This window comes from Dendrobates tinctorius, unplaced genomic scaffold, assembly GCF_039654945.1.
Source record: "Dendrobates tinctorius isolate UK_male_01 unplaced genomic scaffold, ASM3965494v1 ptg000083l, whole genome shotgun sequence".
In the NCBI taxonomy this organism is placed as follows: Eukaryota; Metazoa; Chordata; class Amphibia; order Anura; family Dendrobatidae; genus Dendrobates; species Dendrobates tinctorius.
The window spans coordinates 5,823,061-5,895,149 of record NW_027361751.1 but is presented as its reverse complement, the minus strand read 5'-3'; positions in this window follow the sequence as shown (position 1 = coordinate 5,895,149).

Here is a 72,089-nt window from a genome sequence, read left to right as displayed (position 1 = left end):
ACAAGGTAAACAAAAGCAAAACTAATAAGTTCAATAGCAGACCGGATTAACAATCTCCAAAATCTTGAAAGGTCCAATAAATCTAGGTTTAAACTTTGGAGAAGCCACTTTCATAGAGATATTCTTTGATGACAACCAGACCATATCACCCACCTTAAACCGGGGACGAATGGTCCTATGCCGGTTAGAAAACCGCTGGGCCTTTTCCTGGGTAAGACACAACTTATCCACCACTTGGTCCCAAATCTGCTGCATTCTTTCCACCACAGTGTCAACCCCTGGACAGGCAGAAGACTCCACTTGCCCTGAAGAAAATCGAGGATGAAACCCAAAGTTACAGAAAAAGGGTGACATCAAAGTGGCAGAACTAGCTCTACTATTTAAAGCAAATTCGGCCAAGGGTAAAAATGAGACCAAATCATCCTGATCAGCACATATAAAACATCTCAAATAAGCCTCCAAAGTCTGGTTTGTTCTCTCCGTCTGCCCATTGGTCTGAGGGTGAAATGCAGAGGAGAAGGACAACTGAATTCCCAACTTGGAACAAAAGGTCCTCCAGAATCTAGAGACAAACTGAACTCCTCTGTCCGATACAATGCTCTCAGGAATCCCGTGCAAGCGAACCACCTGTTGCAAAAATAAGGGTACCAACGCTGAGGAAGATGGCAACTTAGGGAGTGGTACAAGATGGACCATCTTAGAGAATCTATCACAAATCACCCAGATAACAGTCATCCTCTGAGAGACAGGCAGATCAGAAATAAAATCCATTGAAATATGGGTCCATGGCCTCCTGGGCACCGGCAAAGGCATCAACAACCCACTAGAACGAGAACAAGGCTTAGATCGGGAGCAAGTCCCACAGGACTGCACAAAATTTCTGACATCACGAGACAAGGCAGGCCACCAAAAAGACCGACTCACCAAATCTCTAGTACCAAAAATACCTGGATGACCAGCCAACGCGGAGCAATGAACCTCAGACATCACTTTCCTCCTCCACTGGTCAGGATCATACAACCTACCACTGGGACAACGCTCAGGCTTATCCTCCTGAAACTTCTCCAGAGCACATCTCAAATCAGGTGAGATGGCAGAAAGAACCACCCCCTCACCTAAGATGGTAGCAGGCTTGGTCACAATAGGAGAATCAGCCAAAAAACTCCTAGAGAGGGCATCAGCCTTAACGTTCTTAGTGCCCGGAAGAAAGGAGACCACAAAATCAAAACGTGTGAAAAACAAGGCCCACCTGGCCTGTCTCGGATTCAAGCATTTAGCCGATTCAAGGTAGATCAAATTCTTGTGGTCAGTGAGGACCACAACTTGATGTCTAGCTCCCTCCAACCAATGTCTCCACTCCTTAAATGCCCACTTCATGGCCAACAGTTCTCGATTCCCCACATCATAGTTGCGTTCCGAAGGAGAGAACTTTCAGGAAAAGAAGGCACAGGGGTTCATTTTAGATGTTGCAGGATCCTTTTGGGACAAAACAGCTCCTGCACCAGTCTCTGAAGCATCCACCTCCACCTGAAATGGAAGTGAGACATCGAGTTGTCGCAAAACCGGAGAAGTGAACCTCCGCTTCAGCTTCTGAAAAGAAGAAACAGCCTCTGGAGACCAATTCAGCAAATCAGCACCCTTCTTAGTCAAATCAGTCAATGGTTTGGCAATAACAGAAAAATTGGCTCTAAACTTACGATAAAAATTAGCAAAACCCAAAAACTTCTGGAGAGCCTTCAAAGAAGTGGGCTGAACCCAATCATAAATGGCCTGTACCTTGGCCGGGTCCATTTCAATAGTTGACGGAGACAAAATAAATCCCAAAAATGAAATCCTCTGTACACCAAAAAGACATTTCGATCCCTTAACATACAGGGAGTTTTCCCTCAAAATTCGGAACACAGTCCGAACATGTTCCACATGAGAGTCCCAAACCCTGGAAAAGATCAAAATATCATCCAAATAGATGATCAGAAACTTATCCACAAAATCCCGGAAAATATCATTCATGAAGCACTGGAAGACAGAAGGGGCGCTAGTGAGCCCAAAAGGCATCACCAGGTACTCAAAATGTCCCTCCGGAGTATTAAACGCTGTCTTCCATTCATCCCCATGCTTAATGCGAATAAAATTATATGCCCCCCTGAGGTCAAGCTTGGTAAACCAGCAAGCACCTTCAACTCTAGAAAATAGGTCAGAAATCAGGGGTAATGGATACTGATATTTAACAGTAATTTTGTTAAGGGAGTGATAGTCAATACAGGGCCTTAATGAACCATCCTTCTTGGCCACAAAAAAAAACCCAGCACCCAAGGGTGAAGAGGATGGTCTAATGTGACCCTTCTCCAACGACTCCTTAATATAAGAACGCATAGCCTCATGTTCGGGTACAGATAAATTAAAAAGTCGACCCTTGGGAAATTTACACCCCGGACTCAGCTCAATTGCACAGTCATAACTCCTATGAGGAGGCAAAGACGCAGACTTACTCTCACTAAACACATCATGAAAATCAGCCAAATAGTCAGGAACCTCATGCGACTGGGGAGAGGTGGAAAAAACAGGAGTGTCACTAGGAGCACACCGACAACCACAACTCACCACAGACACAGATTTCCAATCCAAAACTGGGTTATGGATTTGCAACCAGGGGAAACCCAGCACGATGGTATCATGCAAATTATGCAACACCAAAAATCTGCAATTTTCTTGATGGTCTGGGGCGACCCGCATTACCACCTGGGTCCAAAACTGAGGTTTATTCTTCGCCAAAGGAGTAGCATCAATACCCCTCAAAGGAATAGGCGTCCACAGGGATGTCATAGGGAAACCACAACGTTTAGCAAAATCCAAATCCATTAGGTTCAAGGCCGCTCCTGAATCCGCAAAGGCTTTAGCAGAAAATGTGGACAGGGAGCAGATCAGAGTAATTGCCAGAAGAAACTTAGGTTGTACACCACCTACAGCAAATGTGTGTGCAAAACGTTTCTCTCATTTAGGGCAGACAGAAATAATATGAAAGGCATCTCCACAGAAAAAACACAGCTTATTACGCCTTCTAAACTCCTGACGTTACGCCCTAGACAAAACTCTATCACATTGCATAGGTTCAGACATTTGTTCAACAGGTGGCAACATTTCCTGTGTAATTTTACGTTCCCGTAAACGCTGATCAACCTGAATGGCTAATGACATAGAATCGTCAAGACCAGAGGGAACAGGAAATCCCACCATAGTATCTTTTACGGTTTCTGAAAAACCCTTCCGAAAGAGAGCTGCCAAGGCACCATCATTCCAGGTAGTAAGGACCGCCCACTTTCGGAATTTTTGACAGTACAACTCTGCAGAATCCTGACCCTGGCTCAATGCCAACAGGGTCTTTTCAGCTTGATCAATCGCATTAGGTTCATCATACAACAACCCCAAGGCCTGAAAAAAATGCATCCACATTAGTTAGAATAGGATCATCTGGTACTAAAGAAAACGCCCAATCCTGGGGATCGTTGTGCAGCAAGGAGATGACAATTTTAACCTGCTGCGCAGAGCTCCCCGATGGGTTAGGCTTCAAGGCAAGAAATAATTTACAATTATTCTTAAAATTCAAAAATTTAGACCGATCCCCAAAAAACACATCAGGAGTGGGGATTTTTGGTTCAGCAGCATGTGAATGAGCAAGATAGGCGGAAATTCCTCGCACTTCAGCAGCAAGCTGCTCCACACGATCAGACAATTGCTTAAACTCCATCAGAAAAAAAATATTCCTCCTACGGCCTTAGAGAAAAAGAGGAAAAAATATACAAAAAAAAAAATTCTGACACTTTTTTTTTCTAACAATTCCTTCCTACTTTTGAGTACCCTAGAATCTGCGGTATGGCTGGTGATTCTGTTATGATTGAGTCACCGAGGAGGAAAAAACAAAACACAAGCTCAGCCCAGAAAATCAGAGAGGTTGGAAACTAGCGGATTGCAGACCCCTAATCCTATCACACAACTAGCAGTAGCCGTGGAGTGTTCCTACGGTGATCCTAGACACCTCGTCACAGCCGTAGATCTAAATAAGCCTAAAGAGAGAAAAGGGAAAAACTGACTGCCCCAGAGCAGACCCCAAAGCAATAGGCAGCCCCCAACATATAATGACGGTGAAAGGAGATGAAAACACTAACACAGATAGAAAGATAGGTTGAGCAAATGATGGGGCCCAAGATAACTAAAAAGGACAGGACAGAAAAGCTGCTGTCTGCAATCCGAGAAAACCCTGCTAAAAATATTACCAACACAACTGATAAGCAAAAAGGACCCTGAAGTCACTAGACTTCAAACCCTATATCAGCATTCAGAATATTCTTAAAGCAGAGCAAAAGAGAACACTGATCAAGGAATAAGAATCCAGCACATCCCCGGCCGGGGATGGCTGAACTCAAAAAACAAGGTAAACAAAACCAAAACTAATAAGTTCAATAGCAGAGCAAAAACTTATCTTTGGGAAGCAGGAATCAGACTGGTCTCCAAGAATCCAGCAGAGAAATCACCAGCCACTCAGAAGGGCGTCGGCTGCCTTATATCCAATCTGAAGTTCCTGTTACCCAGTCACAATCCACCAAATCAGCCTCACTTCCTTCCTTCACCAGCAGAGGGAGATCCTCGGACACAAAAGGTGAATGTATAGATGAGCTCACAACACGTCTTATTCTGAGTTGGTGCCCTTGTTTTTACAACAAGTGGTTCGTTTGCACGGGATTCCTGAGAACATTGTGTCGGACAGAGGGGTCCAGTTTGTGTCCAGATTTTGGAGGGCTTTTTGTTCCAACCTGGGAATTCAATTGACTTTCTCCTCTGCATTTCATCCTCAGACCAATGGGCAGACTGAGAGAACAAACCAGACATTGGAGTCCTATTTGAGATGTTTCATATCTGCTGATCAGGATGATTGGGTCTCATTTTTGCCCTTGGCCGAATTCGAGCTAAACAATAGGGCTAGCTCTGCCACTTTGATGTCTCCTTTCTTTTGTAACTTTGGGTTTCATCCTCGATTTTCTTTGGGGCAGGTAGAAGTTTCTGCCTGTCCAGGTGTGGATTCTGTGGTAGAGAGAATGCAGCAGATTTGGGACCAAGTAGTGGATAAGTTGTTCCACTCTCAGGAAAAGACCCAACGGTTTTCCACCGGCATAGGACCATTGGTCCCCGGTTTAAAGTGGGTGATATGGTTTGGTTGTCCTCAAAAAATATTCCCATGAAGGTTGCATCTCCAAAATTCAAGCCAAAGTTTATTGGACCTTATAAGATTTTGGTAATCCTTAACCCTGTTTCTTTTCGTTTGGCTCTTCCAGTTACGTTTAAGATTCATAACGTCTTTCATAAATCTTTATTGAAAAGGTTTGTGGAGCCAGTGGTTCCCATGGCAGCGACCCTTGACCCTGTACTGGTTAAGGGTAATTTGGAGTATGAGGTAGAGAAGATATTGGATTCTCATCTGGCTAGACGGAGGCTTCAGTACTTGGTCAAGTGGAAGGGTTATGGCCAGGAGGATAATTCTTGGGTCTCTGCTTCTGACACCATGCCAAGAGATTGATTCGTGCCTTTCACCGGGCCCATCCTGATCGGCCTGGTGGCGTGGATGAGAGTTTGGTGACCCCTCCTCAAGAGGGGGTGCTGTTGTGAGCTCCCTTGCTCGGATTTCTGAGCCGAAGCTCCCTCTGCTCCCTCTGGTGGTTGCTGAGAGTAGTGTAGCTGGTCAGGTGGATGAAGGTTCTCCACCTGACGATGATAATTGAGAATCTGGGATTGCTGGCTGGGAGCATATAATGGAGCTGGCTGCTCTTGAAGGTTGCTGGTGATTTTTTCCTCTGTGTGCATTTGGAGCTCCTTTGTCCCCTGCCTGATCTGCATTTTCAGCTAAGTGATTATTTTGCCAGTCCTTTGCATCTAATCTGGTTGTGTCTTTTTTGCTTTGCTGCTAGGGTCCAGCGTGCTCCCTGCTGGGGGCAGCGCTGGGCCCTGCTTCATATGTTGCATCTTGTTCAGTCCCCTGTTATGTTAGTATCTTTTTGCTTGCTGCCAGTTTATACCAGAGTGCTGATCTAGTGGAGGTGAGAACATGTGATCTCAGGTTTTTTTGTATATCAGAAGTGTTGGACTTTTTCAGGGTTTTGTGCGTGATTGCAGACAGTATCTTTTTCTGTCCTGTCCTGTCTAGACAGCTTGGGCCCCACCATTTGCTCAGTCTGTTCTCTGCCTGTGTTTGTGTCTCATCTTGTCTCACCGACAATATATGTTTGAGGGCTGTCTATTCCTTTGGGGATCTGCTCCGGGGCTGTGTCCGGCTGTGACGAAGTGTCTAGGGCATCGTAGGAATGCTCCACGGCTACTGCTAGTTGTGCGGATAGGATCAGGGGTCTGCAATCTGCTTAGTTACCAACCTCTCTGGTCTTCTGGTGGCTTAGCCTGTTCCTGCCATCCTCCTCGGTGACCCATTCATAACACATCACATAGGAGACGCTGAGACTGCTGTATCTATATCACATAGAGGATGCTGAGACAACTGTATACACATCACATAAGAGACACAGGGACTACTGTATATACATCACACAGGAGACGCTGGGACTGCTGTATATACATCACACAGGAGACGGAGGGACTGCTGTATATGCATCACACAGGAGACACTGGAACTGCTGTGTATACATCACACAGGAGACACTGGGACTGCTTTATATACATCACACAGGAGACGCTGGGACTGTTGTATGTAAATCACACAGGAGACACTGGGACTGCTGTATATAAATGACATAGGAGACGCTGAGACTGCTGTATCTATATCACATAGAGGATGCTAGGATGCTGAGACAGCTGTATATATTGTACATCACACAGGAGACGCAGGAACTGCTGTATATACATCACAAAGGAGACTCTGGGACTGCTGTATATACATCACACAGGAGATGCTGGGACTGCTGTCTATACATCACACAGGAGACACTGAGACTTCTGTATATGCATCACACAGGAGACCCTGGGACTACTGTATATACATCACACAGGAGACACTGGGACTGCTGTATAATAATAATTTTATTTCTATAGCGCCAACATATTCCGCAGCACTTTCCATTATAGAGGGGACTTCTGCAGACAATAGACATTGCAGCATACCAATAAAAATATAGATCAAAACAGATACCAAGAGGAGGGCCCTGCTCGCAAGCTTACAATCTATAAGGAAAAAGGGGAGACACGAAAGGTGGATGGTAACAATTGCTTTTATTGTTCGGACCAGCCATAGTGAAGAATCGGATGTTCCTGTTGCTGTATATACATCACAAAGGAGATGCTGGGACTGCTGTATATACATCACATAGGAGACATTGGGACTGCTATACATACATAACATAGGAAACATTGAGACTGCTTTATATGCATCACAGGAGACTCTGGGGTGATATAAATTACAGGATGGGCTGGGGGGCATAAACATCACAGGAGATGCTGGGACCTATTCAACACCGGGGAGGCTGGGGGGAATAGACATCACTGAGGGGCTATATGCATCACAGACAGCACTGGGGTATGTATGGCCCTGGGGGGATATATATCACTGGTGGGGTCACATACATCACTGGGGGCTATATACAGCAATGAGGGTTACATATAACAGGTGGGGGATATACAGTGCTTCGGGTATCTACAGCACTTTTGGGGTTAAATGCAGCACTGTGGAATATATACATCACTTGGGGGCACATACAGCTGTGGGGGGATATACAGCACTAGGGGAGGGGGGATATACAGCAATGGGGGGACAGGGATTGCCGGGGAGGCACATAAATCACCGGGGTGGGGGGCTCATAGATCACCGGGGGTACACTGATCACAGAGTGGTGGCACAAAGATCACAGGGGTGGCGCACAGAGATGATGGGGTGCACATAGCTGAGGGGCACATAGATCATGGAGGGGCACATACTGTAGCTGGAGGGGAGAAATATCACAAGGGGCACAGAGATCACATGGGAGTACAAATATCACGGGGTGCATAGCAGGGGGCACAGGGATAACAGGCGGCACATAGATCACAGGGGGCACAAAGCTGGGAGTCACAGATATCACAGGGGTGCACATAGCTGGGGGGCACAGATCACAGGGGGCATATAGCTAGGGGGCATGGATCACAGGGGATAAAATCACAGGGGGCACATAGCTGGGGGCACAGATCACGGGGTCATATAGCTGGAGGGCACAGATCACAGGGGGCATAGATATACCGTGGGAAAGCAGCTGGGGGCGCATAGATCACAGGGGGCACATAGGTGGAGGGCACAGAAATCACATGAGGGCACATAGCTGGGGCGGCACAGATCCTAGGGGGCCACATAGCTGGAGGGCACACATCACAGGTGGCATATAGCTTGGGGGCACAGATCACATGGGGAAACATAGCTGGGGGCACAGAGATCAAAGGGGGCAAATAGCTGCATAGCTGTGGGGGCACATAGATCACAGGGACACATAGCTGAGGGGCACAGATCACCAGTAGAAAAGCATAGAGCTGCTGGCACAGGGATCCCAGGGGAGGCGCAGAGCTGCCGGCACACACAGAGATCGCTCTGGAGTCTCTGGCAGCAGCTCCTCTTCCGAGACAGGAGGTCGGGAGAGCATTGGGCACTAACCCCGCCCACCTCAACATTAACCCCACCCACAAAGACAACGTCATCATTCATGTGCAGGACAGGCAGCGTTCGGTAATGAATGCTGCCGTGGGGGTTAAAGGGCCAGCAGCCGGCAGGATACGGCTGCCACTCGAGCATTTTGGACTTCGGAGACCTGCCCGCAAGCTGCATGAAAAGTCACTGCGGGCTGCAGGTTCCCCACCCCTGCTCTAGTCCTTGGGGTTTAGTCTTAGCAACAGCCTGATTATGAGTCACTGCTGCCACATAAGTGCATTTTCCTGCATCACACAGACCCATACTTGGGGTCATATAAATTACAGGAAGGGCTGGGGGGCATAGATATCACAGGAGATGCTGGGAAATATTCGACACTGGGAAGGCTGTGGAGAATAGACATCACTGAGGAGCTACAGTATATGCATCACTAGGAAGCACAGACAGCACTGGGGGTATATATGAACCTGGGGGGATATACATCACTGGTGGGGTCACATACATCACTGGGGGCTATATACAGCAATCAAGGCTATATATATCACAGGTGGGGGATATACAGTGCTTCGGGGATATACAGCACTTTTGGGGTTAAATGCAGCACTGTGGAATATATACATCACTTGGGGGCACATACAGCTGTGGGGGGATATACAGCACTGGGGGAGGGGGGATATACAGCACTGGGGGGGACAGGGATTGCCGGGGAGGCACATAAATCACCGGGGTGGGGGGCTCATAGATCACCGGGGGTACACTGATCACAGAGGGGTGCACAAAGATCACAGGGGTGGGGCACAGAGATGACAGGGATGCACATAGCTGAGGGGCACATAGATCATGGAGGGGCACATACTGTAGCTGGAGGGGACAATTATCACAGGGGGCACAGAGATCATATGGTAGCACAATTATCACAGAGGGTACATAGCAGGGGGCACAGGGATAACAGGGGGGCACACAGATCACAGGGGGCACAAAGCTGGGAGTCACAGATATCACAGGGGTGCACATAGCTGGGGGGCACAGAGATCACAGGGGGCATATAGCTAGGGGGCATGGATCACAGGGGATAAAATCACAGGGGGCACATAGCTGGGGGCACAGATCACGGCGGGCATATAGCTGGAGGGCACAGATCACAGGGGGCAAAGATATTCCATGGGACTGCAGCTGGGGGGCACATAGATTACAGGGGGCACATAGCTGAAGAGCACAGAAATCACAGGGGGGCATATAGCTGGGGCGGCACAGATCACATGGGGAAACAGAGCTGGGGCACAGAGATCAAAGGGGGCATATTGCTGCATAGCTGGGGGGCACATAGATCACAGGGGGGCGCATAGCTGGAGGGCACAGATTACAGGGGGCATATAGCTGGGGGGCACAGATCACATGGGGAAACATAGCTGGGAGCACGAAGATCAAAGGGGGCACATAGCTGTATAGCTGGGGGGCACATAGATCACAGGGGGCACATAGTTGAGGGGCACAGATCACCAGTAGAAAAGCATAGAGCTGCTGGCACAGGGACCCCAGGGGAGGCACAGAGCTGCAGAGCTGCCGGCAAACACAGAGATCGCTCTGGAGTCTCTGGCAGCAGCTCCTCTTCCGGGACAGGAGGTCGGGAGAGCATTGGGCACTAACCCCGCCCACCTCAACATCAACCCCGCCCACAAAGACAATGTCATCATTCATGTGCAGGGCAGGCAGCATTCTGTAATGAATGCTGCATGCCGTGCACTTGGGCATGCTGCCACTCGAGCATTGTGGACTTTGGGGACCTGCCCGCAGGCCGCATGAAAAGTCACTGCGGGCTGCAGGTTCCCCACCCCTGCTCTAGTCCTTGGGGTTTAGTCTTAGCAACAGCCTGATTATGGGTCACTGCTGCCACATAAGTGCATTCCTGCACATCTGTGCATTTTCCTGCATCACACAGACTCAGACTTGGTCGGGATGGTGTCTGATACACCCACTTCCCTCAGTCTTTTCCCTGCTCCCCAGTGGAGATACACACAGGTTATTCACACGGCAGGGCTGAGTCTCATAACTCTGCTTACAGACATCGTCGTTCCTGGAATTATATTCACAAAGGTCACCATTTCTGAACATACCAGGGTTACTTCTGCTTCAGTGTCTCTGTGGCCAATGGTAACTGTATTGCTCACAGTGACAGATTGACAGTTCTCATTATTTCTCACATCAGCGTCAGCCACAAATAAGACAGAAGGTGAGGGCCCTGGCGGCTTGGTAATCATAGTGGGGCTTTTCTTCCTATTAGGGCGAGAGACACTACATGTCCCACTTTATAACACATAAAGCATCGATGCGTGACAACAAAAGATTTACTGGTCCCATGGGCCCCACAGGAAGTAGAGGAAGAATGCTCTGGGGATCAGCAGGCAGAAGGAGAAAGGTCCCCAACTGGCTTAATTCCCTTCCAGCTGAATCCCGATAGCTTCCGGGCTTCTTTTGATTGCAGCCTGATCAGCCATCTTTGGCTCTCATTCGCACACAAATTGTCGTACATCCATAGGCCATGTGTGGAGGAATTGGTTGTTCTTAACCATAAGATCCTCTAGTTCCTCAAAGCTGGTAAAGTCCTCAGATCCATTGATGAAACATGGTCCTCAAGGTGCTCTAGACATCCACATAGCTGTCAGTTGATCCCCACTGTAGATTCCAGTACTTTTTCTGATATGCCTCTAGGGTAAAGAATCTCCTGACCAAGGCATCTTTTACAACATCATAGTCCCCATCTAACTCTTGTTAAAGTTCAGCAAAAACTTCCAAGGCTTTGCCTTTCAGCCCTGGAGTTAAATACTGTGCCCACTGATGACGGGCAGATGATATTGCCTTCAGGTATATGTGGCGCCCTTGAGGGTTCACTCACCACAGAGGTACTGCACCTCCTCCTGAGGTGTGGTACCCCACTATCCAGGTAAGGTGGAGACACCTGACCACACTCCAACACTCACATCCCACACGCACACTAGTAGTGTAGCAGAGCAACCTTTGTGGCTCCCTGCTTGGAACACGAAGAGTGCTGGGAGGTGGGTGGAGCTTAGACTGCACAAGAAAGCAGGAAAATATTGGGAAAAGGTCAATCTGTGAGAGAAGATCCCCTGAGAGGGATGGAGTGAAGGAAGTGCTGCAGCAGACTCCTGTGACCTGGAGCTGCTGGCACAGGAAAGAGCCATAGAAAGCCTGATTCTTCAGAAGGAAGATAGTTTAGTACAGAACGTAAGGAGAAGAAGAGAATTAAGGACTAGGGTCAGAGCAGAGCCCTTCCTCAAGTTTGAAGCGCATGGCCAGGGTCCGGTCCCCGAGGTTGTATGGATACTGATGTTCCTGCAGCAGAAACCGGAGGAATAGAAGTCGTCACCACTTTATTCCCATCTAAGACTTGGGGGCACAACAGCAACGTGGGTGAGCCGGGACATGATAGCAAGAAGTCCCCGAAGCAGGCTACAGATGTCTGCCGTACAAGTAGAGTTCTAAATAACATCAAGAAGGAGGAACTTGAGTTTATTATGCAACTACAAGTACTTCAGATTAAGCGCTAGTGTGGAGATGTTGAGAGAAGGCACATGTTGGAGGTGTACTTTACCTTGCCTGGGAGTTGGCTGAGCCCCTGACCTGGAGGACATGGCACCGAAGCGGGCATCTGTGTGCACCAGACTGTGAGTAATGCCTTGGAACTACATGCCCTTGTGTCCTCCACTTATTCTTGCGCCTTACACCTGGCTCTGCTACATCTACTTCTTTACACCATCTCCCCACTTGCCAACCTCATCTACACTGCCATGGGACTACAACTCCACCAGTGGGGAGCTTCAACATCATTGCTGCACCACACCATCTGCCCCAGAGAAGCAACCCTGCAGCGCTGTTCAAACTGACCAGAAACCACAGATGGCATCACGAATCATCTTAATAACTTTATTTCCATCACTGTACCCCTTTTACATTGACCGCCTGAGGCCACGGGCCAGGTCACTGCCACTGTGACATCTCCCATTGTATTCTATGGGCTCGGCACCGAGTACTCCACGGCCTCCGGGGGCTAGTCAATTTTGGCGTCATGAACAGGATTACGAAGCCCGATACCACCGGGTCCTGTGTGCTGAAGATTTATTGGACTTAAAATTGCTGAAAATGTGCAAGACAACCAAAATGATAGACTGTAAAATGAACTCTCATAATGGCCGCCGTCGCGGTGAAGAAGGGCGTGACAACATGGGTGGCCCTAAGAAAAGAGTGCAAACTGTCCTGGGCCTCCCCTGCCTGAACTTCTATGCAACAGCAACATGGCCCACCCCCAGAGGGGTTCGTATACTGGCTTGGTATGGAGGCAGAGGAAGAAGACACCACCTCAGGAAGGAGGAGCAAAGCCCTGTGGCGGGAAAGGAGCCCAGAGAGAAGCCAGAACGCCAGGATGCCATGATGGAAGAAGGACGGAGGCCTGAAGAGCGCGAGGAAGAGGAGCTTGCCTTCCCCAGCGCAGTAGTCGAAGGCTCCGGCCCTGCTTCTGTGATGGACCGCCAGCAGCTGGAGGAAGAAATCGCCATGCTGAACCGCAGTCTGCGGCTGAAGCAGGAAGCGCTGCGGACTTTGGACTGGCAGCGCACCCAGGAGGGGCCTGCAGAAACGGTACCTCCATCATCGGTATTCGCCGCCGCTGCACCAGTTTTCCCCAGACAGCACCTGTGAAACCAGTGGCCGCTGCTATGCCATCGGCAGCGCCTGTCACCACCTCCCCGCTGCTGCCGCTGCTGGCCGCTGCCTGCCAAGAGGAATTACCTGAGGACCCGGGAGCTGAATGTGAGGCAGAGACCATGTTCCCGCCTGGACCTGGCGCGGCTGCGCAGGTCCCACTGGTGGCCTCAGCAGATCCTGAGCCAGCTCCAGCAACCACCGCTGCCACCGGCTGCCGTCCAGTGCCTGCACTGGAGTCGGAACACCGTCAGGAAGCGTCAGGTATGACCACCGCCCCTGCAATCGGGTTGACCCCTGAGATCCCATCTACCGCGTGCGACAGGCCGGTATTCCGCATGGAACAAATGGAGGAGTTGTGTTCTCAATTCCAAGACGCTAAGCTGACCATAATGGAGAAGTGGAAAACGTCCCTGCTGAAAAGGACAAAGCTGGAGCAGACACGTCCCATTCGGCGGCTTCTGACTTCAGTGGAGGAGCCTGAGCAGCTGATGGGTGTTACCATGCATCACAGATTTCCCCTACCAGAGATTCGTTATCCTCGCATTTCAACATGTAAGCAACAAAACCACTAAGTACATTTCTAACTGAACTGTTACCCAGGAGGGTATGGGCACCGTTCTGACCTCATTTTCTGTGTTTCCCCAGTTCGCCTAGTTGGCACCAATTTTATTGAACTGAGCGATCAAGAACTTGGAGTGATCCACAACCTTTGTTGTAAATAGTTTGCGCCTCTTAATGTGCTCTCTCTTGGTTTTACATGAACAGTCTTCAACAAGGACTACCTCAGACCCGAGTTCTACTTCAGCTACAGAGACACTGCAAGAAATCCTGGCTGGGAGCGGTGTCCTGCCTTGCAAGAATTATTGCTGTCTTACTGTGAAGTATTTTATAATGTGCCTTTTGAAAATGTTGGTAGCAATGTTTAGCTGCACTATTAGGAGTGAATGTTTTGCAGAATTTAGCCTCGTAGTAATGCTTAATAAAAAAAAACTGAAGTTTTGAATAAAAATTTGAATCCAGGTGACGAACCAGGAGTCAGCGGTTGTCACCTATGGGTCTAGAAGAACCAGCAGAATGTGAAAATGTGAATCATAAAGGAAAATATGTTGCAGCGGGGATAGTAGGCCCTGAACTGGTAGTGAACTTCTAAGCAACGGTTACTGCCAATAGCACTTTAAACTAGGTAAAATGTTAACATATAGGTAGTCTGCTAACTTGTTCTGCAACGTTTTAGAATCAGTGCCTCCCATAATGGGAAGTTTAGTTTAAAAATTGTTTACCTGTTAAAATGCATTTTAACAATTTTGTATGTTCCTTATGTAACATCTTTGTTTCACTTGCAGCCTGCGGACGTGCTGTGTTTAACGGGGTGTATGTGGCTCCCCTGAGGGTTCAGTCACCACAGAGGTACTGCACCTCCTCCTGAAGTGTGGTACCCCACTATCCAGGTAAGGTGGAGACACATGACCACACTCCAACACTCACATCCCACATGCACACCAGTAGTGTAGCAGAGCAACCTTTGTGACTCCCTGCTTGGAACACGGAGAGTGCTGGGAGGTGGATGGAGCTTAGACTGCACAAGAGAGCGGGAAAATATTAGGAAAAGGTCAGTCTGTGAGAGAAGATCCCCTGAGAGGGATGGAGTGAAGGAAGTGCTGCAGCAGACACCTGTGACCTGGAGCTGCTGGCACAGGAAAGAGCCATAGAAAGCCTGATTCTTCAGAAGGAAGATAGTATAGTACGGAACATAAGGAGAAGAAGAGAACTAAGGACTAGCGTCAGAGCAGAGCCCTTCCTCAAGTTTGAAGCGCATGGCCTGGGTCCGGTCCCGAAGGTTGTATGGATACTGATGTTCCTGCAGCAGAAACCAGAGGAATAGAAGTCGTCACCACTTTATTCCCATCTAAGACTTGGGGGCACAACAGCAACGTGGGTGAGCTGGGAAATGATAGCAAGAAGTCCCCGAGGCAGGCTACAGCTGTCTGCCGTACAAGTAGCGTTCTATAGAACATCAAGAAGGAGGAACTTGAGTTTAATATGCAACTACAAGTACTTCAGATTAAGCGCTAAGTGTGGAGACGTTCAGAGAAGGCACATGTTGGAGGAGTGCTGGAAAGGTGTACTTTACCTTGCCTGGGAGTTGGCTGAGCCCCTGACCTGGAGGACACAGCACCGAAGCGGGCATCTGTGTGCACCAGACTGTGAGTAAAGCCTTGGAACTACATGCCCTTGTGTCCTCCACTTATTCTTGTGCTTTACACCCGACTCTGCTACATCTACTTCTTTACACCATCTCCCCACTTGCCAGCCTCATCTACACTGCCCTGGGACTACAGCTCCATCTGTGGGGAGCTTCAACATCATTGCTGCACCACACCATCTGTCCCAGAGAAGCAACCCTGCAGCGCTGGTCAAACTGACCAGAAACCACAGATGGCATCACGAATCATCTTAATAACTTTATTCCCATCACTCTACCCCTTTTACATTGACCGCTTGAGGCCACGGGCCAGGTCTCTGCCACTGTGACATCTCCCATTGTAATCAACGGGCCCAGCACCAAGTACCCCACGGCCTTCGTGATGAGTCATATAATCAACGCCCTGAGGAATAGTATCCAAGTCTCCATCTTTCTTGATCATAAGGAAGTTTTCCAAGCGTGGTCTTCTTAGATTTATGTCCTGGGAATGGGGTAGCTGAAAACTGTTATCCTTAGGTATTTGAGCTATCTGAAGCTGGAAATCTCTCCCGGCCTTGGCCTGTTGTTCTGCAGCAACAGCCTGTTGGTATTGTAGAATAAGCTGCAGGCGCAAACTGGCATCACATTCTCCTTGTTGTTGTAAGGCAATTTGCAAAGAAAAGGCCCTGCTCGCCTCAGAACTGGCAATGTTAGTAGTTGTTTCTTGGAAAAGGTCCATTGCTTGGCTCCTTTGAGTTGGACTTTCTCTTTGTTCAGGTGCCATGGTACTTTGCTTCGTGTCCTGCTCCATCAAGGCACCAATCAGCAGATCCTTGGATTAGTCTGCTGTTTCTATTCCTATCTGCTCACAGAGGTTAATCAGAGCCTGAATACAGTTGCCATATCAGTATACAGCTATAACCAATTAAAAGATAGAAAAGACAAGAGGGAAAGGGAAACTGTTTGCTAGTATGTCTAAGTAAGCACTGGGTTAGACCTTGTAGAACTGGTGTACTTCTCGCAAGGATACTGTCACGGGTTTACCATGACATAGAGGAGACAGATGACTGCGCTCTCTGATATCTCCTACTCCTGCACTGATTAAAGGCACTTTACGATCATATTAAACAGTGAAGATTTTTTCTAGCAGTGCAGTGGCTAATCTGTTCAGTTGAGAACTCCTGGAAGCTTACCTGTGTTGATGATCTCAGCTGTTCAGTGTTGGCCACTCACCCCTCTTCTATATATACTGGTCTCTGGCAAGCAGGCATTGCCAGAGTTAGCTTCATGGTGTATGGTTCAGGAGCTGGAGGAGTTTTGTTATTTGAGGAGGTGTTTGGTGGATTTATCTAAAGACTGTTGCTTGGATTTGGTTCTATGCAAATCCTCTTTTTCTCCTGCTTTGACTTTTCCCTCACTCCCCGTTGTTCACCTCTGTTGTTTGTAAGAGCATATTTGTATGGTTGGTGTTTTCCTTTATCCCGGTACATCTTCCATTGTTAGTCTGGTTGGTGTATTTCCATATGCTACTACTTTCCTCTTCCCTTGGTGGGGGAAGGAAAAGGCTTAGGGCGGTAGAAGGAGCTCAGCAAGGTATGTGTCTTCAATATGTGAAGTATTAGTATAGGAATAGCAAGGGCATCCCTAGCGCAAGGGACAGGGAAGGATATCTGATAACAGTTGTGACAGATACCAGTTCTTTAGTACAGGGAACACCGTATTTTTCGCTTTATAAGATGCTCTGGATTATAAGACGCACCCCAAATTTTGAGGAGAAAAATAGGAAAAAAATGTTTTTTAATAAAATGGTGGTGCTTCTTATAATCCAGGCGTCTTATTGCTTACCGGGGGGTGGTGGGAAGTGGGGTCCCAGGGTTGCTGCTGGAAGAGGAAGAAGTGGAACGCTGCTGCTAGGATGAGATGGTGTTTTGATGTGCGGGTGTCCGATGCTGCCGCTGTGCTATGTCCCCAGTGTTGACAGGTGTTGTTGTCACCGCGCTCTGTACCTGGTTTTGCCGCCAGCTCTGTCCCCCGGTGTTGCCGCCACTCTCTGCACCGGTGCTGCCAGGTGCTGCCGCCCGCTCTGTCCCCTGGTGCTGCCGGGTGCTGTCGCCGCGCTCATCTACCAAGATTTCAGTGCCGAGATCTCCATCTGAGCTTACGCGGCGGCCATTTTCCCGGAAGCAATCCACCACACAGGGCAAGTAAGCATGGATGAAACGGCAGAGCCCCCCACGCAGCACGGGACAGAGCGCCGCCGCGGCAAGCACCGGGGGGACAGAGCGCAGCAGCGGCAGCACCCGGCAGCACTGGGGGACAGAGTGCGACGGTGGTGGCAAGCACCGGACACCCGCAGCGGCAGCACAAATAAGGTATATCCACATTGTAAGACGCACCCCTATTTTCTCCCCAAATTTGGGGGAAAAAAGTGCATCTTGCAAAGCGAAAAATACGGTAATTGCTTTAACCAACTACTAATGCTCTATTAGAAGTTAAAAAAAACCTTCTATCCCACCGCCGCAACTTAGTTGTCACATACACACTTCTCAGCACGTGATGTGGGGTGCGCATGCAAGAGTTAATTTATCTCCTCACATAATCCAGCTCTAAACCTTTGTTTTTGGGTATGAAGTGAGCATAAATCACACCTTGACAAAGTCCACACATCCCAGTTACTTAATGCACACTGCCACCACTCATCACACACTCTGGGTAATGAGCATGAGTCCCCAAAATACGTTACTGTGAGACAATCAAAAGGTCACATGCTCTCTCAAAGGCTATTAATTCTTTAGTGCATGCAAGGATCAAGCTTATTAAAGATTTTAAACTTTAATATAAAAATGTACATTGCTTACAATACAAGTTATAAGGTAAAAATAAAACGACACAGAAATATGAAAAACAGTTCTAAAATAAAAAGGAAGAAATAACAGAAATGTCTAAACGTTTCCATCTACAGTTATCTTCTGGTTCCTTGAGGGAAGGAAAAATTAATTATTAATCACACCACCATACACAGCCCTCACATATGAACAACCTTTTTTTGTGTCACCCAGCTTTTTATACTCCTGACCATAGGCTCATATATCCATGATGACCCAGATTGGCCCATATAAAAGTTGCTGATTGTGACTGTATGAAGGATGGGGTCGGAGAGATCATGCCCAATCTCTTTGCGGCCACCTGATGTGAAGCATGGCACCAAAGAGATCATGTCTGATCCCATTACTGCCACCAGATATGATGAACCCCCACCTCGCCACCTCAACTGACATCACTATTACATTGGAGGGATTATGCGGTACTGTCTACTCACTTGCATCAACGTGACGTACAGCAGCCCCTGGGGACACGTAAGGTCTACTTGGCACAGTTTTACACAGAAACCCCAGGTTGACACGGGCCCAGGGAGGCATGGGAAGTGAGTGAAAGTGGCCCAAGCAGCCTCTTCCGTGGCACCACACTTGTTCATAACCCTGACAGGCTAGGAGGCCCCTTTCACTAACACCAGTGAAACAGAGCCCTGCCAGCCAGTAGGACTGCCACCAGTTCCTCGTCACATGTAAGCCCAGTCTGTTAATGGGATTCAATAAGGCCAGAAACCAAACCATGTAGCATGTGACATTAAAACTGAGAACATGGGCTAGTGGATTTGTGGATCGAGATAAAATAGCAGACCAAAGTTAAATTATATACAATATTAATAAATTAATTTTCAATCTCCTTAAGCGCACACTAGGCAAAACACTATATACACAATGGTTATACAAACACAACAGTCAGATATGCAAAGGCAGGTGAAGTACAAAAGATATAAGCAGATGAATCATGTCAGTTACCAGTCTGATGTTCGACCATGTATGCTGAGCCACATAGGGGTATAGGGCTGTTAGCTTGTTCCAATTCCTTTCAGCATATTACTTGACATGGCCGACCATTTAGAAGTCAACAGCAGGCATGACAAACAGAAAGAGACTGCACATGGCCTTAAACAAGCCTTTATTCCATTGGTTGGTCACACCCTTTTCCTCCCCCGGGATGGTCTTTATCCCCCTCCCCTGGGGGTTTGTAGCTAAATCTCCCAAAAGATGAAGATTTCCCAAGACAAAGTCATAAGGTAGCAGTTCTAGCACCATAAGATGCGTTCAGGCCCTCATTACGCTGGAAGACCAAACACGGCTTTGCTACTTGGCTTTTACTAGTTATTCTGCGTATGTCCCCACCTACTAGAACAGATCTAGACCCTGGAAGGCATCCGGCCAATTCCAGAGATCTCGAAAATGTAACCGGTGTGTGGCTAGGACATATAATAACTCCATATTGTCCTTAAATCTCTATATGAAATTTACATCTGACTGAAGGAAGTTTGAATGACGCAGTCAAACAACATGGTAGAGATCCACAGGAGGTCATATTGTATGAGCCTAGATACTAGCTATGGTGATAGGGGTGTTATTTTTCACTAGACCACTTGCTGAGCCAGGTGTCCTGTTACAGCTACACATGCTGATGGAGGACTATAGTATGATATGATACAGCTGATGGGTATGACTTAATTCTCCCCATAATCTTCACAGACTGGATGACGTGTTAATTTATGGTCTTGCATTTCAAATATCCTTTGTATCCCCCAACTCCTCTCTACACAGTCAATAGGAAATATCCTGCCTAGTGCTGACATTTGCTAACCCCTTCGAAGCTAAGATTCCAGAAGGAAAGCTACCATGGTTGACACCTCTCAGTATTCTCCCAGGAGATCCCCCTGTGGGTCTGAGTTCCTGCAATAAGGGTAGGCAGATGTTAACTCCTTTGTGTACAGATAATCATGTGGATGTAGCCTTATCTAGTTATTTTACTGATATTATAGTTTCCTTTACAATTAATTGTTTGCTTAAGGCTACTTTCACACATCCGTTTTTTAAATCCGGCACGATGCGGCGAAAATTGTGAAAACCGGATCCGTTTTTTTCACATAGAATGTAATGATCGCTGCATCGTGCCGGATGGACATGCGGCGCCTCTGGGTTTTGCCAGATACGGCAAACATGCACCATCCGGCATCTGCAAAAAACGTTGGCTGCAACATTTTTTTGCAGCGCCGGACCAACTTTTTCAACAGCGCATGCCCGGGCACTGTGAGGTTTAACCCCACAAGTGCCCAGCGCGCATCTTTCTCTCCCCCTCCCCTTCTCTCTCTCCCTCTCTCTCTCTCTCTCTCCATACGCTTCATACCTTTCTTTGGCTGGCTCTCTCGTCCCCCCGCTGTCTCTCTGGCTGCTCTCTTGTCCCCCGCTCTCTCTTTGGCTGCTCTCTCATCCCCCGCTGTCTCTCTGGCTGCTCTCTCGTCTCCCGATCTCTCTCCGGCTGGCTGCAGCTTCTTTAAATGTCCTCCAAGCTGCATCAGGCGCCGCATGTACATCCGGTGTCACTGCTACAGGCCGTATCCGGCGGCCCGGCTTTTCGCCGCACGCCGCTGAACCCCTGACACCGGATGTGTGAAAGAGGCCTTACAGAGGTTATTAATGGTTGTAGGAGGAATGTTCTGCTATGCTGAATGTACTTGGGCACTCAACTCAGTTATCGAAGTGTAAGGGGGTACAAAGACTAATTCGTTCCCTACTCTTCTTGAACTCTCCCTGTAAAGTTGCTATATTTGGTAATGTAATGTACACTCACTGGCCACTTTATTAGGTACACCTGTCCAACTGTGTGTTAAGACTTAATTTCTAATCAGCCAATCACATGGTGGCAACTCAGTGCATTTAGGCATGTAGACATGGTCAAGACAATCTCCTGCAGTTCAAACCGAGCATCAGTATGGGGAAGAAAGGTGATTTGAGTGCCTTTGAACGTGGCATGATTGTTGGTGCCAGAAGGGCTGGTCTGAGAATTTCAGAAACTGCTGATCTACTGGGATTTTCACACACAACCATCTCTAGGGTTTACAGAGAATGGTCCGAAAAAGAAAAAAAATCCAGTGAGCGGCAGTTCTGTGGCCGGAAATGCCATGTTGATGCCAGAGGTCAGAGGAGAATGGGCAGACTGGTTCGAGCTGATAGAAAGGCAACAGTGACTCAAATTGCCACCCGTTACAACCAAGGTAGGCAGAAGAGCATCTCTGAACGCACAGTGCGTCGAACTTTGAGGCAGATGGGCTACAGCAGCAGAAGACCACACTGGGTACCACTCCTCTCAGCTAAGAACAGGAAACTGAGGCTACAATTTGCACAAGCTCATCGAAATTGGACAGTAAAGATTGGAAAAACGTTGCCTGGTCTGATGAGTCTCGATTTCTGCTGCGACATTCGGATGGTAGGGTCAGAATTTGGGGTAAACAACATGAAAGCATGGATCCATCCTGCCTTGTATCAACGGTTCAGGCTGGTGGTGGTGGTGTCATGGTGTGGGGAATTTTTTCTGGGCACTCTTTGGGCCCCTTGGTACCAATTGAGCATCGTTGCAACGCCACAGCCTACCTGAGTATTGTTGCTGACCATGTCCATCCCTTTATGACCACAATGTACCCAACATCTGATGGCTACTTTCAGCAGGATAATGCGCCATGTCATAAAGCTCGAATCATCTCAGATTGGTTTCTTGAACATGACAATGAGTTTACTGTACTCAAATGGCCTCCTCAGTCACCAGATCTCAATCCAATAGAGCATCTTTGGGATGTGGTGGAACGGGAGATTCGCATCAGGGATGTGCAGCCGACAAATCTGCGCCAACTGTGTGATGCCATCATGTCAATATGGTCCAAAATCTCTGAGGAATGCTTCCAGCACCTTGTTGAATCTCTGCCACGAAGAATTGAGGCAGTTCTGAAGGCAAAAGGGGGTCCAACCCCTTACTAGCATGGTGTACCTAATAAAGTGGCCAGTGAGTGTATATTTGACATGTGTTATAATACTGCTATATGATGTAATGTATTGTGAATATAAATGTATAGGTTTAGTTATAGTGTAGTACTTAGATTAGCCCACTATAGGGATCACAATAGAGTATTCCATGAATTAGAAAGACTAGTAGGATTTAGTTAATTTAGGAGGGGCCAACTGTGTGTAAGACTGAGAGAGGTTCCTGAATTTATTCAGTAGGGCCTGGAAGCCAGGACAGGGCAGTTGTGCCACACAACATTTTAAGGAAAGGAGCCCAGCTCGTCCAGGGCCTGGGAGCAACGGTCACTTGGGAGGAGAATGAATACAGGGCAGCTTCAACATGGTTGCAGTAAACTACACAGGAAGATGCCTAATTGTTCAGGGTGAAACAGACAGGGAACTCCTAAAAATAGTTAGGCCAGACAGACAGAATACTGCGGTACCGGAGGCAACGGTACGACCCTGCGATATTCCTGGAGAAGTGAGGAACAGCACTGGGAGAGTAAAGGCTATGATGTGTGAAGGATCCTGTGTTGTACCTGTGACCAATCTGGACAAGCTGAGAAAAGAACTGAGTAAAATTGTTTGTTTTAAATTGGAACTTGACTCTGCCTGTCTTTTCATGGGACTTCAAGAACAAGATCCCCAGCAGACCAGAGAGAACCCTGATGGACAAGAAGGCAGACAAAAAGGTACTCTGCAGAAGGGACATTGTGTATGTGGTGGGAGACCAGGGTGTGGCAGGGCAACCACCCTCAGCCATGACTACAGCCCTCGTCCCCTTTACAGAAGCTTGGTGAGAGACAAGTCTGGAGACCTTGTAGGCCATGGTAGCACATTTAATCCACTAAGGCTGCTCACATATACATCAGCAACTTGCAGCATGTTATTGCTATGTCTAAAAACGTCTCCTGGGACACTTTAACCTTCTGTCATGAAAGTCTCTTTATGGCATTGCCCATGTGGTCTCCAGACAAATCTCTAGCTATCATTGTATCAAAGACAAAAGTGGGTCTCATCAATGAAGAGGATAAACCTACATTTTAGCTTCTATTGCTGTTTTGCTCAGCATCATACACCTTTGAGAGCAATACCATCAGCTCCACGGAGCACCTGTAACTGGATGTTTGGCTTGCAGCCTAATGTCATGTAAATGCCTTTGTATGATTTGTGTAGATACTTTTTGACACATTATGCTTTGTATGTGACGTCTAATTTCACTTGCAGTACAGAATGGATCACTAAGCGCCATTCTTTTAACTCCTTAACGCCTATGGACGGGCATAGTCCGTCATGGAAAGATGTCAATTCCCGTACCATGTCCATCCTGCATTTAAACTGTCACTGCGTGTAAACACTCAGTGTCAGTTCCGTGCTGACAGCTGTCTGACGGCATGGGTCCCCGCACCCAGAGCACTGTGATTGGTCAGTCAATCTGACTGACCGATCACAGCATGATCGGGCAGGAAATGCTTAAATTTCAGCATCTCCCGCCCGGTCAGTGCAGGAGCTCAGCACTAACAGCCAGAAGCGGCGTCTGCACCCGCCTCTGACTGTTAACCCCCTGATTGCTGCGATCGTGCGCTATCGCAGAGTTCAGGGGGGGGAGGCAGAGAGACGGGAGCTCCCTCTGCCTTCTGATCGTTATGTAATCGCAGGGCCGGATCTCTGCCATGATGACCCGGGGTTGTCATGACAACCTCGGGTCATCCAGCTATGGAAAGCCTCTGAGACCATGATCACAGCATGGTCTCAGCAGCTTTCAGCATAGGGTATAATACATTGCAATGCTGGAGTATTGCAATGTAGTATACCTGCAATGAAAGTGAAAAAGTGAAAGTCCCATAAAGGGACAAGGTTAAAAAAACATTTTTTTAAAAAATATGTAAAAAAATATTAAAAAATAAAAATAATTTTAAAAAATCCCGGAATAAATACACATTTTTATGTAAAAAAAATAAATAAACAAAAAAAACACACATGTTTGGTATCGCCGCGTCCGTAAAAATCCCATCTATAAAAGTGTCACCCTAGTTAACCCCTTCAGTGAACGCCGTAAAAAAACACAAAAAAGTAGCAAATTATACTTTTTCCAAGCGGTATCATCATACCGCTTGGAAAAAGTGGAATAAAATGCGATAAAAAAAGAATGGGAATAAAAATAGTATCACTCAAAACGCCATCTTGTCCCGCAAAAAACAAGTGGCCATACAGCTCCATCAGCAGAAAAATAAAAAAGTTATAGCTCTCAGAATAATGGCAACAAGAGTCCCATAAATGTAAGAAGGTGAAATGGAGATGGGGGAGAGCATCCCACTCCAACACCATATGCACAAGCTCAATTCAAGCTATGAAATTCAGGAGAAACAACAAGAGCATGCGATCAATTTGCATATAAAAATATCAAAACTTTATTTAGAAAAAGTACTACAGATAAAAATCTCAAAGTAACAGAAGTGCTCATCAAATAATGCAGACGGTATTAACCCAAATATCCCCAACTCCTCCCACCATGATGGAAACCATCCCGGCAAGCATCACCAAAATGGCTATATAGCCAATTACCCATATCATAATGCAATAGTAAAGCCAAAGGGCTGTATGATGGGATCAGAGACCAAAAATTGGGACCATCAGAAGACTCAGTAATGTGGGTAACCAATAGTAAGTAGTCAAAAAATTAATGCAAAAATTCCCAAGAGGAGCTTACCAGGGATGGGAGAAGTGGGAAAGCCCGGCAGTGTCACCCCCGACGCGTGTTTCGTGGCGCATCAGGCCACTTTGTCAAGAGGAAGTTAGTATAAGCGTCCGCACAGGACCTTAAATTAGCCCCTTAACCCGGTCACATGACCGGAATCCACCAATGGTAACGGCGCCCTCGGCGCATGCGCCCTCGCGTCTGCAGGTCCTTCACTGTGGCACAGGCATCATGCACAGTGCACGCGCTGGGCATTAGCCCAGATACAAGCGCAGTGCATAAAGATGCCAGTCGCAGTGTGGAGCCACGGGCACTGGAGCAATGCGCACCGCCATGAAATTGTAGAGGAAAGTGGATGGCTGCAGCAGAAGTGTAGACAAAAGCCCAGTAAAGGGCATATATCATAGGACAGAAATATGCCTTAAAGATTAATACATTGCTGCCACATATGGGTAGCAAAGGAGAATCATATATCAATAAATAAATAACCACCATAAGGCAGCATACATATGCGAATAATGAATCATACACATATACAAAAATAAATGTATGGCAGTACACTCATTAATTAGTTATATAACGATATCCACAGAACGCTGGGTACACTTGATTGCAGTAATCGATATATGAGATCCACAGAACGGGGCCGAATCAAAGTCCAGGAAAGTGGTCCTTTCTGTCCCCCAGAAACTTTTGGGGTCCTGTTACCCTTGCGAAAATAAAAATTGGGGCTGTAAAGATTATTTTTGTGGAAAAAATATGATTTTTTTAATTTTACAGCTCTATGTTATCAACTTCTGTGAAGCCCTTGGGGGTTCAAAGTTCTCACCACACATCAAGATAAGTTCCTTGGGGGGTCTAGTTTAAAAAATGGGGTCACTTGTGGGGGGTTTCCACTGTTTAGGCATATCAGGGGCTCTCCATACGCGACATGGCATCCAATCTCAATTCCAGCCAAAAAAAAGGTATCAGCGTACTCAGGACAAATTGCACAATAACTTTTGGGGTCCTGTTACCCTTAGGAAAATAAAAATTTGAGGTGAAAAGGTCATTTTTGTGGAAAAAATATAATTTTTTAAGTTCCTTGGGGGGTCTAGTTTCCAATATGGGGTCACTTATGGGGGGTTTCCACTGTTTAGGTACATCAAGGGCTCTCCAAACGCGACATGGCGTCCACTCTCAATTCCAGCCATTCAAACATTCAAAACCTCAAATGATGCTCCTTCCCTTTTGAGCACTGCCGTGCACCTAAGGATTGGTGTTCCTCCACAAATGGGGTATTGGTGTACTCAGGAGAAATTGCACAACAAATATTGTGGTTCATTTCCTCCTGATACCCTTGACAAAAAAAAATTGTGAAAAAAAGTTAAATGTTCATTCTTGTGAAGTACCTAAAGGGTTAATAAACTTCTTGAATGTGGTTTTGAACACCTTGAGGGGTGCAGTTTTTAGAATGGTGTCACTTTTTGGTATTTTCTGTTATATTGACCCTCCAAACTCACTTCAAATGTGATGTGGTCCCTAAAAAAATGGTTTTGTAAATTTTGTTGGGAAATTGAATAATCGCTGGTCAACTTTTAACCCTTATAGCGTCCTAATAAAAAAAATTATGTTTCCAAAATTGTGCTGATGTAAAGTTGACATGAGAGAAATTATATGTATTAACAATTTTGTGTGACTCTCTGATTTAAGGGTACAAAAATTAAAAGTTTGGAAATTGCAAAATTTTCAAACTTTTTGACAAATTTCCATTATTTTCATAAATAAACTCAAGTTATATCGAATAAATTTTACCACTAATATGAAGTACAATATGTCACGAAAAAACATTCTCAGAATCAGCGGGATCCATTGAAACATTCCAGAATTATGACCACATAAAGTGACAGTGGTCCGATTTCCAAATTAAGGCCTGGTCATTAACCTACAAAGTGGCTTGGTCTTTAAGGGGTTAATCTGATGTGACTACTTTGGCAACTCCTTTAAGATACCTTTACATGTAAATATTACACTGATCCCAGTCCTGGGCTTATGGTGTAGGGTACGTAATGTATGGTAGCTTGACCACTCTTTATTCAAGGTAGATTAACCGCTCATTGATTTAGTCATGGAACCAGTGGTATGGCCATATATTGAAACTGTTCCAGGATCTATTTTTTCATCATAATTCCAGGTTACGTGGTATTTCTGCTCATGTAAGCAGCCTGTGTGGCATAAATCTGTTACTGTGGCTTGCAATGTCTCTGGACTTGTCTTCAAACAAGCACATCTGGGAACTAATTTGCCACCAAATGTCCAAGTGCACTATGCGTGGCAGAACATTCCTCAGACAACCGTTAATAGTTTCTTTTACAGCAGCCAAGGCATGTAAGGGGATTTCTGCATGTGCCACTCATACTCAATACTGAATAAATTGAGATATTTTTTAAATGTTTCCATTTTTTCAGAATTTGTAGTTCACTAACATCACTATCAATTATGTGATTTCTGTAATTCCATGACTTTCAACTAAAAAAAAATATATAGAACAATCCATCTAGCCAGACTCTGACACGGCACCACTCCACTCAGTACAGCATGTGTACTGACACTCCGCAAAGCAAACACAATCTAGTGGCATACAGGCTGAAAGAATGGTGGAAGAGGAAGCTTTTGGCCTCCTATTCCACCATTTTGTTAACTGAGAATGCAGATAATGGTTGAAATCGAGTATCTTTTCTAGGGCAATGGCTGCATGGCTGGACTGTGGCCACTGCTTCCGAACCTTTGGCTGTCCAGATCTGCAGACTGCACAAGAACAGCCAAAGGGCCAGATGTGCCTTATGAGCCACACTTAGCCCAGGTCTGGGATAGGTGATAACTTATTATTTTGAGAATAACCATTTATGTAATGAGGCACAGCTTGTTAAAAGGTCTGACACTGCCTTACACTATAGGGTAGCTACCTCCAATACATTGTAAAAGATTCAAAGCAATTTATGCCATTTTTTATCCTCTTGAAAGTTTATATTTTACTCAATTGTTTTTTCATGCAGAAAATAAAACTGAATGTTTCTATTCTTTTTTTCAAAAGTCTTCTTTTAACAAACCAGCCTTGTAGATAGATATTATACTTGGTAAATAAGGCTTCTTTCTTGCATTACCACTTATTAGGTCACAGTGGATTTTGCAATATTATAATATAGGACATAGTACACATTTAGATTTTTACCCTGCATTCACAGAAAAAATAACATTACTATTAGTATTATTATTATTATTATTATTATTATTATTATTATTATTATTATTAAACAAAACTTGTGCCAAGACCCACAATCAAAATGCAGATTACCCCATTCTCTAGAGGTGAAATACTTTTAATTAAGATCATATATAATGAAAGAACAAAGACATCAAATAAGAGCCACTTACTAGCTGGTATATATTACTCTTAAGGCACATAAGTCTTTTTATATTGGTACTAAAAAGGCAGAACACGCAGTCTATCTATCATTAACCCTATTAGGGGAGCTCTAGCCACTGAGATTACTATATCACATGCCCTAGGTAAAATTATTTATGCCTGTATTAAGAGTTCAGTAAAGATTGGAGCACAAGTCTTGGTCACAGGCAAAGGTCACCAGATGCCTGTACTTCATAAAAACTGCTCGAAGGTTATAGACTGTGGGGAATAACAAGAAAGATTAAATTCAGATGCGCTTGACTTGCTTAGATACATGGTTAGATATTTTATTGCTAGTAATTACAGTCTTCCTCAATTTAAAATGTTGTCGGCCCCTTTTTAGTCCCAGGGCTCAATGACTAAGGCTAGTTTCACACTTGCTTTTTTTTGCAGCGCGTTTTTCCCGCAAAAAAACGCATTGAAAAAACGCATACAAAAGCATACAACTGCTGCGTTTTTTTCAAGCATTTTTATGAGCATGCATAAAAAAACGCAGCGTTTTTATGCGTTTGTATGCGTTTTTAGTGCGTTTTTACCGCGTTTGCGTTTTTTTCCAACATTAGGCGGCCCCTCACACTAACCCAAACCATGACTTTACTAACCCTAACCCTGACCCTAACCCTAACCCTAACCCTGACCCTAACCCTTAACCAAATCATACTTAACCCTAACCCAAACCCTAAACCCTAACTAACCCTAACCCTAACCCTGACCCTGACCCTAACCCTAACCCTGACCCTAACCCTAACCCTAACCCTGACCCTAACCCTAACCCTAACCCTGACCCTAACCCTATCCCTAACCCTGACCCTAACCCTTAACCAAACCATACTTAACCCTAACCCTGACCCTAACCCTTAACCAAACCATACTTAACCCTAACCCTGACCCTAACCCTAACCCTTAACAAAACCATACTTAACCCTAACCCTAACCCTGACCCTAACCCTGACCCTAACCCTTAACCAAACCATACTTAACCCTAACCCTGACCCTAACCCTAACCCTGACCCTAACCCTTAACAAAACCATACTTAACCCTAACCCTGACCCTAACCCTGACCCTAACCCTGACCCTAACCCTTAACCAAACCATACTTAACCCTAACCCTGACCCTAACCCTAACCCTGACCCTAACCCTTAACCAAACCATACTTAACCCTAACCCTGACCCAAACCCCAACCCTAACCCTGACCCTGACCCTAACCCTAACCCTAAACCCCCTTAACTAACCCTAACTCTAACCCAAACCCCTAAATTCCATGGTTAACAAAAAAAAACGCATGTGCAAAAAAACTCATACATGAGCATGCCAGTGCGCACATATGCGCATCCATAGGCTATAATGGCCATTTTTAGCACAAAACGTGCGCATATGTGCGCATGCGCTTTTTTGCAGGGCCAAAAAATGCAACATGCTGCGTCTGGAAAATACAAACGCACACCCCAAAAAAACGCAGCGCATGAAAATCGCATACATGCGCTTACAAGCGCGCAGGTATGCGCACCCATGTTAAATATAGGGGAAAAAACGCATGCGCACATATGCGTTTTTTTCCAGCGCTAAAAAACGCAAATGTGAAACCAGCCTTAGCTGTGTTACAAGTCTGATTTGTAGTATTCTGTAGCTTATATGGCTTAGAGATTAAATTAAAGGGATATATTTTACTAAAATATTGTACAGCAAAAAGACTACTCTAATCATACATCTATTCCCAAATTAGAAACATGGGTCCTCCTTCATGATTCTGAGACCAAACAAAAGTCCATGCAATGGAAGCACAGTATTTGAGAAGAAGGTGTATGAATAAGATAACTTATCGCTTGCAGTTCTTGTTGGAGAAAGGCTGGAATATCTCCCGCCGGCGTCGTAAGTCGTGGACAGTGTCTCTTGCTCTGTTGTGAAGGAACGAAAAGCACCGAAAATGAAATGCTAGGTGAAATGCCGAGAGACAAAGAAAACCCTATATTAAGGGTCACCAATCTAAGGGTACCATTACACCTAACGATGCACCAGCGATCCCGACTAGCGATATGACGTGGTCAGGATCGCTGGTGCATCGCTAGGTGGTCGCTAGTGAGCTACCACACAGGCAGATCTCACCAGCGACATCGCTGGGGTCGGGGGTCGCTACTTACCTGTCAGACGCGGTGATCCTGCGTCTTCCCGCCCGGCTCCACGCGTCGCTCGTCGGCGCCACAGGAAGCCCAGCAGGAAGTGGCGGCCGACGAGGAATGGTCCAGGAGCTTCTCGCGCGATCAGCGATAACCAGTGGGGGAGCCGGTCGGAGGTAAGTATCACATGCAGCGATATCGCTAGCAATATCGCTGTAACGTCACAAAATCGGTGACTACAGTGATATTGCTAGCGATATCGCAGTGTGTAACGGGGGCTTAACCCAAGAAGAGGTGCAAATCCGGCTACATAAGATTAAAATAGATAAATCTCCGGGTCCGGATGGCATACGCCCACGAGTACTAAGAGAACTAAGTAATATAATAGACAAACCATTATTTCTTATATTTAGAGACTCTACAGCGACGGGGTCTGTTCCACAGGATTGGCGCATAGCAAATGTGGTACCAATATTCAAAAAGGGCTCTAAAAGTGAACCTGGGAATTATAGGCCAGTAAGTCTAACCTCTATTGTTGGTAAAATATATTTGAAGGGTTTCTGAGGGATGTTATTCTGGATTATCTCAATGAGAATAACTGTTTAACGCCATATCAGCATGGGTTTATGAGGAATCGCTCCTGTCAAACCAATCTAATCAGTTTTTATGAAGAGGTAAGCTATAGACTGGACCAAGATGAGTCACTGGATGTGGTATATCTTGATTTTTCCAAAGCGTTTGATACCGTGCCACACAAGAGGTTGGTACACAAAATGAGAATGCTGGGTCTGGGGGAAAATGTGTGTAAATGGGTAAGTAACTGGCTTAGTGATAGAAAGCAGAGGGTGGTTATAAATGGTATATTCTCTTACTGGGTCGCTGTGACCAGTGGGGTACTGCAGGGGTCGGTGTTGGGACCTATTCTCTTCAACATATTTATTAACGATCTGGTAGAAGGTTTGCACAGTAAAATATCGATATTTGCAGATGATACAAAACTATGTAAAGCAGTCAATACAAGAAAAGATAGTATTCTGCTACAGATGGATCTGGATCAGTTGGGAACTTGGGCCAAAAGGTGGCAGATGCAGTTTAAAAATGGTAAAGGTAAGGTTATACACATGGGACGAAGGATACAATATCACCATTACACAATGAATGGTAAACCACTGGGTAAATCTGACCTGGAGAAGGACTTGGGGATCCTAGTTAATGATAAACTTACCTGGAGCAGCCAGTGCCAGGCAGCGGCTGCCAAGGCAAACAGGAACATGGGGTGCATTAAAAGAGGTCTGGATACACATGGTGAGAGCATTATACTGCCTCTGTACAAATCTCTGGTTAGACCGCACATGGAGTACTGTGTACAGTTTTGGGCACCGGTGCTCAGGAAGGATATAATGGAACTAGAGCGGATACAAAGGAGGGCAACAAAATTAATAAAGGGGATGGGGGAACTACAATACCCAGAGAGATTAGCAAAATTAGGATTATTTAGTCTAGAAAAAAGATGACTGAGGGGCGATCTAATAACCATGTATAAATATATAAGGGGACAATACAAATATCTCTCTGAGGATCTGTTTATACCAAGGAAGGTGACGGTCATAAGGGGGCATTCTCTGCGTCTGGAGGAGAAAAGGTTTTTCCACCAACATAGAAGAGGATTCTTTACAGTTAGGGCAGTGAGAATCTGGAATTCTCTGCCTGAGGAGGTGGTGATGGCAAACTCAGTCGAAGGGTTCAAGAGAGGCCTGGATGTTTTCCTGGAGTGTAACAATATTGTATCTTACAGTTATTGTTAGGTTTTTTAGAAGGATGTAGATCTGGGGATTTATTCTGACAGAATTTTATAGGCTGAACTGGATGGACTAATGTCTTTTTTCGGCCTTACTAACTATGTTACTATGTTACTATGTTACCGTCTCCCAACTGTGCCGATGTATCCGGTCCCGCTTGGCTTGAGTGCGCTGGAACGTAGAAACAGTGTTATGAATGAGTCACCGTAGGAGACAAAAACAAAAATTCTAGCTAAGTCCAGAAAACCAGAGAAGTTGGCAGCTATCGGATTGCAGACCCCTGAACCTATCAACAACAACTATCAGTAGCCGTGGGGGGTTCCTACGGTGCCCTAGACCCCTCGATCACAGCCAGAGAACTAAATAGCCTAAAGACAGAAAGGGAAATCTAAACTGCCCCAGAGCAGACCCCAAAGCAATAGGCAGCCCCCAACATATAATGACGGTGAAGCAAGACGAAAAAACACTCACACAGATAGAAAGATAGGCTGAGCAATGGGGCCCAAGCTAACTAAATAGGACAGGATAGAAAATCTGCTGTCTGCAATCCACCAAAACCCTATCAAAACAAGAGCCAACAGACTGATAGGGAAAAAAGCCCTGAAGACGCTAGGCTTCAAAAAGACTATATCAGTACTCAGGTATTTTCTGAAGACAGAGCAAAAAGGAATTCAGCTCACCCCAGCAGGGGATGGCAGAAATCCAGAAAAACAAGGCAAAACAAAACCAAAACACAAATGCAAAAAGCAAAGCAGAAAACTTAGCTTTTGAGGAGCAGGAATCAGACTTGTCTCCTAGAATCCCTCTGAGAAATCACCAGCAAGGCAGAAGGGTGTCGGCTGCCTTATATCCAGTCAGCAATTCCAGTCACCCAGTCATCATCATCCTGCTCAGGTGCTTGGTAATCAGCCTCACTACCTTCCTTCACCAGAAGAGGGAGTTCATCAGACCTCAATGGTGAAGGGGAAAATGAACTCACAGCAAACAGTCTCTTTTGTGGATTCCTCTGGAATGGCACTGAGCAAATACCGCATGCACGTTCGCAGGCTGCGGCAGCGTGCGAACCGCTGAAGTAGTCTCTAGGAACGTATCAAGTCAGATTGTCTCTCACTGACAGCGGGAAGGAGTCATCCAGCAAGGAAGGGTCCGAGGACAGCTCAGTAAGGACTCAGTCAGTTCGCAAGTCCGAATGCTGGGGGATGGATGATGTGGAGTTAGCAGTCGGAGCAGTGGGGAGAGAGTCAACCTTCTCCTTGTTCTTCCTGCCAAATCTCCCTCATCCCGCGCTCAGTCCATTTTATCTCCCTCACACCCCCTGCTGTCCAGTGCAATGGTCCTCCCCTCCCAGAAGAATCGTCCCCCGGCAACAGTGGTGACAGTCCCGGCCCCAAAGTGTACTGTAAACCGTTGACTCTGTCCCGGCTCATCTTCTTACAAGCATATATATTAAATGAACACAAAGTAGATGCTTACACATCAGTGTCTTATGTGTCAGCATCTACCATTGTACCACCAACGGATGTGAAGAGCGACTGTTCCACACAAGAAACAACCGTGTGCAACCATCTCTTATTAGAATCTGGGAAAAGATCCCTGTATATATTCCTTTTTGTGGGGTAATTACTTTGTATTCATTTAATCATACTGTTTATCATTATAAGCAGTTCCCTTATCCGATTTAATCTTATTCTAGGTCCGATATAGGACCTATCATTCTGAGTACTTCCCTTCATACAAGACCAGTCTGTACCAGTGTGGTAGGATACGCCATATCATACTATATGAAATACTGTACTACAGGGACATTAACTATCTTTGACCTAAGATGCTTTATTAAAAGGGCAACTATGTGATCAAGGCTATTAACTGGCCAAAATGTCATTTTGCCTGTCGCTTCAGCAATCACTATAAATAAATCCTCACTTGAAGCATAATTTTCAACTTGTACATGTGTAGTGATTCTCTTGAACTATTGTTTATGGGACCACTGGCTCCTTTCAGAAGCACCGTCACACTTATTTTTAAGTCGAGTGCTAGCCATCATATTCTTTGAGTTCCATTAACCGAGACACAGTCCATAGTAACTTGAATGGTTTCTTTACTGACAACTTCACACAATATATCCACAGTTGGTACATCATTGATAACACATCCATCTTTACTTGCTTCCTCAGATTTCCCTACTTTGCTGACACTTCTATACGGCACGTACCCGGTCCGGATCATCTTAGACTGCTTCCCAGCTTCTTCCTGGCCTAACATTGCCATGATGACAATTCCTTCTGCCTGTTTCGCCCCAGACTCAAAATCATCCGCCACCTGGTTTAGTCGCCACTGGAAAAGCATCCGACCCGTCTATACTGCTCCCAGTGAAGCTACAGCATCTTTCTGTTCCAGGGGCGTAACTAGAACTGATTGGGCCCCATAGCAAACTTTTAAATGGGGCCCCCTCAAAGACACACCCCCTCAAAGACATACACCCTTCAAGACACACCCCCTTCAAGATGCAGTGCGAAGTCATTCTTAGTGTACATTTTTTTCCGCCGGGGCCCCGGATCCCCTACACCAGTGGTCCCCAACCTTTTTTGCACCAGGGACCGGCTTCAAGCAAGACCATTCTTCCATGGCCTGGCAGGGCGGGGATGGAGGTGTGCCAGGGGCGGGGGTTTGGTCATAAGGGGGCGGGGCTATGGACGCGGTTGTAGTTTAGCAGTGCATACTTATCATTTAATTATAACATTTATAATGAGACTCAACTCACCATGGGTTTTGAATGAGTGGGAGCACCTGGCTTGTTTCTCTGTTTCAGTGGGAGCACTGGGCTACTTCTACTGATGACCGTCACCGCTAATGATGATTGGAACCTACAAGGAAACGGAGCATTGAGCAATTAAGAAAAATTGTACTGGAGTACTGTACATGCTGGTTATTTTCTAATCATCAGAAAATGTATGTGTGGTTCCCCACATCCTGTCCAGCTGTCTGGCCCCCCTGTTGTATGCATGGCTCCCCTGTCACCATCCTTGTATACATGGCTTTGCTCCCATCCTTGTATAAATGGCTCCGCTCCCACCCTCCCATCCTGTATACATGGCTCCCCTGTCCCATCCTGTAGGCATGGCTCCACTCCCACCCTCCTTCCCATGTATTTATGGCTTCGCTCCCACTCTCCCTCCCTTGTATTTATGGCTCCGCTCCCATGTATTTATGGCTCCGCTCCGACTCTCCCGCCCTTGTATTTATGGCTCCGCTCCCATGTATTTATGGCTCTGCTCCCACTCTCCCTCCCTTGTATTTATGGCTCCCTCCCATGTATTTATGGCTCCGCTCCCACTCTCCTCCCATGTATTTATGGCTTCGCTCCCACTCTCCCTCCCATGTATTTATGGCTCCGCTCCCATGTATTTATGGCTTCGCTCCCACTCTCCCTCCCTTGTATTTATGGCTCCACTCCCATGTATTTATGGCTCCGCTCCCACTCTCCCTCCCTTGTATTTATGGCTCCGCTCCCATGTATTTATGGCTCTGCTCCCACTCTCCCTCCCTTGTATTGTTGGCTCCCTCCCATGTATTTATGGCTTTGCTCCCACTATCCCTCCCTCCCTTGTATTTATGGCTCCCTCCCATGTATTTATGGCTTTGCTCCCACTCTCCCTCCCATGTATTTATGGCTCCACTCCCATGTATTTATGGCTCCCTCCCATGTATTTATGGCTCCGCTCCCGCTCTCCCTCCCATGTATTTATGGCTTGGCTCCCACTCTCCCTCCCATGTATTTATGGCTCCGCTCCCATGTATTTATGGCTTCGCTCCCACTCTCCCTCCCTTGTATTTATGGCTCCCTCCCATGTATTTATGGCTTCGCTCCCACTCTCCCTCCCTTGTATTTATGGCTTCGCTCCCATGTAGTTATGGCTCTGCTCCCACTCTCCCTCCCTTGTATTTATGGCTCTGCTCCCATGTATTTATGGTTCTGCTCCCACTCTCCCTCCCTTGTATTTATGGCTCCCTCCCATGTATTTATGGCTTCGCTCCCACTCTCCCTCCCTTGTATTTATGGCTTCGCTCTCATGTATTTATGGCTCCGCTCCCACTCTCCCTCCCTTGTATTTATGGCTCCGCTCCCATGTATTTATGGCTCTGCTCCCACTCTCCCTCCCTTGTATTTATGGCTCCCTCCCATGTATTTATGGCTTCGCTCCCACTCTCCCTCCCTTGTATTTATGGCTCTGCTCCCATGTATTTATGGCTCTGCTCCCACTCTCCCTCCCTTGTATTGTTGGCTCCCTCCCATGTATTTATGGCTTCGCTCCCACTATCCCTCCCTCCCTTGTATTTATGGCTCCCTCCCATGTATTTATGGCTTTGCTCCCACTCTCCCTCCCATGTATTTATGGCTCCACTCCCATGTATTTATGGCTCCCTCCCATGTATTTATGGCTCCGCTCCCGCTCTCCCTCCCATGTATTTATGGCTTGGCTCCCACTCTCCCTCCCATGTATTTATGGCTCCGCTCCCATGTATTTATGGCTTCTGCTCCCACTCTCCCTCCCTTGTATTTATGGCTCCCTCCCATGTATTTATGGCTTCGCTCCCACTCTCCCTCCCTTGTATTTATGGCTTCGCTCTCATGTATTTATGGCTCCGCTCCCACTCTCCCTCCCTTGTATTTATGGCTCCGCTCCCATGTATTTATGGCTCTGCTCCCACTCTCCCTCCCTTGTATTTATGGCTCCCTCCCATGTATTTATGGCTTCGCTCCCACTCTCCCTCCCTCCCTTGTATTTATGGCTCCCTCCCATGTATTTATGGCTTCGCTCCCACTCTCCCACCCATGTATTTAAGGCTCCGCTCCCGCTCCCCCTCCCATGTATTTATTGCTCCGCTCCCACTCTCCCTCCCAGGTATCTTCCTTCCCATCGCTGCACGTCTTCAGCTTCTTCCTGTGCAGAGCGGTCACGTGCTACCGCTCATTAAGGTCCATGAATATGGATGCCACGCCTATGGAAGATGAGTGGCATCCATATTCATGACCTTAAATGAGCGGTAGCACGTGACCGCTCAGCGCTGGATGGAGCCGCCGCGCCGACAGGGATGACAGGGTGAGTATCAGCTGCTACACCACAGCCGCCGGCTCCCCTTGTGTCTGCGGACCGGCAAGAGCACTGCAACGGACCGGTGATGGGCCGCGGACCGGTGGTTGGGCCAGTAATGTACTTAATTGCACTACCGGGCACCTATATGGGCCGGGCTCCAAAGCAACTGCTTCGGCTGCTACTCCGGTAGTTACACCAGTGTTCTGTTCCTCGCTCCGCCCGACTTCAGCCCTAAGAGCGTCCGCCAAGGCTACGAGTCGTCACATATTCTCTTCAGTTCTGTCTCACTGTAGTGATGTCCAATAGCCGTGGATAACTTGGACTTTCGCTACTTAACGTTGCGTGGCTGCCGAGCCGTCCTGGGTCTATAGCCCATGTGGACACTTCGGGCACCCTGACCCCATCTGAACTAACTTCTTTCTAACTTAGCCTTACCTCCTGGCAGCCCCTACTATGCTTAACCCTAACTAAGAGCTCTATATACTAAAGTGCCCCCTCTAGTATCCAAAGTGTGCACGACACTTTCCCTAGCTAAAACATAGCATAATACACTGGAACATAACATATTTACAGCAAATGGTAACACATACAGTATAACAGTGTGGCAATACCATTGATTCTGGGTGGTAATACATGACGACATGTAGCAGTACCACTGGATTACTATAAATAAAACCTTAAGAACACTAAAGGAGGCAGAGCAAGGAAATAGTTTCATTCCACCCTCTTACATCATGCATACTTGTAAAGCACAAGTGTGGGCAGATGAAACAGGAAGCACAATGCTGCCCGGCCATTGCGTGTATAATAGCAATCCCTCTGAGGTTTCAATGCACTAATCTGTGAGAACACGTAATAATTTGCAGGATCTCGGCGAATTTTATTTTTTATTGTTTTACAAAAAGGTAGTACATAGTCAAAGTTACTCTCGTATCATGTAAAAGGAATATTGTATGGGAGGGCAGTGGTCAGGTTTTGACCTTAACTGAAGCTCACATGCACATAAACCCTTTCCCAATATAAATACAGAAGTATCACCATGTCGATTATCAAGATCATATTGATGACTACTGTCTGCCAGCAAGTTGTCACCGGCGAAGAGACTGTCACATGAATCAATAACACCTGCTGAGGATGGAAATGTGAATGTCCAAACCTGATAGGTATCAATGTAAGAACTTTGAAGGACCAAAGGACTAATTGTGATGAATACCATTTTAATATCTTGGCCATCTTTGAGAGACATGTGCTTACAACTAACAATCAATAACAACAAGCAAACATTGATTTCCTTTTTTCATATATGATGCCTATATTTCTTTCTTATGTAAGCACACCAAACAAGACTAAAACTATTCAGTTTCTGGTGGAAATATAGCACCTTTGTATACTCCTTTCAGGATGTATCATAAATGAGCCATGCAAGGGTCTCTGCTTGTTTTATTAGGTCCTGTTATTGTGGCTGAGTCCTTAATGTTTTATTATATTGTCCATATGTTTTTGTTGTGATTTTTTTTCCAATAGCATTTTCAAGATCACCTTTCACTTCTAGATCCTAATTCACAGCATATGGTGACAGGTCTAAACTTCATAAAGCAGAAAATCTCCAAGGACTTCTTAAATAATTTACCATAAGCTTTGGATCAAGAAATGAAGTATGAGTCTGGTTACATGATTGGAACTGCCTGGTAAGGTGGATTTGACGGGGATGAAATTGTTAATTATTAACGGTTTGTAGCTCAAGCAATTGTAAACAGACGGCTCCGATTTTTACTCTGCAGCTGCTTGTATTTTATAGATTACAGGAACAATAAATGGCGCAAAGCTGATGTGAAAAAAAGAGAATCATAATTGATGCCAATACATTGGATTACATTTATTTTATTTCAACCAGGTGCGGGCTATCCTTAGGGAAACAAAAGGTGGGGACAAAGAGAAGGGACCAATAAAATTGTGCATTGCTTGTCAATAGGTTCTCGTACCGTGTAGAAATTGTGAGCTGTATGTTTGTGGAATGAAGTGACATTAATGGTAAACTGCTTCCCTATGGGAGAAATTTTAATCTATCTAATAAAGACCAGAACATATATAAACAAGGAACACATCGGATACAGGCAAATGCAAGATTAACCCCTGGTATTCTGACAGCCATTGGCAATAAAGAATAATCGTGTTTGAGTCCGGTGAGATCATTAAACTTAGGTAAGTTTTAATAAACTTCCAAGTGCAGCAAGTGAAGCTGAGCCACACTAAGTATTAAGGCCAACTTATATGGCTTATATACTTGTGTTAAAGAGAGTCTATCATTCGCTTTAGGACTAGAAAACGTAGACAATATAAGAAGACATTTTAGCTTAAGTTCACACAACATTTTTTTCAAGTGGGTACGCTCCGCCACTTTGAACCTTGTCAACGTCAACATGACACCAACACAATTCTATCCTATGGGAAAATCAGGGAGTCACTAGATCCCTATGCTAACACTCTCAATCATGTAGGCCGCAAACTTCTACAGATCTGTGGCCTACAAGCCGTCAGCATCCCTGCACAGGCAGAAAATAAGCTTTATTTTTTATATTATATTTATAGCCACTCAGGAAACCTTATTTATCCTAAATGGTGGCATTATTAGTTTCTAGGGGGCAATTGGGACATTATTACTTTTTAAAGTGACATATGGGGGTATTTCTAGTTTAAGGAGACACTCGGATCATTATTATTTGAAGGTGGCACTTGGATCATTAAAACCTGTAAGGGAGCAAGTAAGGCATTGTTACTTTTAAAGGGGCAAAAAGGGGCCTCCTTATTTTGTAGGTAGCAAAATAAGGGCATTACTAACTCTTATGAGACACACAGCAATCATTAATACTGTCCAGGGCACACAAAGGAAGTGCCATTACTGTTTGTAAAGAAGGCTACTTTTATTGATTAAGGCACTAACGTGGGTATACTGTATACCGTGTTGTGCACTTTCATCTCCTTTTTGGTCTCATTATTTATAAGCTCACTAGTCACTACTGATTTGGCACTATTCAAGGGCACTCTTTATGTAATACTTTTTGGGGGTTGTGAGTAATTACAGTTATAAACAATTTTCTTGAGTCACTGTGCCACACAGCAGGTGCAGGCCCAAATTTTTGGGTAGCAGCAGGATGAGGAGTTTGGGTAGGTTTTAGAATAGGTGCAGAAATGGAGGAAAGGTGGGAGATGGTATAAGTGTTTCTTATAAACGCTGTCGTGACGGTCTGGCCCGGTTGGAAAAGACAAGAAACATCAGCAGCACTAATGAGAAAGTACAAAAGAACATCACCTGTAAGTCACTATACTGTATATAACTGTACTTGAATCACTTACGTGGTTGGCAATACAGGTATCTACCATTATTGTTTTTTTTACAGTGTTTTTTGCTTTGGTGGTGCAATTTATGTGGTCATGACTACATGGTGAGTGTATAGTGACATTATTGCCATATTGGTCTTGTTCTGCAGAGGTATGCTAATATTTATTCACTATGGAGCGGTAATAGTATTGGTCATTATGTAGTGGTGTTATTTAGGCTTTGTATACAGGTAGTGGTACGTTTGGCAACATTGTTCTCTGTGCAGTGTGTATTAGTATGTAGGTAATATTTAGCTTGGGTACAGAAGTAACAAAAGTATATGATAATTATACAGTACTGTGCAAACGTTTTAGACAAGTGTACAAAAAATGCTGCAAAGTAAGAATGCTGTAAAAAACTTAACCCTCCGTCAGGAACAATGGATCTGACAGGCGCAGCTCTTCTACTTTCTTTTCTCCCTTCTCACCAGATTTTCAGGAAACCCCCTCCCTCTAGATAGTCTCCTGGCTCTAGCTGCTGTGTGAAACCTGATACCACAGATGGTCTGCAGAGCTTCAGGAAGGAAGATATAGCTGTGCTGGCTTTTCAGGCTCATTGGTCCCGAACACATCACACTTTATAAGGTTGGTATGTAATGTTTTTAGTCATTACTATTGTTTATTTAGCTTGTTTTATGAATGGATAGAGAAAGGTTTGTGGATATTTCATATAAATATTTCAGATTTTCTTACAAATGAAAGTGTACTTCTCAGGAGTTTTGAAATTTGTGTATATCAAAGTTATTACTTTTGTGTTGAGTAAATGGGTTTGTTTTGCACCTGATAATGTGTAGTCTCTTTTATTACATCCCTATGAAGGTCTCTGATCACTTTTAGATCACTGAAATTGAGAAAATTAGATATTCTAGGCATTTTTCTAGCCTGCGCTTGACAGGCACATTGTTCCATTACGAGTCAGTGCGAATATTGTTCCTGACGGAGGGTTAAAAAAAAATTATCAATGAAAAATGCAAAGTGAATGAATAAAATAAAAATCTAAATCAAATCAATATTTGGTGTGACCACCCTTTAAAACTGTCATTGTCCTGCAGCAGAAAAAAATTAGAGCAAATTGGATTATATTGCACAATGTATAAGTATCTACCTGTACTTATCAGAATTTAGGTGTTAAACTTTCCCCTGGCAACTCTGAAACTGGTTACCATAGACAGACTTCTCGTAAGCCATTATATTTACCAGACCTGGGGAGTTGCACTGGCCTTTACCCTTTAACCACTATACAGGGAACTGGAATTACACAGGGACCCCTGGGGCCACAGAGTCAGCTTCTGTCGGGTGGTGCAGCCAGGCAGAATTAATGGTCTGGTCAGAACGAGGACGTACATTTGGGGGAAAATCGTAAAGTAGGAGAATAGTCAATAAACAATTCAAGGTCAAAATCAGGAATATTGACTGGAAATGCAAGCAAGTCACACGGAAGCTAACTGAAACTAGACAAATTATAACAGGCAATGTACAGCCAGATTTCAGGAGCTTAAATAGCTATCTGCCCCACCTAGGCCACACAACAGGGAGCAAATATGGACAGAAATAAACTAACAAGCTCCTAGCTTGAACTGAACTACAATTTCCAGAAAACACTTAACTCTAGGAACACAAAGCTTGAATGAGAGAATGCAGAAGCAAAGACAGGAAAGGCAGGCAATGATACAACTGTCACATGAGAGCACCATTCATTCTGACCAAATCCCAAACTCGATCTTTGCAGTATTTCTCCTTTGAAGTCATTTCTGTTCAGACTTCTGCAAATAGTAGATTGATCTAGCAGAGTCTCAATTGCTGCTGCCAGCTCTGATCTGATGACACTCCTGGACATCTTCCAATTTCAAAGGCAAGTAAGCATGATGTGTCTTTCATCCATTGCACAAAATTTTGTTTGCCTACCACGGTGGCTATGGTTCTTAACTTTGTCCACTAATTGTTGCTTCTTCCAAAAAGCTTGAACAGTACATAAAATACGTTTGAAAGAATTTTTACTTTGCAGCATTTTCTCTACACCTGCCTATACGTTTTACACAGTACTGTTTATGAATAGATTTGATTTTAAATGATGGGGGAATGATGGGGACACATATACTTTGGGATTAAACCCTTGATCTTTTAAGTCCCTTGAGGCACCCCTGCTTTAAACTAAAGAGTCAGATCCCACCATATAGCACTTGGGAGACATTTTATACAGCAAACTCTTGAAAACTCTTTTCTCATCCTCCCAGCTCTGTTTATTGATTGCGCCTTGTGCCACAAATCTTACTTCAGTCTTATAGCTACATGCCACTTTTAAGATGCATTTGACTCCTTAAGACTGGTGAAAACAACACCGGTCCTCATGAATCGGACTAAAAATGTTCAAAGCATCTTAGTTTATTCAGTATCAAGTATGAGCGCCATGCACAGAAATCCTTACACTTACACACATTGGTTACCATCAATGAGGCTATTAATAGTTGTCTGAGGAAGGTTCTGCCACACTGATTGCACCTTGGCATACATTAAGATGTGGAGATTAACCTTAGGAGCATTTCATGCACAGAAATTCATGTTATCTGCAATAGATGGCTTGTAGCACAAAGCAAAGGTATTCCCTTCACAAATAAATTACATCAAAGCAATCCTATGGAGAGTATTCAGAAAGTGGCCATCAGTAGATTCTGTGTAGTCTGAGCAGCAAAAAGGAGTGCACAGCCAAGAATAAAACTATTTCATTGGATATGCCTAAGATTACATATTGTGTTTAAAAAGTAACTCCACTTTTTATGCATAAAATTACACTTACAGAAATGTTGTAATAGGAATAAAGGGGTTATTTCAAGATGAATTTTCAGAAGTACACCACTCCCAACAGCTGTAATTTACGGGAGTAGTGCATTCTTGAAGATTGACGAATCAGACTATTGACATGGTGGCATCGCTGGCCTGAATTGTGCTCTCTTCCAGGCTGCTAGCAGAGGCAGCTTTGCCTTTATAGCATGAGAGAAGTGCAGTGGCTTTTCGGATCCAGAAATCCAGCAAGCTTGAAATCGACACAAGCAGGCTGTAGAGTATAAAGCCTGTTAAGCCACGCGCTCCTTGTCTAGGTAACTGGCCACGCTGGGACTGAAGGATTGCTGATAACTTTGGCAATGAGTTGTACACTATAAAATTACAAAAAAAAACAGTCTCGAGAACAAAAAAAGATTTTTAATATGAGGTACATTTCAAAGTAGCTATTTTTTAAGCATTTCACATTTTTACTTATTTTTGAACTTGAAACAATCCCAAAAAATTACTCAATTTTGCCTCTTTCATACAGAGCATTGGTGTGGAGGTGCTTTTGCATTGTACAGATCTCCCATCTTTGAGTACAGAGGCAACCAGTCCTGTCCTTTCCTCAGTGGTACCCAGCCTTCATTTCTGCAGCAACTATCATGGGCATCTCTGGCACATTCTAGACCCTATTCATGTCATCTGAAGCCTAGTCACTTTGCCTCCTGCAAAGTCATGGTGTGTGTTACACAGCTATGGTATAGTGGGACTAATTCCAGGATTCCATGCATTATTTTTAAATTGGTGATGACCTAACCTTGGGATAGGTCATCAACGTCTGATTGGCCAGGGTCCGACACCCGGCACCCCCATCCATCAGCTGTTATTGGTGTCAGCGGCAGCAACAGCCAGCCAGAAGTACTCACTTACCGAGCTGCTCTGTCTTTTTGCAATGACCGGGCATGGTATTGCAAATCCTCCTCCTATTTAAATCAATAAGAGGCGAATGTGAAGTACCCTGTGGGGGCCACTACAAATAGAGGGAGCAGCTCGGCAAGTGAGTACTTCCTGCAAGCGGCCTACGACGACCCCGATAACAGCTTGTCAGGGGAGCACTGGCTGTTGGACCCTGGCCGATCAGACATTGATGACCTATCCCAAAGATAGGTCATCATAGTAAAAGTAGTGCACGACCTCTTTAAGTTTCCACAAATATGTCTCTTTTAACAATAGAAAACTGGAAAAAACTTTTATACATTTCCCCTATATGTTATATTGTGCACAGCCCCATAGATATGGAGCTCAGCATATCCTGCAAACAAACTCCTTGTATGATAAAGCTTATGTGAATGTGTAGAAGATGTAGCTCAGTTGTACATGTGCAATCCAACAAATCAGATTATTTTTCCATAGCATCTCCTTCTCATTCATTACATGCTTAAACCATCTGTTTGACTTGAAATGCGTTTGTCCTCTAACTTGGCGCGGTCAGCGCATATCTGTCAAATGTGGTGTCAGATGCTACTGTAATTGCCTAATGTTCCATAGAGGATCCGTCATAACATTTAGTGAGTGGCCTGGTGGCAGCTGTGCATATTTGGGCATATCACATTAAGCACACAATTATCAGCTGGGTGCCCTTTGCACGGGTATCATACATGTCGCTGGCATTGTCAACCTGAGAATATGGCAGCATCTTCCAGGTTCTAGTGATGTATGCCAACATTGCCAAGTGGAGAGCAGATGTCTTTAGGAAAAGGCAACCAGCAGGAAAACAAGCAAAATAAACTTCACCCCTGTGCACACCCTCTGCAAGCTGCAGCTCACACATAATAGGTTTATAGAGTATCCGTAACATCATTAATGCTCATGGCTATTACATTAACTTTATGGCCATCAATCTTTCATTAGCACAATGGTACATGCTTGTGATTATTACTTACACTGATGAACTTTGCTTTTATTTAGTTTACTAATCTCTGATTGATTTTGCTGGAAATTTATACAGCACAATGCTGGAAACGGAGCCCTGGGGAAAGAATGCTAAAACATGAAATATTTTATTCTTTATAAATTCATTTTTTGGCTTTTGCTTCATTAACCTAAAATGGGAGGAAAGCGATTTTCAAAATTATCTAGTTAACAAAGTTTGTAAAAATATTAAAAATAATCATCATCATCATTGTCAGATTTTTTTTTCACAGTTTAAATGTATTCTTTTGTATTTCCGTTCTATTTCACTTGTGCACAGGATTTTTTGACTCTCCTGTTAATACACACTGCTGGAGCACCTTTTCTTAGAACTCTATATTATGATGGCTCTTGGTTACTCCCTGGAAATGTAATAATACATTGATAATAGGGAGTGGCCCTACAGAATTTGTATTGGGATGGTAACACCCAGTTAACAAGTGAAATGATAACACCCAGTGGCAATTCATTCTCACAAGTCCGTGAGGAATAGCATAAGGTAAAGTTATAAGAAAAGGTGCTCCAGAATTATTATACAGGGTGATTCAATCAATACTTTACTTGGAAAAAATTGCTGTAACTTCTAAAAGAAATGATCTATCATACTGAAATTTGAAAAGTACATACCTTGGTTTATTAGAAACTTATGTTTTAAAGCAGGTTTTGAAAATGTCCACCGGTCCACATGAAAGCACGCCTGCGGGTGGCATTCCATATTGTTGAATGTACTCCGCAGGACAGCTTGGGTCTTAGCCTGGATTTCTCGCTGTATGTTCTCTCGGAGTGCCTGTAATGTTTGTGGCTTTTTACTGTACACCAGAACCTTCAAATAATATCAAAGGTCCTTTCAATTCCTGAATTATAGTGACTCTGTAAGGGCGAACACAGCCTTTCTTGACCGCTCGTTGACATGTGTAAAATAGGGATGGGCGAATCCTGAAATACTAGGAATCGCTAGACTCTAACGAGTCTGACTCGGAAACTCGCTACTCGTTGCGAGTCTAGCGAGTCCAATGTTAATGAATGGGGATGCGAGTATTGCAGCGATTCCTGTGCTGCCATTTTTTTTGTTCCGCTTACTTCCCGCATGTGGCTGTGCACACCATGAGGAAAGTAAGCAGAACAATTGCGGATGGTACCCACGGTCCGGAGGAGAGGAGACTGTCCTCTGGGCTTTGGGCACCATATCCCTGTAAAAAATAGAATTTAAAAATAAAAAATATTGTTATTCTTACCCTCCGACGTACCGCGCAGCCTTCCCGCCTCTCCACGCATCCGTTCCCAGTAGTCCTTTGCGAAAATGCCCGCAATGGCGTCCGTTCTCGCGGGATCGCGAAGTCTCGCGGTCATTCGCGCGACGTCATCGCGAATTACCGCGAGACATCGCGATCCCGCGAGAACGGATGTCATCGCGGGCATTTTCGCAAAGGACTACTGGGAACGGATGCGTGGAGAGGCGGGAAGGCTGCGCGGTACGCCGGAGGGTAAGAATAACAATATTTTTTATTTTTTTTTTACATTTTATCTTTTACTACTGACGCTGCATAGGCAGCCTCAGTAGTAAAAAGTTGGTCACACTTGTCAAACACTATGTTTGACGAGTGTGACCAACCTGTCAATCAGTTCTCCAAGCGATGCTACAGATCGCTTGGAAAACGCTAGCATTTGCATTGGACTCGTTACTGTGCGAGTAATCGCTTGGAAACTCGCAGAGTACCGACTCCTGCGAGTCCCCTACTACTCGCAGAGTAACGAGTCCTAACGAGTAGATTCGCCCATCCCTAGTGTAAAACGACATGTCTCCTGGGAAAGCCTTTGAGACCATTTACGTGGAGATACCAGAAGACGCTGTTTCTTACCTTGAATTGTTTCCTCAGACATTTTTGAATGTCCTCCATCATGCCTATTCAGTAATGTATATTCCAGCTTATTCACCACTAACAGAATACACGTTTTGGATGGCAGATTTCGACCTTCAAACTTCTTTAGAAACTCACTTTGGAACCTCTATAAGGACTCAGTTTTTCAATAAGTTTTCACAGTGCAAACACGTTCCTCCAAACAGTATCTGTACATTGTCAACAAATGAAGAAGGAATTCGGCAAGAGTGAAATGCAAGCACAAAACAAACTACTGACGCCAGTAAGGCGTGAAGCAAATCTATCTCATGGTGGAGACGACCGGTAGGGTGACAAATCGGTGAGACCACTTGGTGCAAGAATATTTCTCGTTGCTGATGCTAAGGTTCATTACACTCTCACTTCTCATGAACCAATGTATGCACAGTCCAAATTTCAATACTGTCGACTGTCTCTTTTTAGAAGTTTTTTTTTCAGAATTTTTCCTGGTAAAGTAGAGCGTGAATTGCACTGTATTGTGAGGAATACAAGTTTTTACTAGCAGATACACTTCCTAGTAGCGGATTATGCCCTATATTAAAGACGCATCTACCCATCTTTGCATGCTGAACATGTCTACTTTTTGTAAGGTCAAAACTCATGGGTACAAGGTCTTGTGATCTCTCTGATTACATGTAATAGCTACACATTTTGCTATTTTCTATTAGACAAAAATAAACACTAAAAACACATTTTCAGTTACCGAATTTTGAATATGTGTTTAATTTACAGTATATTGTGAGTTTGGGCTGACAGACTCAATTAGAAGTGTTTTGTTGCAATAGTCTGACAATAAATGTTAGTTGCCTACCATCCTTTTAAGGTAATGTGCACGGCCAGTTAATACTTAGGTCTGTTTAGAGCATCACAACCTTCATTTGTCAACTCTCTACAAAAGAAGTAGTTCTATAAAGATAACTGTTTACTGGTCTACCCACACTAATAGTCTATTTTTTCCTATATTGTAGAGCAGACATTTTTGTAATTTTGACATCCTGTCTAGACATTTAGCTCTCAGCTAATGGGTTACTGTCCTAAAAACGTCTGATGAGTTTACCTCCAAATGAAAAATATGTCAGCGCAAAGTGAGAGTATAAAACAGGTATATTGCCTTGTAGGGGTATAAAAGTAAAAAATTAAAAATAAATTACACATTAAATGTGTTCTCTAAGGCATTTAGTGTTTTAATTGCTGCCTCCGTTCTGCAGAAATTGAAGATTATTTAAATATGCTCAGGAAGCCAGCACTGTCAAATGCCAATGAGGGAAGTGCAACATCACGAAACAATCACTGACCTCAGGGAGACCAGTCAAAGAAAACACTGTGGCAGCCGGCAAAGGCGCTCAATCACAGTGAAATCCTAGGTGCATTGCTCCCTGGGAAATACGAATATGCAAATAAAGTCCGTGGAGCCTCATTTAAGAGTCTCAAACAGGGGACTAGCCAGATCTTCCTCCAGGGAAGGACCCAGCCAAGGGGTGGCTCCTTTCGGAAACCACCATTACCACCATATTAAGTGGCCCTTTAAGTCAATATCCAGCTCTTTACGAGTTTACAGATATGACAAGGGAAATACCAAGGCCAGGTATTCATCCACAGACAGCTGTTTCGGGGTGTTGCCCCTCATCAGTGTGGAGTAGGATTCTGGCTAGATGGGAGCAATGCCTAGCAGAACAACATCATGAAACAATCACTGACCTCAGGGAGACCAGTCAAAGAAAACACTGCGGCAGCCGGCAAAGGCGCTCAATCACAGTGAAATCCTAAGTGCATTGCTCCCTGGGAAATACAAATATGCAAATAAAGTCCGTGGAGCCTCATTTAAGAGTCTCAAACACGGGAATGAAGGAAGTGGGGACATACAAAATCAGTGGGCAGAACGGTGCACTGAGACTCTGGTCCGCACCAAGTGGGCAGCAAGCAGACTAATTAGCATACATTGTGCTTCCAAGGTTTTGTCCCTCAGACAATTTTGAGTGTTCCTGATAGATTTTTTCATGCTGATTTCAGAAATGACTTCAGATTTTTCCTATCATGTAAGGTTTTTGAGAAATGATATGAAACATTATAATATTCTGTTATAATTCTAAAAACATATTTGAACTTTTTCTGAAACAGTATATTCTGAATTTTCCACTGAAATAACATAAATTGCTGACCTACACATATGCCATTACTTATTATGCGAATTCCGTGCAAGCGTAGTGAATAATTCATCTGGCTGTGTACGGAGCATACCACATCTCCTGGGCAGGGGAGGAATCAAAAGACAATACTGACATACTTAGAGCATGGCTGAATGGATCACGACCTTCAATGCCGTTCGCTGTTCCAATCATATGGTGTGAGCAGAGAGATCATATAACAGATTGCTACTTCTGCCTTACAAATGTAACAGGATATTCAGCAAAGAACAGGAAATCAATAGAATATCCTAATCTTCCTTCAGCCATAAGACCAGTGCCACACGATGAGTCTTCGTGTTCCAAAGCCGCCCAAAAGTATGGACAATGGAGGACGACGAAGATGAACTAACAATGTCAGTGGAAAATGAAACTGCTGCAGACCCAGACTTTGAGCCTTCTCCATCTAATCCACATCTGTTCAGTCAAGCTGATCTGAGTGACTTGGTCAGAGATTTGAAATTGTCAAAAAGGCAGGCAGAATTATTGGGATCAAGGCTACAAGAACGGAATCTCTTATTACCAGGAACAAGAGTTTCTGTTTTTCGCAGTCGTCAAGAAGACCTTAATCAATTTTTCAACCATGTCGACAGTTTAACCTTTTTCAACGACGTCTTGGTGTTATTTGGTGCTCTTGGATGTGAACATCACCTGAAGGAATGGTGACTGTTCAATGACTCATCAGTTTTAAGTCTGAAGGCTGTTTTACTACACAATGGAAATGGGTCGCCCTCCCAGGGCTGTGGGATACTCGGAACGGGCCAGTATCAGTGGGATTTGTCACAGCGGCAGTGACCTGGACCATGGCCCTGGGCACCCAAGTAATAGGAAAATGTGAATGGTGGAATGTAGTTAGATGAATAGTTCGTGATGCCACCTGTGGTGCTCAGCAAGGGAGGTGTTAAGCCGACACTGCATGCAGATCCGCTGGGACTGATGGTATGGTGCAGCAAAGATGTAAAAGCTCCCCACAGGTGAAGCTGTAGTCCCAGGGCAGTGTAGATGTGGTTGGCATGGGGATGTAGCGGTGCCGGAAAGGTAGGAAGCAGACAAGACACAGCGGGGTGCAATTTCTGTACCTTTACTTGATAAACGCAGTCCAGGGTCCTGGTTACAGATGGTACTGGAGCAGGCTAGCCTGGAAGCAACTCAGGAATTCTCTCTCAGCAGATGGGCTGTGCAGTCTCCTTCCTAGCGCTTACTTGAGGGATCTCCAGTACTGAGTTACACTGAAGTTCCTCCTGTCAGATGTTCCCAAGAACTCTACTTGTACGGCAGACAACTGTAGCCTGTTCCAGGGACTCCTTACTCCTAAGTCCCGGCTCACTATCCGTGTTGCTGTTGTGCCCTCAAGTCTTAGATGGGAGTATTGCATTTACAGCCTTCTACTCTGGTGTCTGCTGTAGGACCATCAGTGTCCATACAGCCATGGAGACCAGGCTCCAGTTCATGCGCTCTTACAGAAGATGAGCTCTTCCTCTCAGCTCTATCTCAGCGCTCCTTCCACACGTCTGCACACTTCACCCTCCGCAGACTAACTCCTCACTCCTTCCTCTTGGCCCTCAGAGAGCACTCCTCCCCTTAATCCCGCTTCAGAGTTCCCCCTGCTGGCCTGGAGTGAAACTGTGTTGCATGCATAGATTGACTGCTAGAGAGACCCGTCATTGCCTCCAAGCCTGGCATTACCCTCCCCTGGAGGAAGGCAAAGCCACTGTGGCGACCATACTCCTGGGGGCGCCACAGAAATATCTATCCCATACCTATTGGACATGCCGTACACATGAAAGAAACGTATGAGAATATGGAGTTACTGTTGACCTACATTAATTATAGAAATTATAACTGGAACATATGTGGTGATCTAAAAGTTGTTGCACTTCTTCTTGGACTGCAACTTGGATACACCAAGTATTGTTATTTTATTTGTGAGTGGGCCAGTCGTGCACGAGAAATGCACTATTTCAGAAAAACGAAAACCTGGTTGCTAGACAGAAGAATGTTAAACATAATCCTCTCGTTGATGCAGCAAAGATATTTCTCCCTCCTTTGCATAATAAACTTGGGCTTATGAAGAATTTTGTTAAAGCAATGAAGTGTGTACAGACAAATCCCCTTAAAATGCAATAATTAGAATAGTCATAAAATACACCTTCCCAGTGAAAAAATGATAAATGTCAAAAAAATGAAAAAGACCAAGTCTAAAGTGCTGCACAGCCCTATACTCAGGCCTAACTGATACCTTCCTAACCATGTAGGTTGGCACCCTAATAGAACGATATTGGCGCCCCCACTCAACGAGGACTATCCCTCTCTTCCCTGGTGATCCCTATTGTCACAGAGGGGAAAACAATTCTCAAATAGAGCAGAGATGAAAAAATCAGAATGCCCTAGGACTCGTGCAGACCCAACACAGATAATAATAATATTAACGATAAAACAGAACAACCATATCATGATATCATGTGACCTATATGATACAAGATCAGCAGCTAAACTCCCTTGGAGAGATAAACACAATCAGATACAATAATCAGATAATGAGTGGTCACTTATCATGTCTATGGGGAACCCTCAACGCGTTTCCCCACCGTGGCGGTTCATCAGGAGTAATCGAAGCAAAAGGTGGCCACTTTGAAGAACCTAGAATATAAGACATATTTTCAGTTGGTTCACACTATTTTGTTAATTATATAATTCCACATATGTTAAATTCATAGTTTTGATGCCTTCAGAGTGAATCTACAATTTTCATAGTCATGAAAATAAAGAAAACTCTTTGAATGAGAAGGTGTGTCCAAACTTTTGGTCTGTACTGTATATATATATATTCTATGTGTATGTGGCGGTCCTGAGGGTCCAGTCGCCACAGAGGTACTGCACCTCACCCAGAGGAGTGGTACCCACAACTAGGTAAGGTGAGTGCACCCAACCAGATTCCAACTCCCACATCCCACACACACCAGTAGTGTAGCAGAGCACACTTTATGGCTCCCTGCTTGGAACACGAAGAGTGCTGGGAGGTGGGCGGAGCGTAGCTTAGAGCTGGAGCAGGATAGAAAGTGAGATCAGATCCCTCTCTGAGAGAAGGAAAGCAGAAGGACGTGTCTGCAGCAGCTCTACTGCTTAGAGACTGCTGCACGGATTGGAATACAAGGAAAGCTCCCAAGGAAAGAAGGTTCTTCTGGGACACGGCTGGAGCGAACTCCCCGTGGGACCCTTATCCACGCTGACTACAAGTCAGGTGGAGGGAGAAAGTGGTCACAAAGGGAACGGCCCTTAGCTTATATCGCATTCTTCAGGGTGCCACTAGCAAGCCGACAGCATTGGTTACTTTATGGACCATCGCCCCTACCACAGTTAGTCCAACTGGAAAGGTGCTATATAGAATCACAGAAACGGTGAGGCATTGTCTGAACAGGATTCACAGCTGCTGGCCCAGAACAATAACTGTGAAGTGCTGGAGTGGAAGGAAGGAGTTTTAGCAGCAAATTGTTTGGTAACGACCAGGAAAGGCACACAATGACTGGGAAATCTGGAAAAGTGCATTTCATCTTATCTGGAAGTTGGCTGGACCCCTCACCTGGAGGACGCAGCACTGAAGTGGGCATCTGTGTGTACAGCAGAACTGTGAGTAAAGCTCATTGAATTACATACCACTGTGTCCTCCGCATTCTGTCTGCGCCACTCCTCCGGCACTGCTACATCTTCCCTTCTACATCACCTCAACATCTACCGCTCATTTCTTCTGCCCTGGGACTACAGCTCTACCTGTGGAGGGCTTCAACATCCTAGCTGCACCCAACATCTGTCCCAGAGAAGCAACACTGCAGAGCTAGTCAATCTGACCAGAAACCACAGGTGGCATCACGAATCACTACATAAACTTTATCCCCATTAAATTTTACCCCTTTTACATGACCGCCTGTGGCCACGGATCGGGTCACTGCCACTGTGACATTCCCCATTGAAGTTAACGGGCCCGGCGCCGAGTATCCCACGGCCTCCTGGGGAGCGTCATGTATATTTCTATTCTTTCGTTTCTTTATTAAACCTGTCATTTACGGTATCTTACACTGAATTGCCGGCTTTTCTAAAGGACACCGGGTGCGTATTTCTCGCAAGTCACAAATCTGGTCCGTGTGTAATGCGTTTTTTTTTTGCGCACCCATAGACTTGCATTGGCGTACTACGCTCGTAGTACGCTGACAATCACAGCATGCTGAGATTGGCTTGGCCCATAAAAAAATACGCGAGAAAAATACGGCTGATGGGAGCTACCCCATAGAGATTCATTGGTCCGTGTGCAATGCGTTTTTTTAACGCCTCTCACTCAACCGTATTTCTCTCTAGTGAGACGCCGGCCTAACAAGGATAATCCTGATGACAGATTCTCTTTAACTGATTTTCAGAGTAAATGATGGGTCCAGGAGACAAGCGGAGGAGAAGAAGCAGCCGATAAGTTTACAAAGCGGCATATTTCAGATTGATAAGAAATTTTCTTAAATTCGCTTATTCTATTGATTTATTCAAAGTATTCAGAAATGACAGTGACCATTTTATTGTTTCATTTTAACTTTGTGGACAGATCTACCAACACGAAATAATTTTAATAAATAGTTATGTTCACAGTCTAAGGAGTTGAAAGAAATTGCACAACCTAGTGCAAGCCTACTTAATGTTCTTTTCTCCCCGTCAAATTACCAGGATAGCTGATACATAAGGCTATGTGCACACATAGTTTTTAGGCGCTATGGATTTGTCCCCGCGGATTTGTAAAAACCGCAGGTAAATCCACAGGTCAAAAGTCCTGCAGTTTAGCCCTGCCCTTTCACACCTCATAATGGAGAAGGTGTGAAACCGCAACGGAATCCGCACAAAGAAATGGCATGCTGCGGATTGTAACCCGCAGCAAATCCGCAGCATGTGCACAGCGTTTTTGGATTTACCATTGAAAACAATGCACCTAAATCTGATGCGGACCCGCAAGGCCAAAACCGGTGCGGATCTGCAGCAGAATCAGCACCGTGTGCACATAGCCTAACGCCTTGGTTTATTGCAGTTCTATGCGACAGCAGCTTCTCGGTACATTTCAGATGAACTGCCACTTGTCATTACAAACTCCTTAAAGATGGAAATGAGTTCTCCATTAGGCTGCTTTCACACATCCGCCTTTTTGAATCCGGCACGATGAGGCGAAATTTGGAACAACCGAATCCGCTACCGGATCCGGTTTTGTCCCATAGAGTTGCATTGTCGCTGCACCGTGCCGGATGGGTATGCGGCGCATCCAATTTTTGCCGGATACGGCAAAAAGTAGCCGTCCGGCGTCTGCAAAAAAAGTTCGCTACAATATTTTTTTACAGCACCGGACCGGTTTTCCTCAGAGGGCATGCGCGGAGACTCTGAGTCTCGCGCTGCTCTTTTAAATGTGGGCGCCACCGTATCCGGCCACACAGGCATCCGGTGTCTCCGGCACATCCCGGATCCGCCCCTACGGCTTTTCACCGCACGGCGCCGGAGACACAAAGCCGGATGTGTGAAAGCAGCCTTAGAGAGCTGAAAGTATTTGGCACCTGCTTCATTGCTATCTGCTTCTGAGAAGGTGGAGAAAGATATTAGCCCTGTTTTCTATCAGAAATTTTAATGCAATCATTAGAAACCTTCGCCATGTCTACCCTCTGCTAGCTCCATCTGTTAATTACCAAAAGAGTCGTCAATTTCCGTACACTAATAGTCTGGATTAGGTCTCATGCACATGGTCATATTACAGCTCCCATAATTTGACACCCATATGATTTTTAGGGATTACTGCATCATAAATGTCATAAATTAGACTCCATTGGCTTTTCCATTGTGAAAATACTAAATGCATTGTCTATAGGAGAGAAGATGAGTATAATGTGGTATTATACAAGGCAGGAATCTGGAACCCACTGGGGCTATAGGAACTCTGTGCTACCATATTGTCTCTGTGCACACACCTTCATCAAGTTTGTGAGCAAAGCTACCTTTACTCTTCAAGAGGAAGCTTACATTAGAAAGACCTGGCACACAATTGACTTGCACATAGAGTAAATTTATGGACATATTTTAATATCAGTTTGCTTGCAGGGTCAGGCCTGTAGACTGTTTATTACAGATCTACACAAAGCACCAAAATGTGTAGCATGCAATAAATAAAAAAAAATGAGCTGGACTTTGTTTCCAGAATTCCCCATTTTTCATAAATTCTGAAATGTTATTTTTTTTTTATCACTGATACATAATATACTTGTATGGCAATGCTGAATGGGTTGCATTGATGAATTTTACATGATATAGCTCACATGACTCATTCGCCATCTCATGTTCACAGTTCCTTTTGCCACTAATTTAATTGTGTAAAGGTTTTCTCGGATTCCCTTTTCCCATTCTCACTTCTCCAGGGAAATAATATATGCAAAATGATTTGTCTTGCCATAGAGAAGAAATATATACGTATCCACTATTGCAATACAATTATTTTGCTTGTATGTATTAGACTTTATTATTAATGGAGTTTACAACTTGGATTGCTTCAGGTTACATTTTTCTTTTTATTAAAAAAAAAATACCGAAAATAATATAAATATATATATATATATATATATATATATATAGTTATTTTCTTTCTGTATTAAAAGATTTCAACTCTTTTTCAATTTAAAGGGACCCTGTCAACCCCCCCTGGCGATTTTAATTAAAAGAGCCACCTTGTGCAGCACGAATGCTGCATTCTGTCAAGGTGGCTCTTTTATTTAGGGTACCTTGCACCGCTGAAATAATCGTTTATAAAATTGGTCAGACATACCTGATATTTGACAGGGGGCAGGTCTTTCCCCATCTGACACAGACGCCTCACATCCATCACTCATGTCTTCCTGCATTTTTGGATCTGCCTCCACATCGCTCTTTTCAAATTCTGGCGCCTGCACTGTCCTATTTATTCTTGGGCATGCTCAGTTACCGCTTCCCATCCTCTCTCATGACTTCCTGGCCTTCCTATTGCGCCTGCTTGGAAGCGCGGCCAGAGATCCCGCCCCGTAGTCGCTTATGGCTTATGGCTTATTCACACTGCGGGGCTGGGAATCTCGGGCATGCGCAGTAGTTATCTGAGGCTCTCCTACTCCATGAAATCCCTCCGCCTCTTTCCTACATTGCAGTGTCATCGGTGGGAGAAGCTGACGATTCCACCGATGACGCTGCAATGTAGGAAAGAGGAGGAGGGATTTCCAGGAGGTTTGTGAAATAGGTCGGTTTAGCACAGGTGAGGGCTGATTTAAAGGCAAGTGTAGTTTGTTTGAAAGCAGTGAAGTCATCTGGCAGGCGTGTTTTCTTCCAACGCCGCTCCGTGACCCTGGATGCTTGTCGAAGTTTTTTGGTGAGGTTGTTGTGCCAGGTTTGCCTATTGGTTTGTCGCACCTTGCCATGCATGAGAGGAGCGACTGAGTCTATGGCTGATGTGAGGGTGGCGTTGTAGAAAGCGGTGGCACTGTCCGTGTTGTGGAGTGAACATATGGAGGGCGTGCTGTGTTTAACGGGGGGTATGTGGTGCCCCTGAGGGTTCAGTCACCACAGAGGTACTGCACCTCCTCCTGAGGTGTGGTACCCCACTATCCAGGTAAGGTGGAGACTCCTGACCACACTCCATCACCTGCACCCCACACCACAAAGTAGTGTAGCAAAGCATCTTCGGTGGCTTCCTGCTTGGAGTGTAGCATAGCACCCCTTGGTGGCTCCCTGCTTGGAACACGAAATGTGCTGGGAGGTGGGTGGAGTTTAGTTTACATAAAAGAGCGGGAAGAGTTAAGTCAGTGGTTCAGTCAGTCTTTCATTCAGTCAGTGAGTGAGGATGTAGAAGGACAGAGAGTGAGACAGAGAAGATCCCCGGGAGAGGGATGGGAGAATGAAGTGCTGCAGCAGGCCACAGTGATCTGGGTCTCCTGGCACAGGAAAGAGACAAAGAAAGGAAGCTTGATTCTCCATTGGAAAGAAGGATTAGCACGGAACGTAAGGAGAATAGAGGAACTAAGGAACAGGGTTGGAAGAGAGAACCTTTCCCAAGTTCACAGCAAAAGGCCGGGGTCCGGCCCCCGAGTTTGTATGGATACTAATGGTCCTGCAGCAGACACCGGAGGAATAGAAGTAGTGACCGCTTTATTCCCACACAAGACTTAGGGGCACAACAGCAACATAATAGTGAGCCGGGACTTAGTAGCAAGGAGTCCCCGAAGCAGGCTACAGCTGTCTTCCATACAAGTAGAGTTCATAGAACATCTGACAGGAGGAACTCCAGTGTAACTCAGTACTAGGAGTACTTCATTCAAAGGTGCTATAAGAGGAGACGTTCAGAAAAGGCACATATGTTGGCGGAGTGTTGGAACGGAGTACTTCATCTTGCCTGGAAGTTGGCTGAGCTCCTGACCTGGAGGACACGGCACGGATGCGGGCACCTGTACGTGCAACAGACTGTGAGTAAAGCTTTGGAACTACATGCCCTGATGTCCTCCACTTATTCCTGCGCCAACCTGCCCAGCACTGCTACATCCCTTGCGCCTGACACTACACCATCTACGTGTCACTTCACCTACTCTGCCCTGGGACTACAGCCCTGCCTGTGGAGGGCTATAACATCACTGCTGCACCACAACATCTGTCCCAGAGGATCTGCCTGCAGCGTCGGCTTACATCTTCATTGCCGAACACCACAGGTGGTGTCACGAATCACTTATAAACTTTCACACTGCAACAACTTCTTTTACAATGGGCGCCCAGGGCCACGGGCCGGGTCCCAGCTGCCGTGACATCTCCCATTGAAGCTCATCGGGCCCGGTACCAAGTACCCCACAGCCCTGGGAGGGCAACCCACAATTGCAGATAATTGAAGTCCTAGATGTGCTCAATGTGAGACAAGTCAGGAGGCACCACAGGTCATGGAAGAACATTTAAGCAACACAGCCTGCTCACAGCTGGATCAGCAAACATGCTTTCTTTGGCAGTCTCATAAAAAATTACTGGAGCAATGGTGCACCTGCTCAAACTCTGCTCCACTCAGACTGCTCTGCAGAGCCCATATTTAGGATCACTGATGTTTCTAGCAGTTGAACATGCAGAGATCCCTTTGGATAAGACAATCAAGGCAGAATCAGCCTACACTTCAGAGCCTGAAAACATAACTCTTTCATTTACATACAGAAGTGTTCAAAATAATAGCAGTCCAATATGACTAACCAGATTAATCACTGTTTTTGGTAGAAATTATATTATCACATGTTAAACAAATTCCTAGTTGGTGCAGTAGATTCTTAGAAAATCACCAGACTCTGCATCCATGATCTGCATGTTTTTGAGTCTGTGTATCAGTGTCGAGTTCAATTAGAGAGGTCAATCATTCTGTGAAAAAACAGGTATGAATGAGGTGGCTCTTATTTAAGGGTGAAGCCAGGACATGTTGTACATGCATTTCTCCTTGAAAGCCAGAGAAATATGGGTCATTTAAGACATTGCTGAGAAGAACAGTGTACTTTGATTAAAAATTTGATTGGAGAGGATAAAATGCATAAAGAAGTGCAGACAATGATGGGCTAAAATTTTCTCCAATTAATTAAAATGGAAAGCCAAACCAGAGAGACGTGGAAGAAACCGGAAGACTGACATTCGAATGGATGGAAGAATAGCCAGAATGGCAAAGGGTCAGCCAATGATCAGCACCAGAATGGTCAAAGACTGTCTTAGGCTGTGTGCCCATGTAGCGTTTTTTAAAGCATTTCTGCAGCGCTTTTAGACAAGCGATTCTGCTGCAGAAACGCTTAATAAAAGCATCCAATTGATTTTTAATGAAAAACGCACATGTTGTGCCAATGGTGCATTTTTAACCGCTGCAGAAACGCTTAGCAATTAAAAACGCAGCATGTTCATTAATTTTGCGGAATCGCATGCGATTCCGCATACCATCAATTATATTGGCAAAAACGCTTAGGAAAACGCATGCAAAAATGCTTGACAAACGCTTACAAAAGCGCGTCAAAAACCGAATGCGTTTTCCCCGGAGCAGAGTGTGCGATTCTGCTCAGGTTTATTCTGCATGAGAATCGCTACGTGGGCACATAGCCTTAAGTTACCTTTGAGGACTGTAACAGAAGGCGCTTGTGAGAAGCTAAACTCTTATCAAGAAGTCCCAACAAGTCCTACTGTTAAAAAAGACAAGTACTGAAGCACATACAACTTGCCAAAGAACACTACAACTGGTCTAAAGAGAAATGGAGAAACATTTTGTGGACTGATGAAAGTGTAAGGGGTATACTGAGACCGTGTGATGCTCCATCCCTTTGATATGTCATTGTGGTATATTATACGGTACTTGTATAAATGTATATATATACCTGTTCTGCTATGTACTACAGTATTGTCATATTGAAAGTGCGTTACCCATATTTAGCCACAAGATGGGGTACATGTAAGTTTTAGGTATAGTAGTGTACATAGTAGGGAAGGAGCCCATGTAGAAAATAGTTAATTTAGGAGGGGTCACTGCAGTTAAGATAGGGAGGACTTCCTGATAGGAGTGAGAGGTTCAAGGGTGCCTAAACCGCCTGCACGTGCTTCAGTGCCCAGGATTATAGCATAGACTTAAGTGTCCAGAATCGTTGCATTACCCTTAAAGGCGGTAGGTCCCCATAATGTACTGGAGGCCATAACAAGTACCACAGGAGAAGCTATGACAGTACAGAAGGGCATGTCACTCGCCATGTGGCAACTGACTTTGGGAACAGATAATCTGATGTCTGTGGTGAAAAAGGCAGAGGAGTGTCTAATTGTGGCAAGGCTAAACAGGAAGGATGCTGAGGGACCGTATGATATGGCCCATCTTGAGAACGTGCTGTGTGACAGTGAGAGAGGTACAGGGAAAGAGGAAAAGATGTGTAATGTGGAACATGTGATTCATACTGTGAAATACTTAGATGTGCTGAGAAATGGAAACAGTAAAGGTGTTCAGTTTCAAGTTGAAATGGATTGTGTCTCAACTCAGGTGAAAACGTTTGCAGACAGCCTTCAGTGGCGCAGAAGAGATCCTGATGATGCTGGACCCGAAGACACAAGTATGCTGACTAATGGACATTATCTTCATGTGATGGGAGGCCAGGGCCAAGAAGCCCCAGTGACCTCGGCCAGGAATATGGCCCTAGCCCTCCCTCACAAAAGTAAAATTGTTGTTTTTGGGTCTAAGGGCCACAGACCATTCGTCAGACGACCCCCAAACTCTGCATTCAAGCCACAGTACACTCCGAAGACAGGGAAGCATGATGGTGCGAGCATCATGATATGGGCATATTTCTCTTACTATGGTGCCAGACCTATTTACCTCATAGCAGGGATCATGGACCAGTTCCCATATGTTAAAATACTCAAAGAGGTCATGTTGCCTTACTCTGAAGAGGATGTGCCCTTGAAGTGGGTGCTTCAACAAGACAACAACACTAATCATACCAGTAAACAAGCAAAATCTTGGTTCCAGTCCAACAAAATTGAGGATATGGAGTTGCCAGCCCAATCCCCGGACCTTACTCTGATAAAACACTTGTGGGGTGACATTAAAAATGCTGTTTCTGAGGCAAAGCCAAGAAATACCCATACATTATGGGATGTAGTCCAAGCATCCTGGGCTGGAATAACAGTTGACAGGTGCTAGATGTTGGTTGACTCTATGCAACATAGATGTGAAGCAGTTCTAAAAACTGTGGGTATACAACTAAATATTAGGTTAGTGATTCACAGGAATGCTAAATCCACAAAAAAGTACATATTGTGAGTTTGTAAAGACAAATGCATACATTGCTATTTTTTAGAACAGCCCAATGTTCATTTTTTGTTATTTTATGAAAAAGAGTTAAAAATTATATACAGGGTGGGCCATTTATAAAATGTGTTCAAAGTGCTGCTCATTGTGTTGGATTGTCAATGCAACCCTCTTCTCCCACTCTTGACACACTGATAGCAACACCTCAGAAGAAATGCTAGCACAGGCTACCAGTATCTGTTGCTTCAGATGCTGCATATCTCGAATCTTCACAGCATAGACAATTGCCTTCAGATGACCCCAAAGATAAAAGTCTAAGGGGGTCAGATCGGGAGACCTTGGTGGCCATTCAACTGGCCCACGACAACTAATCCACTTTCCAGGAAACTGTTCATGTAGGAATGCTTGGACCTGACACCCATAATTGATGTTATAGTGTGGTATATGAGGTACAAAGATAGTGGGGCCATTCTTCATCAATGGAAACCTCAATGCCACTGGATAGCTGAAATTGCTACATGATGATGTGTTGCCCTCTTTATGCACTGAGTTTTTCCAGCAAGATGGTGCACCACCACATTATGGGTGGCATGTCCGAGCATTCCTACAAGGAATCTGACCCCCTTAGACTAGCATATCTACTGTGGTGTTGCTATCTTTAACACATTTTATAAGTTTTCATAAACTTGTAAGTAAAGTTACATTAAAATCAAGCACAACATTGCTTTTCTTGCGAAATTCTCAATAAGTTTGATGTGTCACATGACCCTCTTCCCATTGGAAAAAATAAGGTTGGATCCAAAATGGCCAACTTCAAAATGGCCGCTATGGTCACCACCCATCTTGAAAAGTTCCCCCCTCCCATACACTAATGTGCCACAGACAGGAAGTTGATATCACCAACCATTCACATTTTATTTAAGGTGTATCCATATAAATGAAAGAACTGGGAGCGCAGGTGGTCTTCTCATCCATCCTCCCAGTGGATGGCCATGGAACAAGGAGGAGGAATAAGATTCTGTAGGTGAACAACTGGCTAAGTCGATGGTGCCATCAGCAAGGATTTGGATTTCTGGATCACGGAGTGAATTACCTATACGATGGACTACTTGCTAGAGATGGGGTGCACCTTACGAAGACTGGAAAACATGTATTTGGAAGTCGCCTTGCCGCACTCATCAGTAGAGCTTTAAACTAGAACAATGTGGGAAGGGAAGCAAAAGGCCAGAAAAAGCCATACACCTGATTAATGCTATTGAGAACTCTGCTATTAGAAGTGGAAATGAAGAACTAAGATAAAAGAATCTAAATAATAAAAATACTGGAGAAAGAGAAACCAATCACAAACTAAAATGTTTCTATACTAATGCACAAAGCATGGGCAACAAACAAGGAGAATTGGAACTACTAACGCAGGAAAAGAAATATGATGTCATTGGAATCACTGAAACTTGGTGGGACAATACACATGATTGGAAAACAAGGCTAGAAGGATACAACTTATTTGCAAGAAACAGACTTGATAAACGAGGAGGAGGTGTCGCATTGTATGTTAGAAACGTGTATATCTGCACAGAGATTGAAGCTTCAGAGACTGGGAGTTCTGTGGAAACTGTTTGGGTAAGAATACAAGGACAGAATAATGGAAAGGACACCATTGTAGGCATTTACTATAGGCCGCCTGTGCAAGCTGAAGATATGGATGAACTCTTTATGCACCAAATGGCCAAGTTGTCCAAAAAATATGACATAGTTGTCATGGGAGATTTCAACTATCCTGACATTTCTTGGGAATCTCTCTCAGGCAAAACTAACAGGTCAGGGAAATTCTTATCCTCTCTAGCTCACAACTTTATCTTCCAAAAGGTAGAGGAGAAAACAAGGAGAACAGCTACCTTGGATCTAATCCTTATAAACAGGGAGGAAATGGTTGAGTAGGTAAAAGTGGCTGGGACCCTAGGAGGTAGCGACCATGCTATTTTAGAATTTTGGATAACTAGAGGAGGAAGACCTGTGAAGACTCAGACGTCAAGGTTAGATTTCAGAAAGGCAGATTTTAAGGGATTCAGAAAGAGAATTGGAGGGATCCAATGGCTGGATATCCTTAAGGACAAAAATGTCCAGGAAGGATGGGAAATATTGAAAAACGAAATTTTAAAAGCACAATTGTTAACAATTCCGAAAAGAGGGAAGAATAGGAAACATTTAAGGAAACCAGGATGGATAAACACAAAACTTAAGCACATGCTAAAAAGGAAGAAATAAAAATGTTTATAAAATGGAAAGAGGGAGGCATAGCTAAAGAAGAATATAATGCTGTCTGCAGAATTTGCAGGGCACAAATCAGATTACTAAAGCTGACAATGAATTGAGGCTTCCAAGAGACATCAAAAGCAATAATAAAGGATTTTGGGGATATGTCAAAAGTAAAAGAAAAGTCAAAGATGCTATAGGATTTTTACAGGATGAAAATGATGAAATGGCAAGCCAGGATGTTGAGAAGGCCGAACTTTTAAATTCCTATTTTGCATCTGTTTTCTCTCAGAAAGGAAATGTAACATCAACTGTTCTTCATTGTCCTATTAAGGGAATAGAAGAATCCAGGATATCTATAAACAGAAAGATATTGAGGAGACACTTAGCTAACCTAAAAGAATTCAAGTCTCCAGGTCCAGATGAATTACACCCCAGAGTACTGAAGGAGATAGCAGAAAACTTTTTGAACCCCTCTCCATAATCTTTGAAAATTCTTGGAAAACAGGAGAAGTCCCAGTAGACTGGATAAGAGCAAATGTTGTTACTATCTTCAAAAAGGGGAAGAAGGTGGACCCAGGCAACTATAGGCCAGTGAGTCTGACTTCTATACCAGGAAAGATCTTTGAACAAATTATTAAACAACATGTATGTAAGTACCTGGACAAGAATCAAGTGACTAAACAGAGTCAGCATGGGTTTGTAACTAATAAGTCATGTCAGACTAACTTAATTTCCTTCTATGACCTAATAACTGATTGGGTGAATCAGGGAAATGCTGTAGATATAGTATATCTTGACTTCAGCAAAGCATTTCACAAAGTATCTCACACAATCCTTATTGAAAAAATGGCTAAGTGTAGAATGGACAAGGCAACTGTTAGGTGGATTCATAACTGGCTTAGTGATCGGACCCAAAGAGTGGTCGTAAATGGCTGCACATCTGTCATGATCTGAAGTGATCTGACAGTTTTAAATCACTGGGTGAACTTTTTTTACTTTGGAAAGTTCCAAGGTGTCTTGACTGTCCCCGGTGGTGGTTTTGATATTGCACTTTAGGTTTTGTGCACTTAATCATGTATCAGGTGTTACACCCTATAAAGGTGTGCTAGAGGTGTGCAATCACTGCCTGTGATATTGTGAGTTTGTGTTCACTCTGTTTTTGGAGAGCCTGGATGAAGGATGGAGCTGGTGAGGAGTCCTGCGCAGCTTAGCCAGGGGGGATGTGTTTCAGCTATGGTGGCTGGACGAAGGGCTGGCATGGCGTGGTGGAGTCGCAGTGATGGTGTCAGCGGGAAGTGTCTGCATGGGCTGGTGGAGTGGCGACTATGGAGAGTGGCACTCACCATGTGGGACTTGGCCGCTGAGCTGGACTCAAGCATGCTCGACTTCGTGTCAGCAGCTGAACTCATCCTTGGGACTCTGGTTCTAAGCAGCTGCAACTGGTGGTGGACCCTGCTCCAAGGCTGCACTAAGGTGAAGGATCCTGTTACGGTGATGGATCCAGGTGGAGGAGAAGATGCACTCAGGTGGAGGGCTCTGTTGCTAGGAGCGCACGCAACAGAGCAAAGCTAAGTGGTGTTTCCCCTGTATTGTCTCTTTCCTCATGTGTGTTATTAGTGCAGTGGTGGGATTAGTTTCCGCACCGACCTATTCCCTAGTGAGGGTTTAGGGTCAGGGCGAGCTAGGGCGTTGAGGTACGCGTGCGGCGCCCGGTGCGAAACCGGCATAGGGAACGTTAGGAGTGCAGGGACACTGGCTCAGGGGAGCTCAGGAGGTCTCCAATTCCCTTTTCCCTATCGCAGGGCCCACCATTTTTATAGTTACCCAGGTTCCCCCCTTTATTATTTAAATGCGCCTTACTGGAGGCGGTGTTTCCAGATATTGTATGTATAACGTGTAATACCTAAATTCGCCAGGTGGAGGCGGCGTATCCACCTGCACGTTTTATTATTTAAATGCGCCCCACTGGAGGCGGTGTATCCAGGGTCACGTGTGTTATGGGTCCGCCTTGCGGAAACATCTGCGTCCTGACACACGTGACCATGACAACATCCAGTTGGAAGAATGTCTCAAGTGGGGTAACACAGGGCTCTGTTCTGGGCCCTGTATTGATCAACATCTTTATCAACGATTTAGATGAAGGAATTGAGGGTAAACTGATTAAATTGCTGATGACACAAAGCTAGGAGGGATAGCTAATACTAGAGAAGAGAGAGAGGATTCAAAAAGATATAAATAAACTGGAGCAGTGGGCAGCAACTAACAGAATGGTTTTTAACAGGAAAAAATGCAAAGCACTACATCTGGGCAATAAAAATGGAAAAAGCATATACAGAATGGGAGGAATAGGGCTAAGCGACAGCACATGTGAAAAAGACTTGGGTATACTAATAGATCACAGACTGAATATGAGTCAACAGTGTGATGCAGCAGCAAAAAAGGAAAATGCAATTCTAGGATGTATTAACAGAAGCATACAGTCTAGATCACGTGAAGTCATTATTGCCCTCTACTCCTCTTTGGTCAGACCTCATCTGGAATACTGTGTCCAGTTTTGGGTGGCACATTTTAAAAAAGACATCAACAAACTGGAGCAAGTTCAGAAAAGAGCGACCAGAATGGTGACTGGTCTGCAAACTCTGTCTTATGAGGAAAGGTTGCAGGATTTGGGAATGTTTAGCTTGCAGAAGAGAAGACAGAGAGGAGATTTAATAGCTGTCTACAAATATCTCAACGGCTGTCACATTGTAGAAGGATCATCTTTATTCTCATTTGCACAAGGAAAAACTAGAAGCAATGGGATGAAACTGAATGGGAGGAGACACAGATTAGATATTAGAAAAAACTTTTTGACAGTTAGTGATCAATGAGTTTAACAGGCTGCCACGAGAGGTGGTGAGTTCTCCAATAGAAGTCTTCAAACAGAGGCTGGACAGACATCTGTCTGGGATGATTTAGCGAATCCTGCTTTGAGCAGGGGGTTGTACCAGATGGCCCAGGAGGTCCCTTCCAACTCTATGATTCTATGATTCTAAATGGCCCACCTTGTACACTTCACTTCATGTTTTGAATTAGAAAACAGTGTGCAATGTTCCCAATGCATGGAAATAAAAACCTGTGATTAACTCAGGTTTTTGAACACACTGCTATTATTTTGAACACTACTGTAGTAAGGGATTGCATTACAACTGATTTTTCTAATATACTGCACATTCACTACAAAATCACTCAAATGACGAGTTGGAGCCATTATGATAATAATGAGAGAGAGCTGTCCCCAATGATCAGCTCTAATGCAGCTGTGTCATCCAGAGACCGATGCTCATGTGGTCCAGCTTTTTGATGGAGCTCTGAGAAGAGAAACTCCCATCTATTAAAAAATCCAAAACACAAAAAAAGCACTAAAAGTATACATTTATCTCCGCAAATTTACTCTCAATAAATTACTTTTGTTTGATTTCTCAGATGTTCAATCAAGTCTTTACTTTACTGTGTGTCTGTAAGACAACTAGCTGCAGCAGAAGCTTCCTGCTAGTAGGACAAAAATCATTATGCCCTGCCTTTTTACTAAGCCCCACACTGCAGCTTGTCTCCACCCAAAAATAGAATAACTCTTAAGTCATGTTCACACTCTCAGTATTTGGTCAGTATTTTACATCAGTATTTGTAAGCCAAAACAAGGAGTAACAAAGGGAAAAGCATAATTGCTCGCTCACACTAGATCAGTATAGAATGGACAAGTTTAATCTGATAAAAAAATCAGACCAGTGTAATGTGGCAAAGCAGATCTGCACATTTTCCTCCTGGGCTTCTTTCTGCTGAAGCCATTTACTACACTTCTGAGCAGCATCAGCAGACAGGAGCCAAGGAAAAAAATGCACCTGGCCACTGCGACATTAGGGAATGATCGACCTGGGAAGTCATCACAAACAATCAGAAGTAGGGAAAGCCCCCAACATGCAAAATGAGGGGCAACGTGTTTCGCCAAGCTCTTGTCCATTTGCAGAGAAGAACCAAAGCCCTCTGATTTGTATACAAAGCTAAATTTATTTTCTCAGGCACTGTAGCAGAAGCAGGTACAGTGCTAGCACGAATTTTATAGGGACTAAGTCCCCTACATCACGGTGTAGATCATTTAAAATAGATTTTGGGGACACGGACTCCTTTTAACTAGTGATGAGCGAGTATCCTCGTTGCTCGGGTTTTCCCGAGCATGCTCGAGTTATCTCAGAGTATTTTGGCGTGCTCAGAGATTTAGTCTTCTTCACCTCAGCTGCATGATTTGCGACTGCTAGACAGCTTGAATACATGTGTGGAATGCCTGTTTGTTAGAGAATTCCCACATGTATTCAGCCTGTCTACAAGTCGCAAATCATGCAGCTGAGACGAAGAAAACTAAATCTCTGAGCACGCCAAAATAATCGGAGATCACCAGAGCATGCTCGGGGAGACCCGAGCAACGAGTATACTCGCTCATCACTACTTTAACCTGTTAGGGCACTATTTGTCACAGTGTGGACTGAGTTCATTTTTGTACTATTTAATGTAAATTGGCACTATAAGACTGGCTGTAACGCATGATCTATAAGTGACAAACATGGTAAAGTATATCCAAAGGTATAGAGATTAAAACTAGACGTAAAGTAAAAATGATGTTGAAAGTTGAGCCCAAGGTTTAGACAACTCTGTTTTAAGTAGACTATGATGCTTTAATGGAGCAACTATGGTAGAAAAATACATTGGTCTCAAGTCAACCCCTTGTATCAACCCACTTTCAAAAATAAAGTTCTTACAGAAGAACAAATAATAGATATTGTGCTAATCAGGCAGAAAAATAGACCCGCAAATAATCCACAACAATACTGGAAATCCATTAGTCAAACATTTGTAATTCTTATTTTACAGTTCAGGGATTGAACCAGCAAGAGATTAACCTGTGTAATCTTAGCGCCTATGATTGAAACAAACAATATTAGAAGTCCCTGACTTCTTTATTCCCATAAGTCTCTGTTTTTCTGCATTTGAAAAAAAGCTTTAATGTAATTTACTCGTTGCAGTAAATCCTGATAAATTTAATTGGAACAATGGAATTTCAGGAAATGGAGTTACAGAGAATTACGTTTTGTTTGGGAATATGAACGTCGTTCTTTCAACCATTTATCAGGGGGCTGCGTTATCTCATGGAAAACACACTGCATTGTGAGGCAATTGCGAGTCGAGTCGTTTAGGTCTCTAAGGTAATTTATTATACGCTATTTACAGTAAAGTCTAGACAAGTTGTGAGTAATTGGGAAATATTCTTAAACCACAACCATCTTGAAGGCAGTTTCAGTCTCACTTCTACATCTAAGCAGATCAAAGGTCAGTAAAACTGCAGAACGTTTATACCTTCCTTATAACAGAAGAGGAAAGTGTTGCGGTACAATGAGATGCACACCTGGTTTTATGCTTAAAAAAGTTTGTGACTTGTTCCACAGTGGTTTTCAAAATGTTATCATTGTAGTATTGTTTCTGTCAAAAATTAGACTGTAATTACTTGTAATCATGGAAAAAGATCTCTGCTGAATGTCTAAGCAATTCAACAATTTTACATAAAGATGTTTTAACGCACCAGAATTTAGAGGAAAAATAACGGAAACTAAAGTTCGCTTTCACACTTTCCTACAGTAGAAGATACCAATTGACATATACTATCATCTGTCACTTGGTAATTATAGTCAGGAATAGCATCATATGAAAAAAAAAAAGATAACCCTCACGCTAATTGTTTTAACCGATGCAAGCAAATAATACATGCTCTTGGTTAAGCGAAATTTAAGATTATATATGATAACATGTTAAAAATCGCATCATCTTTTCCACACCACTATAGAAAAGTAGTGAAAGAGAAATTATAAGTACAGATGAATGAATCTTTTGAAATTTGAATTTACCAAGTTTGACAAATTTAATATTGATTTTCAGCAAGTTAAATTTCCACGAATCACAATACTGTAAAGTTTCCAATTACCACTGTAGGAAAGTCTCTCTCGGTCAGCTGGGGAAGCTGAGCAGAGTGGGTTTCATTAAAGCTGGGGAGACACAAACTATAGTCTCTCTGAAAGGAGTCTGCACAAGGCCATGTGCACCAGACTGCTAATTTTGTTTGCCCGAACTGAGACTAGCTCTGCTGTGTATGTGTAAGGAGGTGGCAGGAACCTCTCTCCTATGTGCACTGTCCTGTTTATGATGTGTGCATTTACTGTATGGTTTATGTCTCGTGTACTAGTGTAATATATGTTATGTATTCCTATGCTGTGTTTGCACTGTGTGAACCCGCAAGGTACTGCCATATGTTGTACCTGTTTACTATGTACTGTATTGTGTATTGTGGGAAGTTCCCCTTTAATTACTACTGTTAAGCTAGTGACAGTTAGGGGTTAAGTTGGGGGATGGGACAGCAGCAGAAAAGGCGGCAGGATGCTGCTGCTCCCAGTCAGAAGCTCGGGCACGTTAACCCTGAGCAGATGTCTGGCTGCAGCCGGGGCATTGCCAGACTCCCAGGATGGAGAGGATCTGCTGTCCCGGGCCAAAGCAATCCACGAAGCATTGCTAGACTCCCAATAGGGAGGAAATCTGCTTCCCTTGATTAAGGACTAAAGAAACTCAACACGGGCCCCAGGACTTCGGATGGGCCCCCCACTGAAGGGACTGTGAGCGTCCAGATTCCAGCGAGTAGAATGATAGCCTGATCTCAACTACCGTGGCCGTTTTGAGCACGGCCATGGATAGTGTCAGAGAAATAGCAGGAAGCCAGTGTTGTATCTTCTTTTCTACTATTTTTTATACTTGATTACTATTGCAAAACATAAAATAAAGTTATCCCGGTTGGATCACAGCGGTGACCCTGCATTTTGATTGCCGGACTACAGTGGCTGAAAAGAAAAGATAACCCGTGGGAAGAAGCTGTGTCAGTCCTGTCTACTTATTTACAAGGGGCCGGGGGGTTCTCGCTGACCATTTGCTCAGTGGACTCTGCGGCCTGTGCCTTTAAGTAACTCGGCCATAACTATCCCCCCACTCCCATGCCAACTTGTTACATATGCATAGCCAGGGTCCATTTTATTTAGTTAGTGCCTCAACAAGGCTTGGGATTTTGTGTTTATGGTTTTGTTTTTGGTGTGGAAAATGTGTGGAAATAACCTGTGGAAAAATACATCCCGTTGCTTTGACTCCAAGATCCAGTGCCTGCATGAATACTGCCTATTTATGAGTGTGAATCCCTAAACCCTATAACGACATGTGTACCACTCAGATATTATAGGATGGTTTTCAAACCACTTCAAGCTGTTTAACATAAATACAGCTTTATTAATGTCAAATTGACTCATCATAGAAATGACTGGTAGCCAACAGCCCACTTCATAACACAGCACACTGACAGACTTTCCATGTTTTAAGAATTACAAAATAGTGAAAAATTATCCCTCTTAGTCATTATAATTAAGCAGCACACTAACTCAAACTGACAGTGTCACTGTCAGAGGTAACATCACATCACCCTGCGGTGATTGAGATCAGTGATGTGCCATATATTCTATATCCTTCCTCATCAATAATGCACTTGCCAAGGGCAAAGGAGGCCAATTGTACACTGAGTTTAGTAGTATTACTACCATATGGCTTATAGATTGTGAGCCCTCACGGGCAGGGTCCTCTCTCCTCCTCGTGACATGTATTGATTACTGTACTTGTATTTATTATGTACACCCCTCCTCACAGGTAAAGCATCATGGAATAAATAATAATATGGCTTGTACCAGTGGCTCCAACATAATTGCCATGTTTTTTTTTCTTTTACACTACTCTCTGCATTTCAATTGCTTCATTTTCTTTCATTATAAATTTTGTACAACACTATAATTATTTTTTGACAATTTTTTTCAACCCATGACAATACACAAACCATCCACCAATGCCAAATTTAGGCAAAAAAAAGGGAGGTCAAGAGTTAATTTATATATTATAAATTTGTTGGGAATCTCTCTCAGGCAAAACTAACAGGTCAAGGAAATTCTTATCCTCTCCTGCTGACAACTTTATCTCCCAAAAGGTAGGGGAGAAAACAAGGGGAACTGCTACTTTGGATCTAATCCTTATAAACAGGGAGGAAATGGTTGAGGAGGTAAAAGTGGCTGGGACCCTAGGAGGTAGCGACCATGCTATTTTAGAATTTTGGAT